Genomic DNA, 72,089 nt, shown 5'->3' on the forward strand with positions numbered 1-72,089 from the left:
CCTTGCGGCGGCTGAACTTCTGATCTAGGTTAACCTCGATGGGTTTTGGAATATTTGTGGATTTATAGGGTAAAGAGGGGGTGCGGGAGGCCACCGAGGTGGGCACAACCCACCTGGGTGCGCCAGGGGGCCCTGGTGCGCCCTGGTGGGTTTTGCCCCCCTCGGGTCACCCCCCGGTGCAGCTCTGGCCCATTGGGTTCCTTCTGGTCCATAAAAAATCTCCGCAGAGTTTCATTGCGTTTGGACTCCGTTTGGTATTGATTTCCTGCGATGTAAAAAACAAGCAAAAACAACAATTGGTACTGGGCACTAGGTTAATAGGTTAGCCCCAAAAAATGATATAAAGTTGCTATAAAATGATTGTAAAACACCCAAGAATGATAAAATAACAGCATGAATACTTCATAAATTATAGATACGTTGGAGACATATCAGCATCCCCAAGCTTAATTCCTACTCGTCCTAGAGTAGGTAAATGATAAAAGAAATAATTTATGAAGTGCGAATGCTAGCAAAGTGCATAAGTTTGATCAATGATAATTTCAATCACTTTTTCTAGCATCATAACAACAATTCTTTCTCATAAAATTTCTCATGTTATAGTAGCAACTAATTCACATGTTAAGGTTCAAACAATGAATTCTCTTAAAACTCAACAACCTATGTTCTCAGTCACCAAGCAATTGCAATTCAACTTATTCAACAGAGTTTAAGTAAGAGCTCCACATACTGAACCATCATATAGTCTTCTATGACTACTAACACTCACCGCGTACTCATGAGCAAAACGTTTCAACTGGACACATAGAAAGATAGGGGCTTATTATTTTGCCTCCCAACGTATTCACCTCAAGGGTGATGTCAACAATAATAAATCATGCCACCCATATTATATGTGCCTAGATTTTTCCTCACCACATGATGCTTGCCAAAAGAGAAAAATAAAAAGGAATAGAGAGAAAAATGTTGACTCTTTTCATAAAAGTAAATACTGAAAAGTAAAAGATAGGCCCTTCGCGAAGGGAAGCAGAGGTTGCCATGCACTTATTTGTTTGTATGCTCAACCCCTTAGTGCAAAAGAACGTCACATTATGTTGCCCCTTATGATAGCAACCTTTATTATGCAGTTCGTCACTTTTATTACTTTGCCATCATAAGTTTGTACAATGCTCAATTTTCTCTTACACTAAATGATCTAACACTTTTATAAGCAATTTTTATTGCCTTATTGCACCGATGACAACTTACTTGAGGGATCTTGATCAATCCTTAGGTAGGTATGGTGGACTCTTAAAAATAAGATTTGGGTTTGGGGGTTTTTGGATGCACAAGTAGTATATCTACTTGGTGCGGAATTTTTTGCTAGCAAAGGTGGGGGGAAGCACCACATGTTGAAGGATCTATGACAATATAACTTCTATGTGAATATGAACAAACATAAATCATTACATTGTCTTCCTTGTCCAATGTAAAAAAAATTTGGCATATAATATTTTGATGGGGGCTCACAATCACAAAAGATTTCCAAGATAGTGTATTTGCATGTCAAAGTTCTCTTCCTTCTATTAATCATTCATGAATTGCTTGTATGACCAATATTGTGATTGTCAACATTCAAAAGATTTCACTTTCTAAACCCAATGTGAAGCTACCACTAGGCATGATATGATTTCAACTTCATGATATTCAATTCATTCAACAATTTACTCATAGGATATAAGTGAAGCACGAGAGTAAATTACAAACTACTCCAAAAAGATATAAGTGAAGATCAAGCGAGTAGTTAAGTAAATAGGTAGCTATTTAAGGACTCTCTCTTATTCAAAAACTTTCAGATCTAAGTATTTTATTAAAGCAGAGAGCAAAAACAAAATAAAATGACATTCCAAGAATAGCACACATCATGTGAAGAAGCAAAAACTTAGGTTCAACCAATACTAACCGATAATCGTTGAAGAAGAAAGGTAGGATGCCTACCAGGGCATACCCAAGCTTAGATGCTTGAGACTTCTTGGAATATTAGCTCGGGATGCCTTGGGCCTCCCCAAGCTTGATATTTTGTGTCTCCTTAATTCCTCCCATATCACGGTTTTCCTAAATATCAAAAACTTCATCCACACAAAACTCAACAAGAACTCGTGAGATAAGTTAGTATAAATCAATGCAAAACCTTTATCATTCTCTACTGTAGCAAATCAAAAAAATTATTATTCAACATTGCATACGAAATGTCTCTGCATATTTAATACTCCTATCCTCAAATAGAATCATTAAACAAGCAAACATAAGCAAACAATGCAACCATAACAGCAATCTGCCAAAACAATACAGTCTGTAAAGAATGCAAGATTCATCATACTTCCCTAACTCCAAAAATTATGAGAAAAATATTACACTGTAGAAAATTTATCAGAGCTTATTTTGCAAAAAGTTTCAACAAAACCATATTCTGACTTTTCTAGGAAAATTTTGCAACATCGATAAACTTTCTGTTTTCAAACAGCAACAAGTATACTTGCAAAATAAGCATGGCAAAGGCTATCATTGCCACTTTTATTGAAATAAAAGATGAAAACCATTATTCTAAATAACCGCAAGAAAATCCTAGAAAAATAAATTGTCGCTCCAAGCAAAACGCATATCATGTTGAAAGAACATGCCTCATGTTTGGTTTTTGTAATTGATGACAATCTCTATGGACTAATGGTTGTCTTGAGTTACATTTGAAGGATTTGTCCATAGGATTTTCTTGAAGTCCATGTGTTGGTTTGAAAGAGTTTATGAGTTGACCAAGGTGCTATGAAGGAATTATCCAAAGATTGGTCATGTGAGTGTTGAGCTTATTGCAAGCATGTCTTGAAGAAGAAGATTGTGTGATCATTCATGTTTACCTTCAAGACATCATCCAAATGAAGAGAGTTGTAAAGATTCAAGGTTGATCAAGACTAAGTCAAGAGTGAATCAAGTTGATCAACTCACAAAGCATGGAAGATGTACCGAGCGGGATCAAGTGATCCCATGATATGGTAAGCATTGTCCATTGTGCTTTGTGTACTAACCCATGGTCTATGTGAGATTTCTATGTGGGGTTAGGTACGTGTTCATGGGCTTGGGTCAAGAGGAAGATATCACTCAGCCCATGGAGAGGATGACATCAAGTGGTGATCGTCATCAAGATTGCCGTGTGCAAGTTCAAGTGGAGCATGACAAAGAGATCAAGTGCTTGAAGCTTGTCGTCCATTGTGGTGTCAATGGACTTGTGAAGATGTGCCGAAGAGTGGCCCACCCATAGTGGAGTATGGGGGAGCAATCATCTAGTCTTCATCGACCCAACGCAATCCAGAAAGGTGGTCCATCTTGACGAGGACAAGATCATCATCATCTATCTCAAGTGGATCATGCGCAAGGCAAAGGTTTTCCCTTGATAGGTTTTCTATTTTTCCGGTCTCATGGTGGTAGTTTGGAGACCGGATTATAGGATCGATAGCCGTACTATCAAGGGGGCCTCTCAAGTGAGTAGCTTGATTGTATCATTCGTTGAGAGCTCAAACCATTGCATCCTTGCATCATCTTTCTTGATTCTTATTTGTATTTTCTTTTGAGGTTTTAGAGCTTGTGGTTATCTTTGTGACAAGCTCTGGTTCATCAAAAACGGATTTCATATGCTTCTTCTTTTGCGTTTTCTGTGTTGGAGGTTTTACCGGTCTTATTCGAGGAAGGGTTGTCACCATTTTCTCATGGGAATTTTATAATTTCCTTATTTTTGTTAGTTCTATCAAGATTGTGTTAGCCCTTGTTGCTAGCTTTCCAACAAACTTGGTTTTCTTGAATTCGGAGTCCATTTGCAGAAGTTGTGGCAGTTTTGGTGTTCTGAAAAGGCTGCAGCGGTACTACCGCGGATTGGAGCGGATGTAATTTTTTACTACTGCTCCAGAGCGGTACTACCGCGGCTACTACAGTAGTAGTACCGCTCCAGACCAAAATCTTGTCACAAGTCCAGCGGTGGTAGGCACAGATGTATTTTTTAGTACCACTCGCAAGCAGTAGTACCGCTACCTTTTGAGGTAGTACCGCTACCCCTAGAGGTAGTACCGTGAGGTCGAGCGGTAACACCACTCTGTGTGGGTTGTGAGCATAACGGTTGGATTTTTCCCTACCTATAAAAGGAGGTCTTCTTCCCCAATGAACCTTATCCTTTGAGCTCGTGTTCTTCCCCCATTGTTGACCTTATTCGAGCTTGCTAACTCTCAATCCCTCCATGGATTCTTGCTAGTTTTTGAGGGAAAAGAGAGAGGAGATCTAGATCCACATTTCCACCAATCAGTTTCTCCTTTATGTGAGGGGAACCCCTTGGATCTAGATCTTGGAGTTCTTGGTGTTCTCCTTCTTGTTATTCCTCTCATTTTCTTCCCTAGCATTAGTTGCTTTGGTGGGATTTGGGAGAGAAGGACTTGGGCACTCCGTGTGCCCTTGCCATTGCATTTGGTGCATCGGTTTGAGTTCTCCACGGTGATACGTGAAAGTTACAAGTTGAGAAGCTTATTACTTTTGGGTGCTTGGTACCCTTGAGCTTGTTCCTCTTGGGTGCTTGGGCGCCCTAGACGGTTGGTGGTGTTCTGAGCTCAATCATTGTGGTGTAAAGCTCTGGGAAAGTGTCGGGTCTCCAATTAGGTTGTGGAGATCTCCCCAAGCAATTTGACGGGTACCGGTGACTGCCCCCAAGGGTTGCCAAAGTGTACGGGTTTGGTGAACGCCCCCAAGGGTTGACATTTGTATGGGTTCGGTGACCGCCCTCAAGGGTCCCTTAGTGGAACCACGACATCTTGCATTGTGCGAGGGCGTGAGGAGATTACGGTGGACCTAGTGGCTTCTTGGGGAGCATTGTGCCTCCACACCGCTCCAAACGGAGATTAGCATCCGCAAGGGTGTGAACTTCGGGATACATCGTCGTCTCCGTGTGCCTCGGTTATCTCTTACCCGAGTCCTTTACTTATGCACTTTTACTTTGTGATAGCCATATTGTTTCTTGTCATATATCTTGCTATCACTTAGTTGTTTATCTTGCTTAGCATAAGATGTTGGTGCACATAGGTGAGCCTAGTTGTTGTAGGTTTTGTGCTTGACAAATTAATAGCTAGGTTTATTCCGCATTTGTTCAAGCCTAAACCGTAATTATTTTAAAGCGCCTATTCACCCCCTCTAGGCGACATCCTCGATCTTTCACATGTGATGGATGAAAACATAGCTCCAAGTGAGGTTACCGATATTGTTGGAGACGAAAGAGGGGATGCCATCCGGGGCATCCCCAAGCTTAGTTGCTTGGATCTTTCTTGAATATTACCTTGGGGTGCCTTGGGAATCCCCAAGCTTAGGGTCTTGTCACTCCTTATTCTCCTCATATCGACATCTCACCCAAAACTTGAAAACTTCAATCAAACAAAACTTAACGGGACTTTCTGAGATAGGTTAGTATGATAAAGAGCAAACCATCTCACTTTTGGTACTGTCAAAGACAAGATTCATAAATTTTTTCACACAACACCTAATGTAGCATATCATTTCTACAATTTATATTGAGCAATATAAGCCATAGAAATTAGAAATAAGCAAACTATGCATTGAAAACAGAATTTGTCAAAAACAGAACAGTCTGTAGTAATCTGTACTCAAACCATACTTCTTCTACTCCGAAAATTATGAAACAAACTGGACCACGTGAGCAATTTGTATATTAATCTTCTGTAGAAAGAATCAACTCAAAAGCACTCTTTTGTTAAAAATGAGAGTTATTTTCGTGAGCGCAAAACTTTCTATTTTTCAGCAAGATCAAATCAACTATCACCCAACATGATCCCAAAGGTTTTACTTGGCACTTAATTGAAACAAAAACAATAAAACATGATTACTACAGTAGCATAATCATGTGAACACACAAAAACAGTAGATAAAAGTGTTGGATTGTCTTCCAACAAGCGCTCTTTTTAATGCCTATTAGCTAGGCATGATGATTTCAATGATGCTTGTGTAAAAGATAAGAATTGAAACATGAAAAAGAGCATCATGAATCACATGGCAAGCACATTTAAGCCTAACCCACTTCCTATGCATACAAGGCCGGTCCGGGAGGGGGGGGGGGGCGGCCGCCCCAGGCCCCCAAAAGCCAAGGGCCCCCTCCCAGGTATACGTACGTTGGTACATGCAAGCCTCGCTCAGCTTCGCGTGCTAGCCTAGGAACGTAAAACCAATATGTTGGGCCTGACCCATGTTTGCACATACTCACGTGGAGTCATGGAGAACTGCAGATCGAGAGGAAAAGGAATAACTGGATTGATTTCCTATAACTTAGGAATTAGGATCGGTCTTTCCTAAAAAAAGAGTTAGAATCGGTCATTGCCTGCCTTTTTCCTATTCCGCTGTTCCTGTTCGTATAATCTCTTCGACTCTCCTCCTCATGAACGAACGACGCGACGGCGACGACTGCAGCAGGCCAGGAGCAGGATCTCTGTTGACACCAGATTTTGGCATGGTCAAGAACTTATTTAAGATGGCCTAAAATGGAGAAGTGATCTACATGAAAGAGTTCCGTATTGTTGATATGAACATCTTTGAATTTTGGGTCATCGCCGTCTGATTACATCTCGAAGGCCGAAACTATGCTCAAAGTACTAAGATCTTATATTCGGAGTAAAGTTTGGCCAATTAAGCCCCCCCAAGACGACCTCAAATGGAAAAATGATCTACACGAATTGTCATCGTCTCATTGAAACGATTGATTTTGATATAAAAATCGTCCAAATCCGAGTTCATATGCAAAAGTTAGAGCAATCGAAGTGCAGCCCTGTCATGAGGCGAGATGTGGCGCGCCCCACCACACACATGTGTGATGGGTAGCGCGAGGGAATAACTTGTTTTGCGCGACCTATTTGACCCTCAAGATGACCTCTGATAAAAAACGTTCAACATGAAAGTTGTTCGTCTCGTTGAAACGGTCAAGATTACTTTTGGGCTCATTTTCATCCGAGATTCTTTACCACCACAAAAAAGACCTGCAAGGTATAGCCAGTTTAAATCGAACAGTTTTGGAAAGTTCAGACAAAACCAATCCAAATTTGACTAGGGTTTTGGACGTGAATCCAAGCCTTTTCCTTGCACGGGAAGTCCAGCTGCCTCTTATATATCTAAGGGGTGAGGGCCGATTGAACACACAATCGATCAAATCACCTACCACTTTTACCTTTATTTTTATCTATCTCCCTTGTTCTTCTTCTTCCTCGTTCTTGGTCTGTTCTTGTTGCCGCAGGGCGGTGATCCACGAGGCCCTAGGGGCGATCAGGTCGACCTAGGGCAGCCCATAGCCTCCGCGCGCCCTGACGGGGTCCCTCCCAGGCGTGTGGGGTTTCGGGTCTTCAAAAGCGCCCGCCGGATTGCCTGCGTACCGCGCTTCCGGCAGGTCTCCTTCGTCGTGAGCTGCGGTGCATCACCCCCTCCGTCGAGGGTACACGGTGACATGTTCTTGTGCAAACATACTTTTTGGCGACTCACTGGGGACGAAGCTTTGAACTGTCTCCGGCCTGTTCTTGCTACGAAGGGATCGTCATCTAGGGTTTGTAATTTACAAAGGTAATATGAATACCCAATTCCCTACTGTAGATGCAAATAATTCATATGGTGTTACTAGATCGTTCAATGAGTATACTCTATCGGCCAGCCCTAGTTTTTTCAATAATGTATCTAATTACGTGCAAGGGCCGATTCAAAGTAATTTGTATACTTCAACTTCTTATGATACTAGTAACCTGCACCATATGTATCCCAACTCTCATGCATCGGCATCCCCATAAATTGTTATGCCGATGAACAACATGGTGAGTTCAGTTAATAAATTTGAAACACCACATGTTAGAATTTCCAATGACATGCAAGAAAGTGTTTCACCCTTTTATTCATCGGCAAGTAATGCGCAATATACTAATCCAACCATGCCGATGAATGGGAGAACTGGCTATGCTACTACCAGTTATTCGGCGAGTTACTCTCAACCGTCATATGCTACACCTCATGTTAGTAATTTTTAGGCACCATACACAACTGTAGATGCTCATAATTCGGCTTCACACCTTCCTGGTTATAGCCGAATAAATGTAAATTTTACAGGAGCGGTTGTGCCCAATATTGTAGAAGATGAGGTAGTGGTGGCTGCATTGAAGAGTTTAGCCCAAAATAAGAGGATTAGTTCTATGTGCCTTGAACAACATGAAAAGGGGCTATTTCCTGATTATGCCGCAATAAAAGCTAGAGTTTTGCAAGAAGATGAATATTTGCCAATTGATAAAATTGGCGAGCAAAAATATGGTTTTATAACAATACATATGCCTTCACCTAGTACTACATCATATTATACACCCCCTACACTATTGCAAATTTTTGGCAACACCCGTGTGTCATTGCCGAAAGAATCTAAAAACATTGGGGGGCAATCATATCCGAAGTGGGCTGAAATTGAGAAAAAGCTTAAAGCCAATTTTGCCGCTCGCCGCCAGAAACAAATAGAAAAAGAATTGGCTCAAATAAAAGAAGCATTACCAATTGATATAACCGATGAAAAGAATGATGATTAGGAAACTAAAAGTGTTTCGATTAAAAAAGGCGAATCAAGTAGTATATATTTAGAATTCATCAAATGCAAAGAGGCAATCATCACTCAGAAAGGGCATGGTATGCATAGGAAGACAGCGGTGCTTGATTTTTTTCTGAAGTTAATGGAACCTACTTCCTGCCCTATGAGTTTCGTGCCATAGAAATTGACAAGCCTCAAGGACAAGAGCAAGTAGCTGAACAAAGTTCGGCTGACAAGGATCTTCAAAGTAATGATGCACGGAATCAAGAAAAAGATGATGATAAGGCGTTGGGGAGCCATCCAAAGATGGAGCAAGATATTGTTCAAGTCACATCACCATCATGCTCTCCCCACATATTTTAAGAGGTATGCCTAGCAAGTGATTTTCCTACTTTCAGATTTGGTCGCAACTTCATAGTTGATGCATCTATTAGAAAAATCCTCATAAGTAATTTTGAAAGACCAATAAAGAAGGGTAATTTACTTGTTAGCAATAAAGTTGTTATTGAGCATATCAGTCAACCCATTGCGCCATCTATAAAGACCGATAGTGACTTATTGTTGCAGCCAAGGCTTTCCCTATTGCTTTATCTAAAGTTCATATCTAATTGGGTAGCTTTGCTTATTTATTACTTGGCTTGCATTTGGTCTCCAATGAGACATGTATGCTCTAGCTATTTTCGTTTCAGAAATTTAAAGCCAAGGCTAAATTCTTTTGAGAAAACCGATGATGTTATGATATCTTATCTAAAGACATCGGATATAGAGTGCAAAACACATTGCATAGCCGGACGGGGAGATTCCCATTCTGAACCATTCGTTTGCTTACCTCCAAAGCTGTTCTCACAGCAAGACCGGCTAAAAAATAAGAAGTATACCTTCAATTCAAACATGTGTGATCAAATATTTGATTTGTTACTGAAAAATAATTACATTACAATTCTTGATCACCATATCAAGCCATCAATCCAAGGACGAATGTATTGTAAGTTGCATGATTCGTCCAAGCATAATTTTGAGGATTGCAACATGTTTTGTCAAATAGTTAAATCGGCCATTGAAAAAGGACGACTGAAATTTATTGAAACATCAAGAGATGACCAGTCTATTCCGATTGGTCCTGATGGAAAAAAGTTTTTGCATCGGCTGCTTCAAGCCGATCCATTTAAAGAGAAGGTAAAAGCTGCATGTGGCGGGATCAAGCTTTCACGTAAAGAAGCTGTTGAAGAGCATAATGAACATAATCTTGAGGGCAAGAATTCCATTGAAGCTACAATGGAGATGCCAAGGACTGGGGGCCAACACGCAAATCCAATGATCGATGAAAGCAAACCAAAAGAAAACAAAGGCTGAAATAAGCGCAAGTGTAAGAGATCAAAAATCACCTTCACTGAACTATTGGATAAATATCAAAAGAAGAGTGAAGAGAAGAATGCTTATCGGCCAAATCATGCAAATAAACCAAGATCACCCCCAAGGTGCAAATATGAGGATCGGTATTGGCAAAGTGATAAATTTAATGCAACATATTCATATCCATATTTTGGGCCGCCAATACCAATGCCGTGGATGCCTCCCTATGCTCATATAGATCAATATTTATCATGGGACAGGTATGATACAAGGGCACATTCTCCATATTATTTTAGACCATCTCACCAATACTATGCAGCTCCAAGAAGATCAACATTTGAACAATGATGCATCAAAGACCGTTTCAATCATAAGGAATCAGTCCAGAGCTCGGGGAAGAAAAAAGAGGTGGTAAAGCAAGTTTACCGTGTGAAAAGAGATGGTCGTAAGTGTGCTACTTCAGATTTGATCTCAAATAAAAAAGAGCCAATTAAAGTGTTGACATTGGCTACAGAAGGCAAAGAAGTGAAGCAATCAATTGATAAAAATCAGAGTGCCAAATCTGAAGAAAAGAAGTTGAGGGTGCACAAGGCCCAAAAGAATTGCCATTGGTTGAAACAAAATCACAGTCAAGGTGCTCACTCGGCTTATCGTATTGGCAAAAGGAGTTACAAAAGCTTAGTGCACAAGAACTTGAAGAAAGGAACATGGCATGGGTTCCCAAAGGAAGTACTCGAAATAATAATTATGTGCAAGCTTCCATTACAAGAAATGTGGCAAAGGTGAAGAAGGAAAAGAGTGAAAACTATGAAGGACCAAGCCGAAGGTTTCAACATCTTCAGTCTACACATTATCCATATTCTTCAACTATGCCATTAACGCCTATGCCATGGAATTCGTCATCAGGTATGATTGGTAACCCTCAATGGGCTTATTTTAATCCATGGATGCAATATAATTTCTTAGATCACGAAAGGGCATTGCCAAATCAGTATACATTTGATTAGCTACAAGTTTGTTGCTGATCCAAAGGGCCGAAATACTTCATTTGTTTATTTCGGCTATATGTGCTTTGAATGAAGTTTACATGGTAATGGTCAATATTTATCTATCATCCTAAGATTATGTCGATGCATTACCGTTGTAGTACTCTAACATCGTCCTTAGTTCGATTGGAGAGCGAGATAAGGTACGTGCTCATGGAAATTTATATGTATGCCAATATTATGATTAAATGGAGTTGACACATCATGACCGATGTCATTGAATATATGATGCATAGGCCAATTCATAGTTCCAGAATTGGCTAGTGGGCTTGTACTTTGTTTGGATATGACTTGGTTTATGCATCTTTGAGATCTATAAGAGGCCAAATCATAGCTGATTTTATTACTGAACATCAGATTAATGGCATGCATAATGTTGATATTAGCCTTGTATTTCTAATACTATGGTGATTATATATTGATGGTTAAATTTGTAGCAATGTCCAAGGTGTTGGTGTTGTTTATATATCTCCTCATGGTGCTGTTTTTTGAAGCCTCGTGCCATTTAGAGTATTTCTGCCTAAATAATCATGCCGAATATGAGGCATTGTTATTCGGTTTAGATATGTTGTTTGCCATAGGGGATACACATATTGAGGCTTTTGGTGATTCGTTATTAGTAGTGCAACTAATATCCAAAGTTTTTCAATGTTTTGACGATTCACTTCATGTTTATCCTGATAAATGTCTAGATATAATTTCTACCTTGGGTTATTTTAGCATTGCTCATATATCTAGACATGATAATTGGAGATAGTTGGCTTAGTAAGCATCCGGCTACCACGTCGGTCATGGTGTATTGCACATCTATCAATAGCCGATGCTTATTCTTGCCAACATGGGTAAGGCCGAATTGGAGCTCACCACCTCGGCCACTAATGAAACTTTTATGCAGACAAAGTAAGGATTTGAGAGAGTTCATTGTTGATTATCTGCAAGATCCTAGCAGAAGGGTGGACAATATGGTTGATGGATGGTCTTGAGATGCATACCTATGGAACTTTATAGTCGGACTAATGAAGATGGAAAAGTTTCACCCAAGCTTGCATCTAAATATTCACACAAGCAATGGCCGATATAAACTTATCACCCTAAGCATATGCAAAATGGCCGATGGAGTGTTGACATCTTCCTTAGAGTAAGCTATGTGCAAGTTATTTTTAGGCACACAAGCTTTGCCGAAAAACAGGGGGGCATGTGTTGACACCAGATTTTGGCACGGTCCAGAACTTATTTACGATGGCCTCAAATAGAGAAGTGATATACATGAAAGAGTTCCGTATTATTGATATGAACATCTTTGAAGTTTGGGTCATTGCTGTCCGATTTCATCTCAAAGGCCGAAACTATGCTCAAATTACTAAGATCTTTTATTCAGAGTACAGTTTGGCCGATTAAACCCCCAAGACGACCTCAAATGGAAAAATGATCTACACAGTTTGTCTTCGTCTCGTCGAAACGATTAATTTTGATATAAAAATCATCCAACATGAAAGTTGTTCGTATCGTCGAAAAGGTCAAGAATGCTTTTGGCTCGTTTCCATCCGAGATTGTTTACCACCACAAAAAAGACCCGCAAGGCACAACCAGTTTAAATCGAACAGTTTTGGAAAGTTCGGACAAAACCAATCCGAATTTGACTAGGGTTTTGGACGTGAATCCAAGCCTTTTCCTTGCACGGGAAGTCCAGCCGCCTCTTATATATCTAAGGGGTGACGGCCGATTGAACACACAATCGATCAAATCATCTACCACTTTTACCTTTACTTTTATCTCTCTCCCTTGTTCTTCTTCTTCCTCGTTCTTCGTCTATTCTTGTTGTCGCAGGGCGGCAATCCACGAGGCCCTAGGGGTGATCAGGTCGACCTAGGGCAGCCCATAGCCTCCGCGCGCCCTGACGGGGTCCCTGCCGGGTGTGTGGGGTTTCGGGTCTTCAAAAGCGCCCACCGGATTGCCTGCGTACCGCGCTTCCGACGGGTCTCCTTCGATGTGAGCTGCGGTGCATCACCCTCGGCGTCAAGGGTACACGGTGACGTGTTCGTGTGCGAACAATCTCTTCGACCAAACAAGTATGTCTCGGTGCGCTTTCTTCCCTTGCATGATCTTGGTGCTATTTCTTTTCTTTCTAATCCTGATTCCCAATTTCTCAATCGATCGAACAAATTAACAGGGAATTGTTTTTAGGGTGCTCGAATCATTCACCCATGTTGCCAGATTAGATTACAGAGAGAAGGTAGTATACCATGCCCTAGGAGATTCTCTGTCGGTGTACAAAAGTAGGGGCTCTACTTTTGACCCATTTACCTGTGAATGGGCAGTCAGAGCCATCCGCCACGGCCACATGTAATAGGGCAAGAAAGGGAAGCCAGAGAAAAGCCGAAGGCACAAGACAAACAAAGAAATGACACGGACCAAGGCCACAAAGTGCAGATGGGTGAAGCAGGTTTCCCCGGCAAGACCCTTGCCGGGGGCAGCCTCTGCAGCCCCGGCAAGCCCCTTGCCGGGGCAGCTCAACCACACCACTGGAGCAGGCCACCCTCGAGCCATGGTCTCCAACAGCCATGTTGGACCAGGGCTCGGGAGGCACCTCCATGGTGGCATGCAGATCTTTGTGAAGACATAGAATGCTCAAGATCAGATAAGGATTGGAAAGCAACAATCCTCACCAAGATCTTTACCGAAGGAATCCACAAGACCCCCGATGAGACCCTTGCTGGGGACGCCAGCGCGCCACGGCAAGACCCTTGCCGGGCCACCCGGCAAGACCCTTGCTAGAGGCGACAGCAGGGCCACTGCTAGGCCCGCACCAACCAACTCCCCGCTGCCGTTCGCATGCAGCTGCCAGCCCAACCAGCTGGGCAGGCACCTGCGTGGCAACATGCAGCTTCCAGGCCAATTCAGCATGCACCTGCGTGGCGGCATGCAGATCTTCGTGGAGGCTCCACCACCGCGCCACCTCAGCTGCCTGCCTGCCCACATGGCACCACATGCATCGCTGGCCAGGGCGCGTGTCGAAGCGAGGAGGAGCGGCGATGGACGGGACGGGCCTCGCTCCCGTCCCCGATAAAGCGAGGGACACCTAAGCCTCGCATTAAATGCACTTTGTCCTGTAATACCAGCGATAAGCTCACAGTGCTATAGCACTTTCCACCTCCTGTGTGCCACTTTGGCAGCCCCTTTCGCCTATAAAAGGAGGCCCATGGCACACTGAAGAAAGATTCGGCTCTTTCGAACCTCGCAGCACCCAGAGCTAGTTCAGGAGCTCAAGAACACTAAATACATCCACCAAAGCAGGATCGTAGGGTTTTACGCATCTTTGCGGCCTGAACCTGGGTAAATCCCCTTTGTGCTGTGTGCTAGTCCTGCTCTTCTCACGATCCCGCGCCCCGCAACCATAGTAGGGATTCCAGTGATCCCATAGGTGTCGTTTCCCACCGACATCTTTGGTGCACCAGGTAGGGGAGCGCAATTTTGAGAATCTGGTCTAGCAGTTGACCTAGCTGTTCTTCATCGCCATGGCTCCTAAGAAGAAGTCGACCACGGCGATCTGTTCGTCCAGAACCGGATTGCCAGTACCGGTGCGAACCAGTAGCGGGCCAGTCGCGGAGAGAACCCGTGCCGCGGCCCGCGAATATCCACATCACCCTGGCGGTCCAGGCCTGGCGAGTGGCATTGTTCGCGTGCTAGGCGACGAACCACCAGTCGCGGGCTCCAGAGACGGAGTCGGGCCCCTCGCAGGCGGCGCGGGGCCCTCCAGGGGCGCCGCCATCCCGCCAGACGGCGGCACGACGACCTCCAAGACACCAACACCAGCGCCCACGACGCGCTCTTCTCAGGTGGTGCATGACGAGCAGCGTCACCCTGCCGGTGACCCTGCGCGCCGCCTTGGGAAGAACCTGTGCGCCCATCACATGATGAGGAGGGCCAGCATGCGCACCGAGGTGCTGATGGAGGTGGCGAACGGCTGCGGGGCTGTGACGCAGCTCCTTCTAACGTGGTTAGAAGTCGAGGCGCATCGCGGTCCACCCAGCTCTCGCCGCCACCCACGCCAGCGGAAGCCCTAGCACGCGCGCACCTGCTCCTTGATTTCCCTCCCGCCGCAGAGAAGCTCGATGAATGGAGAGCCACCATCCGGAGCCTCGTCGGCATTGCCAACAACGATGAGTTGCGGCCGGTGGGACCCGTAGGCCGTCGCTCCGCCGGGCCACCGCATGCCAGCGGAGGCCATGCCGGAGGTGATGCGGCCACGGTGCACTCCCCTCCTCCATCCTGGCCACCCCGGGCGTCGGTCCATCGCGACGATGCTCGTGATGATATCTCCATCGCGTCGTCCGACCCGCGAACCAACCGCGATCAGCGTCAAGTTCTTTGGGAGCTGGTTCATGAGGACGCTCGAACTACCATCGAGCGCCGACGTGACGCGCGCCACCAGTCAGACAGGTGGGCAGGGCCCACTACGGACCACCCAGCACCGGGAGGTTACGGTGGCCTACCCTATGAGGTGGGTTGTCCGGCTTTCACACGTGAGCTGCGGCAGTTCCAGTGGCCCTCCCACCGTACGTTCAAGCCCGATGTTGGCGAGAAGTACAACGACAAGACTCACCCGTCAGAGTTCCTCAGCATCTACACCATCACGATGCAAGCTGCTGGGGCCCGCGATGATAAGGTGCTTGCCAACTACTTCCCATTGGCACTCAAGCCTAATGTTATGTCATGGTTGATGCACTTGCCGGTGGATTCCATCTCTTCTTGGGCGGATCTGTGCCATGAGTTTGTTGGCGCCTTTACCAGAGGTCACCAAGCTCACAGCCAGGCGAGTGATTTACACATCATCCCCTAGAAGGAAGGAGAAAACTTGCGGAAGTACATCCAAAGGTTCAGCCGGGTGCAGTACAACATCCCCGATGTTCATCCCGCCGCCGTGATCAGTGTGTTCCACCAGAATGTGCGCAACCGCAAGATGCGCGAAGAGTTGGCGATGAACAAGGTCAAGGATGTGGCCGAGCTTTATGTCCTGGCCGATTGATGCGCTCGCCTGAAGAGGGAAGGAAGTACTGCGGAAACCGACTCCACTGGCGACACCGCTGCCCCAGCAAAGAAGGGTCGGCGCCGTAACAGGAAGTGCAAGGGCAAGGCCGTGCTTGCCGTCGAGGGATCCGACGACACCGGCGCCATCAAGAAGACCAAAGCGAGCGACCTCGGCAAGGAGGTTGCCGGGTGTGTCGCTTGCCGGGCCTTGGCGGCTACCGACAAGCCAGGAGGCTCTGACAAGCAGTACTGCAAGATCCACCGCACCAAGGGCCATGACCTCCAAAACTGCCGTCAGGTAGAGCTGCTCGCCATGCACCACCTGAGAAAGGCCCAGATGGTGTCGAGGGATCCGGCAAGAAAAGTGGCGGCTCCGACAAAGCCAGTATGAGCGGCGGGACAAGGAGAAAGGCCCAGATGGTGCCGAGGGATCCGGCAAGAAAAGTGCCGGCCAAGGAGGCTGCCGCGGCAAGGATAATCAACAGGAGAGGCCCGCCCGGGGCCACGACAAGAAGCAGGAAGACGATGATCATGACGAGGACGACGAGTCCGGCGACCACGAGTTTCATAAAGCCACAGAGGCCATGTGCGTCGATGGTGGCACCTCGCTGCATACGTCCCACCACCAACTCAAGCAGTGGGCGCGTGAGATCACGGTGGTGGAGCCATCATTCGACGCACGGAAGCCGCTGAAATGGTCCAACACGCCCATCATCTTCGACACCAAGGACCACCCTGACCGCACTACTGCGGTCGGGTGCTTGCCATTGTTGGTTTCACCAACAATCCGCAACCTCAAGGTCACAAAGATGTTGGTTGACGGCGGGGCCGGCCTGAACATGATCTCGCCTGTTGTGGTCAAAAGGCTGCAGATCCCTGATGGAGACCTCGAGGAGAAGGGCACGTTCCAAGGGGTTAACCCGGGGAGGAGTTAGCCAAAGGGAAAGATCACGCTGCCCGTGGCATTCGGAGGCGAGCTGAACCACAGGACGGGAAGGATTGTTTTTGATGTAGCCGAGATCCCCTTGCCTTACAACAGGATTCTCGGCCACCCTGCACTAGCCAAGTTTATGGCGGCTTCACACTATGCCTACAATATGCTGAAGATGCCCGGGCCGATGAACATCATCACTGTCCTCTCCGACAAGAAAGATGTGTTGATCTGTGCCGACAAACTCTACCGGGAAGCAGTTGCAGCAGCTGCCACTAAGGCACCTGCTCCTGCCGACGGAGCCCCGAGAGGGAAGAAGACCGGCGAGACTCCTCGCACCCACTCCGGCAAGTGCACCTCTTCGGGGTGTTGCGCTCCCGTTGAGGACGTGCCAGAGAGCTCCGCCGGCAAGAGCAAGAAGTCCAGAGCGACACCACCAGAGACCAAGAAGGTGCCCATCAAGGAGGACGGCACGGGGGGAGCTTTTACCATAAGCTCCACCCTCGACGGCAAATAGGAAAGCGAGCTCGTCATCTTCCTGTGGGCGAATGTCGATGTGTTTGCATGGCAAGCCTCCGACATCCCCGGCGTTCCCAGGGAGGTGATTGAGCGCCACCTTGCTGTCTGTCCTCATGCGCGGCCCGTCAAGAAGAAGGTCATGAAGCAAGCTCTGGAGAGGCAGGAGTTCATCACGGAGGAAATCAGAAAGCTAGAGGCGGCAGGCTTGGTGAGAGGAGTACTCCATACGACGTGGTTGGCCAATCCGGTAGTAGTGCGCAAGGCAAATGGGAAGTGGAGGTTGTGTATTGATTACACAGACATCAATAAGGCTTGTCCAAAAGATCCTTCCCGTTGCCGCGCATCGACCAGATTGTTAACTCCACAGCTGGGTGTGACCTGTTATCATTCCTCGACGCCTACTTAGGGTACCACCAGATCTTCATGACGAAAGAGGATGAGGAAAAGACAGCATTCATCACCCCATGTGGTACGTACTGCTTTTTACGGATGCCTTTCAAGTTGAAGAGTGCTGGCTCGACCTTTGCAAGAGCGGTCCAAATTGGTTTTGAACCCCAGCTACATAGAAATATGGAAGCTTATATGGATGATATAGTGGTCAAAACCAAGGACAAAGCAACACTTGTGAAAGATCTGGAGGAAACATTCGGAAACCTGTGCAAGATCAACCTCAAATTGAACCCTGAGAAGTGTGTCTTTGGTGTCCCATCCGGCAAGCTTCTCCGGTTCTTTGTGTCGCAGCGCAGGATTGAGGCAAACCCAGACAAGATTAGGGCCATCGAGCAGATTGAGGCACCCAAACAGATGAAGGATGTGCGTCAGCTCACTGGCTGCGTTGCCGCCATGAGCAGATTCATCTCCAAATCCGCGGAGTGTGCCCTCCCCTTTTTCAAGATCTTAAAGAATACAGGCCAAGTGGAGTGGACCCTAGAGGCCGAGGTGGTGTTGCAAGACTTGAAGAAGTACCTCTCATCTGCCCCGGTGCTGGCTGTGCCCAAACCACAAGAACTGTTGCTGCTATATCTAGCGGCAACAAACCGAGTGGTTAGCGCCGCATTGGTGGTGCAGAGAGAGGCCTACGAGGAGACAGCAGCAGTGGCAGAGTCAATAGTTGGCGGGCCGGAACTCTCCCCAGCAGGACTCGGTCTCGGCAAGACTGAGTCCCCGGCAGGGCTCGGTCCCGGCAAGACTGGCGCCAGTACGACAGGACCCGCACAGCCAGGTGAAGCGGCACAAAGGAAGAAGATGGTGCAGCACCCGGTTTACTTCGTCAGCTCCCTCTTGCATGGGGCTAGGTCGAGGTATTCATGTGTGCAAAAATTGCTCATCGGCCTCCTTATGGCCTCGAGGAAGCTACGCCACTACTTCCAAGCGCACGAGATCACCGTGGTTACCCGCCTTCTGTTGCAACGGATACTGCATAACCCGGATGCAACAGGAAGGATCGTGGAATGGGCCCTGGAGCTGTCGAGTTTTGGTCTAAAGTTTGAAAGTACCTCGATGTTCCAGAGCAGAGTCTTGGCGGAGTTTGTTGCAGAATGGACCTCGATGCCTGACGAAGAGGTCAGGAAACCACTCTCCACGGCGAGGAAACAAGTGGCAACTGGATCATGTACTTTGATGGGGCCTTTTCGCTGCAAGGCGCCGATGCTGGTGTGCTGCTTGTCACACCCACCGGAGAGCACCTCAAGTACTTCATCCAAATGCACTTTCCCTAGGAGATGTCAACCAACAACAACACCAAGTACGAGGGTTTGCTTGCCGGTCTCAGGATCGCGGCGGACCTCGGAGTCAAAAAGCTCATCGTCAGGGGCGACTCGCAACTAGTCGTCAGGTAGGTCAACAAAGATTATCAAAGCCCGTTGATGGAAGCTTACATAGATGAGGTGAGGAAGCTGGAGAAGCGCTTTGACGGTATACAAGCAGAGCATGTCCCTCGGACGGAGAACGACATCGCCGACTACCTGTCAAAGCGCGCTGCCCTCAAGCTACCTGTGGAACTAGGTACTTTTGTGCTTCAGTTAACTCAACCATCCATTGAGCCGTCAACCGGGCAGAACAAGCGGAGGAAGCTAGGCTCCGGCAAGTACTTCCCCACCGAGCTCCCCGGAGCCGCCGGCGAAGATATTGCCGTGGATGCCAGTTCTGCCGCGAGACAACCGACTCTGGCAGGACCCCAGGTCATGGCTGTAGAGATGGCCGCTCCCATGGCAGAAGAGATGCATTTGGTCCTTGTCGTCGAGCCACAGGCTCCGGCATGGGCGCAGCACACCATCTGATTCCTCCAAAAAGGAGAGCTTCCTGAGGAGCAGGAAGAGGCAGAAAGAGTAGCCCGCCGGTCTGCTCTGTACCAATTCGTTGATAACGTATTGTACAGAAAAAGACCGAATGGGGTGAAATTGAAGTGCATCTCCCGTGAGGAAGGGCTGAAGCTGTTGGAAGAGATACATGGAGGCATATGTGGCTCCCACATAGGGTCGAGGGCCCTTGCCAGCAAGGCTTTCCGGCAAGGTTTCTTCTGGCCCACCGCCCTCCAGGATGCGACAACACTAGTAAGCAAGTGTGAAGCGTGCCAGTTCCATTCGAAGAGGCTTCATCAACCAGCTCAAGCCCTTCAAACTATCCCTCTCTCCTGACCCTTCTTGGTCTGAGGGCTCGACATATTGGGCCCTTTCCCCCGTGCTGTCGAGGGCTTTGAGTACTTGTACGTCGCAATCAACAAGTTCACAAAGTGGCCAGAGGTGGAAGCAGTGAGGAAGGTGACGGCGCAGTCAGCCATCAAGTTCTTCAAGGGACTAGTGTGCCGTTTTGGGGTACCCAACATGATCATCACCGACAATGGCACACAGTTCACAAGCCACGCCTTCATGCAATACATTGAGGATCTCGATAGCAGGGTCTGTTTTGCCTCCTTGGCACATCCACAGAGCAACGGCCAAGCGGAGAGAGCAAATGTTGAAGTCCTGTGAGGCTTAAGAACGAAGACTTTTGACAGGCTGCGCAAAAGTGGAAGACGCTAGATTGATGAGTTGTCGGCGGTTCTTTGGTCAATTAGAACGATGCCAAATCGAGCCACCGGCCAGACACCCCTTGCTCTGGTCTACGGGGCAGAAGAAGTTCTCCCCACGGAACTCATATACGGGTCACCTCGAGTGCTCGCTTATGATGAACTTGAGCAAGAGCGATTGTGGCAAGATGCCACAATGCTCCTTGAGGAAGATCGTCTCCGGACGGCTGTGAGAGCAGAACGCTACCAGCAAGCCTTGCACCGCTACCATAGCCGCAAGGTTCGTGCCCGGAGCTTTGAGGAAGGCGACCTTGTTCTTTGGCACGTTCAGTCGGCCAAGAATTCCAACAAGTTGACGCCAAAGTGGGAGGGGCCTTATCAGGTAACACGAGTCACCAGGCCTGGTGCAGTCCGGCTGGAGACCGAAAATGCTATTCTAGTGAGCAACTCCTGGAACATCGAGCATCTCCGCAAGTTTTACCCATAAGGCGCGGCTGCCGGGCCTCCCGGCAAGCCACCCTTTTGTACAAGCCTTGTCGGCAAGGCATGTAACCCTTTGTACAAAGCCAGGCGCAGACCCTAATCATAAACAAACGAAGCGCTGGCGCCCTAAGTTATAGCATGCATGCTAGGTCAAGTCTCCTCCTCTGTTAGGGTTGATAGTGCTTGGCAGCGGCTAACCCCTAGCTTAGAGGCCGAGTGTGCATCTCTCTGTTTCTTCCCTGTCCTTTTTGGTTCGCAGGACGCGTAAGTATTTCTGCCGAGCCGTTTGGAAGAAGGGAACGGACCGGTGCCCCGACCCAGGCAAGCCAAGGTTGCCGGGGGATGCAAATGCAAGGATCCATCCACGGCAAGCCAAGGGTGCCGAGGGTTGCAGGTCCAGATAAGTCTTTTATCCTCTATCATGCATTTCGTTATGAACTGGGGTATGTGAAACCGCATTTTATATCCAAGCGACCGTGCTCCCCTCTTTCCGAACCCAAGGATTATCTCCTGGGTCCGAAGTTGGTCGTAGTCGCGGCAGCAAGAGGATAGAACATGGAGCCCAAACTCATCTCATCCCTGCCTCCGCCAAGAGCATGAGAGAGGTCGAGCAAGATGGGGGAACAGCAAGGCCTGTTGCCGGGCGAAAAAAATTTACTTTAGATGGTAACAAGGATTTGATCCTTGCCGTGGGTTTCACCCATGAACAAAAATCCCGGCAAACATCCTTTTTCATTAAAAACATCCAGTACAGGTACAGTTCATACGGAATGAAAAACATGAGCAAGGGGATTACAAGTTCTAAATCTAACAAAGGCCCGAAGGCTTACAGGACTAAAAAGAGATAAGGTGCTCGTAATCCCTCTCTTGTCCCTCTCCTTAGGAAATGGAACAAGAAGGCAAAAGGGCAAAAGGGGCGCCTAGGCGAAGTACGAGCAGCAGAAGGCACTAGGAGAACATCCCGGTGGACACCCCGAAGGGAGGCTGGTGATGATGATGATGGTAGAAGAGCTGGAAGATGAGGCGGCAGGACCGTCAATACGCTACGAAGGCATCGGTGCCCGCGTACTCCGACTTGACGGCCTTGGCGCCCGCCCTCTTCCTCTTCCACAGCCTCCCGACGCCAGCCGCCCAAGGAGGCGACCTCGAGAAATTCAAGGAGCCGACGACACGGATGATGGGGTCGCCGGTGCCGCCCAAAACGGCGCCCGACACCTAGTCGGACCCGTCATCCTGCCGCCCGCTACCCTTGTCATCGCTGCCACTGTCCTCCTCATCACCCTCGCTTGAGGAGGAATCTTCATCGTCGGAGGAGCTCTCCACGCAGCACCTTACGTGAGTCTCGAAGTGCCCGAAGATCTTGACAGAGAGGAGGCCACTCTCCATTAATTTGAAATGGAGAGTGAGCCCCTCCATCAAGCTATGGACGCGGGCGAAGGTCTTCCACCCTCAATAGAGGTACATGATGTTAGGGGCGGGGAACTCAACATCGGCCCATATGCCGATGTTCCCACAACCCCTCATATGCAACCGCAACGCCTGCGGTGGGTCCAGCTCCATCTCCCGCACAAACGGAGTCGGGAGGCGAAGACGATGGCGCGGCGGCTAGCGTAGCCTGATGAAGAACTTGCAAGGGTTGTCCCCGACATGGCCCTCCACCGGAGGAGGGGCCACTGGTGGAGGCGAAGCCGATCTGCCGCCCCGTCCTCCTCTCCCTCGAGTGCCACGGTGGCCTCGACCTCGCCCCCTCCCCTCCCTCTAACCGGCGGCTCCGCCACCACGAGCTCTTGGGGAGGAGCGACGCGTTGTCAAGCCGAGACCCTCGCCGCCACCGATGAAGCATCGCCACGCCCCCTCGCCATGACGAAAGGAAGGAGGAAGCAGGAATGGGGAGACGCAGATGGCGAAGGGTTGAGAGGTACCGTTCCTCCCACTCCCCTCTTTATAAAGGGGCGGTGCGAGGCTCGGCCGCCCCCACTCGGCCAATCCGGCCCGTTGAAGTGACAGCGAGCGGGGCCATCTGCCGCCCTCCCCGCTCCATTGAAGGCACGTGGGAATTGACCCACACACACGCACGACTTCCCACATCCCGCGCACCTGTCATTCGCCCTGCATTTGCATGCAGCAAACATGGCGCAAGGGATAGGTGCAGTGGGACGCTTGGAGCGACGGTTCCCAAGCGAGGGCAGTAAATGAGCAGCGGCCCTGCGGTCTCAAAGAGACACGCAAGCCGCCTCTTTACTGTCCACCACGGGATGATGCCAGCATGCTTCCGTCATGCGCGTGCACGACCCCCACGTCGCGCATTCAACGTAGGTCATGGGGAAGCGCAGCGGACGGGGGAATTACCACGGTAAAAATCCGCCCCAACTGCCCGCGCACCGTTCTGGGCCTGGCCCAACAACGTGCTGCGCTTATGTGTGGCCCAGGCCCGGGGGCTCCTGTCGGTGTACAAAAGTAGGGGCTCTACTTTTGACGCCTTTACCTGTGCACGGGCACTTAGAGCCACCCGCCATGGCCACACGTAACAGGGTAGGAAAGAGAAGCCGGAGAAAAGCCGAAGGCACAAGACAAACAAAGCAACGACAAGGACTGAGGGAGTCCTGGACTAGGGGGTGTCCGGATAGCCGAACTATCATCATCGGCCGGACTCCAAGACTATGAAGATACAAGATTGAAGACTTTGTCCCGTGTCCGGATGGGACTTTCCTTGGCGTGGAAGGCAAGCTTGGCGATACGGATATGTAGATCTCCTACCATTGTAACCGACTCTATGTAACCCTAGCCCTCTCCGGTGTCTATATAAACCGGATGGCTTTAGTCTGTAGGACGAACAACAATCATACCATAGGCTAGCTTCTAGGGTTTAGCCTCCTTGATCTCGTGGTAGATCCACTCTTGTAACACACATCATCAATATTAATCAAGCAGGACGTAGGGTTTTACCTCCATCAAGAGGGCCCGAACCTGGGTAAAACATCGTGTCCCTTGTCTCCTGTTACCATCCGCCTAGACGCACAGTTCGGGACCCCCTATCCGAGATCCGCCGGTTTTGACACCGACATTGGTGCTTTCATTGAGAGTTCCTCTATGTCGTCACCAATAGGCTCGATGGCTTCTTCGATCATCATCAACGATGCAGTCCAGGGTGAGACCTTCCTCCCAGGACAGATCTTCGTATTCGGCGGCTTCGCACTGCGGGCCAATTCGCTTGGCCATCTGGAGCAGATCAAAAGCTACGCCCCTGGCCGTCAGGTCAGATTTGGAAGTTTGAACTTCACGGCTGACATCCGCGGGGACTTGATCTTGGATGGATTCGAGCCACAGCCAAGCGCGCCGCACTGTCACGACGGGCATGATTTAGCTCTGCAGCCGGACAGTACCCTGGAGGCCGCACTCGAGTCCGCTCCGATCTTCAATTCGGAGTCGGCTGCGCAGATCGAGGACGGATGGCTAGACACCGCCTCGGGGGCTGCAACCTCTACGGCGATAGAGCCGAACACTGACCTTGTCCCTCACAAAGCTCGTGACTCCAAGGTGCTGGACTCCTTGCCGGACTCCGAACCTCCCGCGCCCCCTCCGATCGGATCTGATTGGGTGCCGATCATGCAGTTCACCGCAACGGACATCTTTCAACACTCAGCTTTCGGCGACATCTTGAGTTCGCTAAAGTATCTCTCGTTATCAGGAGAGCCCTGGCCGGACTGCGGTCAGGATGGTTGGGATGCGGATGACGAAGAAATTCAAAGCCCACCCACCACCCACTTGGTAGCCACTGTCGACGATCTAACCGACATGCTAGACTACGACTCCGAAGACATCGACGGTATGGACGACGATGCCGGAGACGACCAAGAACCAGCGCCCACCGGGCACTGGAAAGCCACCTCATCATATGACATATACATGGTGGATATCCCAAAGGATGGGAATGGTGAAGGAACAGCGGAGGATGACCCCTCCAAGAAACAGCCTAAGCGCCAGCGTCAGCGGCGCCGCTCTAAATCCCGCCACAGCAAGAATGAAGATTCCGGCACCGAAGATAATAATACACCGGACAGTACCGAAGACAACCCACTCCAGCAAGATCCAGCACAGGAGGACGGAGACGCCAGCCCTCATGAGAGAGCGGCAGAAGAAGATGTAGAGGATTATATGCCTCCCTCCGGAGACGAGGCAAGCCTCAACGACGATGAATTCGTCGTGCATGAGGATCCCGTCGAACAAGAGCATTTTAAACGCAGGCTTATGGCCACGGCGAACAGCCTCAAGAAAAAGCAGCAACAGCTTAGAGCTGATCAAGATCTGCTAGCCGACAGATGGACTGAAGTCCTCGCGGCCGAAGAGCATGAGCTCGAACGCCCCTCCAAAAGCTACCCTAAACGCAAGCTGCTCCCCCGATTAGATGAGGAGGCGTATGAACCCGCATCACCAGGAGACAATACGGCTGACCGACCACCCCGTGGTCGCGACAGAGAGGCCTCTAGGCCCTTCACTAGACCCGTACCCTGGCATCGCTCGAAAAGCACAAGGCCATAGGGGAACACTCCGGACTTGCGAGATATATTGGAGGATAGGGCAAGACAATCAAGATCGATCTATGGATCGCGTGGGCGCCCCATGATATGTGATGACAACCATCGCGCCGGACACAGTAAGTCCGGCCGGGCCGAACAAAATAGACAAAGCTCTTTCGAGCTCCGTCGTGATATCGCCCAGTATAGAGGCGCCGCACACCCACTATGCTTCACAGACAAAGTAATGGATCATCAAATCCCCGAAGGGTTTAAACTCGTGAATATTGAATCTTACGATGGCACAACAGACCCCGCGGTTTGGATCGAAGACTATCTCCTTCACATCCACATGGCTCGCGGTGACGATCTTCACGCCATCAAATATCTCCCCCTCAAGCTTAAAGGACCAGCCCGGCATTGGCTTAACAGCTTGCCAGCAGAGTCAATTGGGAGTTGGGAAGACCTGGAAGCCGCATTCCTTGATAACTTCCAAGGCACATATGTGCGGGCACCAGACGCTGATGACCTAAGCCACATAATTCAGCAGCCAGACGAATCGGCCAGACAATTCTGGACACGGTTCTTAACCAAGAAAAATCAAATCGTTGACTGTCCGGATGCGGAGGCCCTTGCAGCCTTCAAGCACAATATCCGCGACGAGTGGCTTGCCCGGCACCTGGGACAGGAAAGGCCGAAATCCATGGCAGCCCTCACACCACTCATGACCCGCTTCTGCACGGGTGAGGACAGCTGGCTAGCACGCAGCAACAACCTCAGCAAAAATTCTGGCAGTCCGGATATCAAGGACCGTAATGGCAGGTCGCGTCGTAACAAAAACAAACGCCGCATTAACGGCGACAATAGTGAGGATACGGCAGTCAATGCCGGATTTAGAGGCTCTAAACCCGGTCAGCGGAAAAAGCCATTCAAAAGAACTACTCCGGGTCCGTCCAATTTGGACCGAATACTCGACTGCCTGTGCCAGATACACGGCACCCCCGAAAAGCCAGCTAACCACACCAACAGGGACTATTGGGTATTCAAGCAGGCAGGCAAGTTAATTGCCGAAAACAATGACAAGGGGCTGCATAGCGATGACGAGGAAGAGATCCGACCGCCGAACAATAGAGGACAGAAGGGTTTCCCCCCACAGGTGCGGACGGTGAACATGATATACGCAACGCACATACCCAAAAGGGAGCGGAAGCGTGCACTCAGGGATGTATACGCGATGGAGCCAGTTGCCCCGAAGTTCAATCCATGGTCCTCCTGCCCGATCACTTTTGACCAAAGGGACCACCCCACCAGCATCTGCCACGGCGGATTCGCCGCATTGGTCTTAGACCCAATCGTCGATGGATTTCACCTCACCAGAGTCCTGATGGACGGCGGCAGCAGCCTGAACCTGCTTTATCAGGATACAGTGCGCAAAATGGGCATAGACCCCTCAAGGATTAAACCTACCAAGATGACCTTTAAAGGCGTCATACCAGGTGTAGAAGCCAATTGTACAGGCTCAGTTACACTGGAAGTGGTCTTCGGATCCCTGGATAACTTCCGAAGCGAGGAGTTAATCTTCGACATAGTTCCGGTCCGCAGCGGCTATCATGCCCTGCTCGGACGTACCGCATTTGCAAAGTTCAACGTGGTGCCGCACTACGCATACCTCAAGCTCAAGATGCCAGGCCCTCGAGGAGTCATCACGGTCAACGAAACACTGAACGTTCTCTCCGCACGGAGGAACATACAGCGGCTCTCGCGGCAGAAGTACAATGCAACCTCTTAAGGCAATTCTCAAGTCCGGCCGCTAAGCGTGCCCGGAGTAACCTACAACAAGACCACCTGGCACGTTCCGAGCACGCGTAGCAGTGCGTCCCCAACCCCAGCCCCTGTAAAACATTAAGACAGGTCCTTCACGTACACCATTACACTCTGAAGATACCATGGGCATGGGGAGAGGGGCGCGACCACGATAGGCCCAGACGTGGCTCAACCACACCAGGGGCTCTCAAGTGTGTCGTTCTTTTTTTTCTTTTTCCTTTTTATTTTTACCCACAGGACTCCATTCGTCAGAGGCCCTGTCCGGTAGTAGACCTGCCGAACTCAGATGCAACAGCCAGGGAAGAAGAAAGGCTACAACGAATATCCAGGTGGTCTCCATTACGAGCATTAAATCTGTTTTATGCACCATTCCGCAGCCTACCCCTGGAGGGGGACATGTTTAACAGTCCCATCCCTTGCTTATCGCACCATTTGTATCGTTCTGCACTTACAGCAGTTTTTCTTGAATAAGTAATGCAACACCTTTTTGCTTCCAATTGCATTTCTCTTTTATACATATGTTCATTTGTGACATGTCGCATCCGTACGTTTTGGTACGGCTAAATACACTAGGGGCTTATGTTTCCCGCATCATGGTGTGATAAGTCCGAACACTTTCACAAGTGCAGCACCCCGAACTTATAGCATTATATGCATCAGCTCCGAATCATGTCTTGGGTCAATAGTTGGGTTTGCCCGGCTCCCATGTTTTGGTACCTTACATTCCGTTGTATCGGCTAAGGTAGCACTGGGAGAACCACTACGATTGCGCCCCAGTTGAGCTGGGTTAACGCCTCAGTGGAGAAAGCTAAAACTGACCATCATGATGAGGCGAGAGCTGGTCGCTGTTCGAGAGGTTTTTTGCGAGTCCCTAAAGACTTATGCCGCTTAGAGCGAGGAGCCGGTTTTTGTCCGGCCCAGGCGTGGATAGCGCCCCAAATTCGGCCTTTCAAAGACAAGGGGCTTCGCCGAAATTTAAAATTATAGAATTCTATGGCTAAGTGAGAGTGTTCAAGCATTATAAGTCCGGTTGCCTTGTTCGTTGTGTTGAGCGCCTCCCTAGATGGACCCAAATATGGGAACAAGAGTGCTCAAATTTATCCCGAACACCCCAGCACTCGTGGCATGGGGGCTGAAGCCGACGACTTGCCATCTCTCAGATTTGATAAAGCCGCACAGAAGGTAATATTTTAAATTAAAATGCGTTGCTTAGTGCAAATGAACTAAGTTTTCAGCGCACAGGATAACAAAATGCGAGTCTACTCAAATATTACATCTTTGGAGCACTCACCTGCAATAGTGCGGGCGCCCTTCAGCACACTCTTATAATACATCTCGGGCATGCGGTGCTCCTTGCCCTGCGGCGGCGGGTCCGTCACGAGTTTCTGGGCATCCAGCTTGCCCCAGTGCACCTTTGCGCGAGCAAGGGCCCGACGGGCACCCTCAATACAAGCGGAGTGCTTGATGACTTCAACCCACGGGCACGCATCCACCAGCCGCCGGACCAGGCCGAAGTAGCTCCCGGGCATGGCCTCCTTAGCCCACAGCCGAACTGTGAGGCCCTTCATGGCCTGTTCGGCCACCTTGTGGAGCTCGACCAGCTGCTTCAGCTGGTCGCTAAGGGGCACCGGATGTCCGGCCTCAGCATACTGAGACCAGAAGACCTTCTCCGTCGAGCTCCCCTCCTCGGCCCGGTAGAATGCGGCGGCTTCGGATACGCTGCGAGGAAGATCTGCGAACATTCTTGGAGAGCTCCGAATTCGGGTAAGTAACAGGTAATTAACACTCACATGCTTACTTTGCATGAAAAATGCCTTACCCGCCGCTATTTTCTTCAATTCCTCGATTTCTTGGAGGGCCTTGTAGGCTTCGGCCTTAGCGGCGTTGGCACTCTCAAGAGCCGTTGCAAGCTCAGACTCTCGAGTCTTTGAGTCACGCTCCAGGCTCTCATGTTTTTTCACGAGATCCTGGAGCTCTTGCTGTACCTCCGCCACCCGCGCCTCCTGCTTCTCTCGCTCGGTGCGCTCCGCGAACGCATTGCGTTCGGCCACGGCCACCGCCTCTTTCAGGGTCGCCACCTCGTTAGTGGCCCCTGCAATAACCACGTTATCCTTGTCATTCTTTTTGCAACCAAAATCCTTTTCTGTAAGGTACAATTTTAATAAGGTTTTACTCACCTTCCTTGTCCTCGAGCTGCTTCTTGGCACGGCCGAGCTCGTTCTCGGACCGCTCGAGGCTTTCCTTCAAAGTATTGACCTCCGCAGTCAGTGCGGCAGAGGTCAGCAGCGCAGCCTGCAATCCCATATTGACATATTTTTTATGACTCTTGCGTATATCTTCTTAAGATCCTCAGTCCGGCTTTTCTTTCCGAACACCGAACCGAGCATCAGGGGCTACTGTCTATGCGGTACTATTTTACATATATCAAAATTCTTACCTCAAAGCCTGTTAGAAGGCTGCTGCAGGCTTCGGTCAGCCCGCTCTTGGCGAGCTGCACCTTCTGAATCACCGCACTCATAACAGTGCGGTGTTCCTCAGGCGCCATTAAGTGCCTCCAGCAAGCTATCCGGCGCCTCCGGTTGGACGGAGGCTGCCGGCGTCATGGTCTTGCCCTTCTTACGAAGGGGCCGCCCGCCGGACTCCGGAGCCACTATGGGATCCGGAGCCGAGTCCGATGCAAAGTCCGGGAGGTTGTCCTGCGACACCTCCGGGGCCTCCTCCTCCTGGCGGGTCCCTTCCCGGGATCCCACCTCGGCATCGTCCATGTCACGGGGGGTGGAGGCGGTCGGAAGAGAATCCATATCCGACGCACCTAAGGACCCGCTCGACGAAGCGGGAAGATCATCCTTGGGCGGACTGCAGGGTTGTATGCGGCATTAGAAAGACATTGTGTGGCAAAAAATAAAAACCATAAAGTTATTCGGGAGTCTGGATACTCACGATCTCGCCAAGGGCTTGGCCCTTGGAGGCCAGTCCTCGTCGTCGTCACTAGCGTTGGCAGAGCAGTCAGGGGGAAGAGTTTTTCCCTTCTTGGACCCTTCGGCCTCCCTCGTTGGGGAGGCCTTCCTTTTCTTCTCTCCCCCCTCTGGGGAAGAGGCTTTCTTCTTCTCCTCCTCACCTTGGTGAGAGGAGTCGGCCTCGGAGTCATCATCCGATAGCACCTGAAAACGGGAACTCTTCCGAGTCCCCGTGGCCTTCTTCTTGGCCTTCTTCTCCGGCACCACGTGGGGTGCCGGAGCCAGCAGCCCCGTTAGGCGGGCGTCCGCTGGGTCCTCTGGCAACGGGGCCGGACAGATAGTCTGTTCGGCCTTCGCCAGCCAGTCCTGTCAAAGGTAAAGGGAGTTTAGATCCCGCATAGAGTCAAACTATGGAAAATGAGCATTCCATAAAGGACAAAATCACTTACCTCGTCAGCCGGACGCTGCGAGCTGAATCCGCAATCTTCGGTAGCGGATGCAGGAGCCTCGGCGCCCTTGAACAGCACCTTCCAGACATCTTCGTACGTAGTGTCAAAGAGCCCGCTCAGAGTCTGGTGCTGCGCCGGATCGAACTCCCACATGTTGAAACCCCGTCGTTGGCACGGGAGAATCCGGCGGATGAGCATGACCTGGACTACGTTGACAAGCTTGAGCTTCTTGTCCACCAGCTTTTGGATACAGGATTGGAGTCCGGTCAGCTCCTCTGAATCACCCCAGATCCGGCCACTCTCTTTCCAGGAAGTGAGCCGTGTAGGGATGCCGGATCTGAATTCGGGGGCCGCTGCCCATTCAGGGTCATGCGGCTCGGTGATGTAGAACCACCCCGATTGCCACCCCTTAATGGTTTCCACGAAAGTGCCCTCCAGCCAAGTAACGTGGGACATCCTGCCCACCATGGCGCCTACGCACTCCGCTTGGCTGCCCTTCACAACCTTCGGCTTGACGCTGAAGGTCCTGAGCCACAAACCAAAGTGGGCCTGGATGCAGAGGAAGGCCTCGCACACGACGATAAACGCCGAGATATTGAGGATGAAATTCGGGGCCAGATCATGGAAATCCAGGCCGTAGTAAAACATGAGCCCCCAGACAAAGGGATGAAGTGGGAAGCCCACTCCACGGAGGAAATGGGGAAGAAATACTACCCTCTCATGGGGCCTGGGGGTGGGGATGAGCTCTCCCTCGTCGGGGAGCCGGTGCGCGATGTTGCTGGACAAATATCCGGCGTTGCGCAGCTTCTGGATCTGCCCCTCCGTGACGGAGGAGGCCATCCACTTGCCTCCCGCTCCGGACATGGTTGGAGAAGGTTGAGGTGAGAAGTGCGGACTTGGGCGCTGGAGCTCGAGTTCGCGGAGTTGGATAAGCCAAGGAGGAAGAAGGCGCAGGTAAAAGGGTTGGATCTTTATCCCCTTATATGGGCGGACACAAACATGCGTCCCCACCGGCCTGATAAAACTCGCTTATCCCCCAAGCGCCGCAATCAACGGTGTGGTTGGGTTACCCACGTCCGTATTGATGGGAATCCCGGAATAAGGGGAACACGATCTCTACTTCGACAAGACGTGCCAAGGAAACCGCTTCGCTAAACGCGCTAAGGTGGTACAATAAAAACGATTCTAGTAAAGGCTTGGTAGTGGTGTGATGTCACGCCGCAAAATACGTCAGCAGATTGAAGTTGTGTAATATTATTCTCTCTATGGTGGTGCATGGAATTTATTTTTGTAGAGCCGGACACTATCCTGGTGTTCACAATCTTCTATAAATTATCCGGAGGAAGAACCCGCCTTGCAATGCCGAAGACAACATGCGCGCCGGACTCGTCGTCATTGAAGCCTGGTTCAGGGGCTACTGAGGGAGTCCTAGACTAGGGGGTGTCCGGATAGCCAAACTATCATCATCGGCCGGACTCCAAGACTATGAAGATACAAGGTTGAAGACTTCGTCCCGTGTCCGGATGGGACTTTCCTTGGCGTGGAAGGCAAGCTTGGCGATACGGATATGTAGATCTCCTACCATTGTAACCGACTCTGTGTAACCCTAGCCCTCTCTGGTGTCTATATAAACCGGATGGCTTTAGTCCATAGGACGAACAACAATCATACCATAGGCTAGCTTCTAGGGTTTAGCCTCCTTGATCTCATGGTAGATCCACTCTTGTAACACACATCATCAATATTAATCAAGCAGGACGTAGGGTTTTACCTCCATCAAGAGGGCCCGAACCTGGGTAAAACATCGTGTCCCTTGTCTCCTGTTACCATCCGCCTAGACGCACAGTTCGGGACCCCCTACCCGAGATCCGCCGGTTTTGACACCGACAAGGACCAAGGCCACAAAGTGCAGATGGGCGAAGCAGGTTTCCCCGGCAAGACCCTTGCCGGGGGCAGCCTCCGCAGCCCTGGCAAGCCCCTTGCCAGGGCAGCTCACCCACACCAGTGGAGCAGGCCACCCTCGAGCCACGGTCTCCAACAGCCATGTTGGACCAGGGCTCCGGAGGCACCTCCATGGTGGCATGCAGATCTTTGTGAAGACATAGAATGCTCAAGATCAGATAAGGATTGGAAAGCAACAATCCTCACCAAGATCTTTACCGAAGGAATCCACAAGACCCCCGGCAAGACCCTTGCCGGGGACGCCAGCGCGCCATGGCAAGACCCTTGTCGGGCCACCCAACAAGACCCTTGCCAGAGGCGACAACAGGGCCACTGCCAGGCTCGCACCAACCAACTCCCCGCCATTGTTCGCATGCAACTGCCAGCCCAACCAGCTGGGCAGGCACCTGTGTGGCAACATGCAGCTTCCAGGCCAACTCAGCACGCACCTGCGTGGCGGCATGGAGATCTCCGTGGAGGCTCCACCACCGCGCCACCTCAGCTGCCTGCCTGCCCACATGGCACCACATGCATCGCTGGCCAGGGCACGTGTCGAAGCGAGGAGGAGCGGCGATAGACGGGACGGGCCTCGCTCCCGTCCCCGATAAAGCGAGGGACACCTAAGCCTCGCATTAAATGCACTTTGTCTTGTAATACCAGCGATAAGCTCACAGTGCTGTGGCACTTTCCACCTCATGTGTGCCACTGTGGCAGCCCCTTTCGCCTATAAAAGGAGGCCCATGGCACACTGAAGAAGGATTCGGCTCTTTCGAACCTCGCAGCACCTAGAGCTAGTTCAGGAGCTCAAGAACACTAAATACATCCACCAAAGCAGGATCGTAGGGTTTTACGCATCTTTGCGGCCCGAACCTGGGTAAATCCCCTTTGTGTTGTCTGCTAGTCCCGCTCTTCTCACGATCCCACGCCCCGCAACCGTAGTAGGGATTCCAATGATCCCATAGGTGTCGTTTCCCACCGACATTCTCATTATATTAGATGATCTTCTGTACTTAATCTAATATTTTAATTAGCTTTGCGCTAATTTTAAAAGTGAATTGTTCCTTTTAATTTCAGCAGGGTCATGTCCAGTATAGGTAGAAAGTATCCATCCGGAAGTCATAAAAGAAAGAAGAAGAAGGAGGCAGATGAGGAGAAAGAAGCATTGAGCGGATCTCTTTTTAAATATTATAAGAACGATACGAGCACGCCAAGTAATCCAGACGAGTTGGCAATAGTTCTTGCGGGTGACTGGACTGATGGAAATCCGGAAGATGATGGTCATACTCTTACAGGAGGCGATGCCGACGTCAACATGGATGATAGCAATGTAAGTGATCATGAGCCCATGTTTAATTCAACTGCGGCAAAATCTACCAGTGTTGATGAGGAACCAATTAGTGTGGATATTTATGATGCAAGCAATTGGGGCAATCTTGATAACAAAGTGAGGGACATATTAGTGGAAAAGGGGCCTAAAAGGGAAGGATAAAACACTAAATATTCTTTGGATGAGAATTTAAGACATTTTTCATATAGCCATTACTCAAGAAAGATGAGCAATGGAGAGGTGAGTGATAGAAAATGGTTAGTTTTATCAAAACACACAAAGAAAGTGTTTTGTTTTTGCTGTAAGCTTTTCAATTCTGATAAATGCAAAAGTGCAATGGGGAATGATGGGTTTTGTGATTGGAGGCATATTAATGAGACACTAAAAAAGCAAGAAGCTAGTGTCGACCATACTACCAACATGAACTCTTGGAAAGAATTGAGATTTAGACTGAGCAAGCATGAAACAATTGACAAAGACATACAGCAACAAATCACAAAGGATAAGGAACGCATAAGGCAAGTTTTGTTAAGAATTGTTGCCATTGTGAAATTTCTTGGTAAGCGCAATTTGGCTTTTAGAGGATCCAGTGAGCAACTTCATGATGATTGAAATGGAGATTTTTTAGCTTGTGTGGAGATGGTTGCAGAGTTTGATTTTGTAATGCAAGACCATCTTAGGCATATTCAAAACAAAGATATCCATCACCATTATCTTAGCCATAAAATTCAAAACGAGTTGATTTCTCTTATGGCTGGTGACATTACAAATTATATTCTCAAGATTGTCAAAGTGGCCAAATATTTCTCTATTATCCTAGATTGTACCCCGGATGTGAGTCATCAAGAACAAATGAGTTTGTTGGTTCGATGTGTTCATATGTCTGATGGAAAAATACAAATTGTGGAGTACTTCCTTGCTTTTTTGTTGTGGAGGACACATCTGGTTTGGGAATTTTCAAGGTATTGGTTGATTCTATGAAGTCCTTCGATCTTAATATTGATGATATTAGGGGCCAAGGTTATGACAATGGACCCAACATGAAAGGAAAATACAAGGGGGTGCAAAGTCGGTTGCTTGAGGTAAATCCAAGAGCTTTGTATATGCCATGTGCTTGCCACAGTCTTAATATTACCCTTTGTGATATGGCTAAATCTTGTGGTAGAGTTGTTTATTTTTTGGAATTGTGCAATGAATATATGTATTATTCAGTGGTTCTACGAAAAGATGGAAAGTTTTTGTTAGCCATGTGACAGATTTGACTGTGAAATCTTTGAGCAATACTCGTTGGGAGAGTCATATCAAAAGTGTTAAAGCAATTATATTTCAAGCTCCTAACATAAGACCAGCTTTACTTGAGTTAAGTGAAGATAGTGGTACCAAACCAAAGGATAGGAGGATGCTAAAAATTTGTTTGATGTGCTTGGCAGCTATGAGTTCATACTTGGCATCGTCATTTGCCATGACATTCTATTAGTTGTAGATTCAGTAAGCAGGAAGCTGCAATCACCATCCATGTGCATTGAGACTGCCTTAAAGCAAATAGATGGTATGAGGACTTATTTTGACACTTATAGAGATGAAGGGTTTGATTCTAGTGTGGTCATTGCCAAAGAAATCGCAACTGAAATGGGTGTAGAACCATCATTTCCAGTAAAGTGTCATGTTTCTAGGAAGAAACAATTTGGTGAAGATGACAGTGATGAAGCGATATTGGAAGCTGAGAAGGATTTTAAAGTAAATTATTTCTTGATTATAGTTGATAAGGCGGCCACTTCACTGAAAATTAGATTTGATGAACCTGAGTCATTCAAAAAATATATGTGGATTTGTAATGAGTTCAACGGCCTTGAAGTCATTGGACCGTTCTAAACTTAAAGATAGTTGTACAAAATTTGCAAGTGCTTTCTCTTCGGGTGGTTCATCTGATGTTGATTTAAATGATCTGATTTCGGAGTTAATTTTTATGCAGTCAACTTTGCCCGATAGAACAATGTCTGCTATGGAGATTTTTGAGTTTGTGAGGGAAGCAGATTGTTATCCAAATATTGCTATTGCATACCGGATTTTCTTTACTATGCCTGTTACTATGGCATCAACTGAAAGAAGTTTTTTGAAGTTCAAATTGTTGAAGAACTACTTGAGATCTACAATGTTGCAAGAGAGGTTAAATGGCTTGGCAACTTTATGCATCGAGGAAAAATTGCTTGATGAAATACATATTGATACTATCGTTAGTGATTTTGCATCTCAGAATGTTAGGAGAAAATTTTGAAGGTAATATGTAATACATTATCTCATATGCACAATCATTTTAGATGCACTTAATTATTTTCTTTGATAAAAATTATATGTACATATGATGATTATTAATTAGGCATTTATACTAAGGGCCCCGAAGGGCCCCGGATCGTAGTTTCGCCCCGGGCCCCCAAAATCTCAGACCGGCCCTGTATGCATAGGGATTTTGTGAGCAAATAATTCATGGGAACAACAATCAACTAGCATAGGAAGGAAAAACATGCATAACTTCAAAACTTTCAACATAAAGAGAGGAAACTTGATATTATTGCAATTCGTACAAGCATAGGTCCTCCCTCATAATAATTTTCAGTAGCATCATTAATGGATTCAACAATATAACCATCACATAAAGCATTCTTTTCATGATACATAAACATTGTCATCATGCTCATCATTGATGTCCATCATTTTATTAAATTCTTCTTCTATCAATTGAGCACAATTTTCTGAACCATCATTTTCAAGAAGGATATTATAAAGATGATCTATAATATGATGCAACCTCAATTCCATTTTTTATGTAGTTTTCTTTTATAAACCAAACTAGTGATAAAACAAGAAACTAAAAGATTCAATTGCAAGATCTAAAGATATACCTTCAAGCACTCACCTCCCCTGCAATGGCGCCAGAAAAGAGCTTGATGTCTACTGCGCAACTTTATTCTTATAGACACGTGTTGGGCCTTCAAGCGCAGAATTTTGTAGGACAATAGAAATTTTCCCTCAAGTGGATGACCTAAGGTTTATCAATCCGTGAGAGGTTTAGGATGAAGATGGTCTCTCTCAAACGACCCTGCAACAAAATACAAGAAATCTCTTGTGTCCCCAACACACCAATACAATGACAAATTGTATAGGTGCACTAGTTCGGCGAAGAGATGGTGATAAAAGTGTAATATGGATGGTAGAAATATATTTTCATAATCTGAATAAATAAAAACAGCATGGTAGCAAATAGTAAACAGGCACAAAAACGATGTTGCAATGCTTAAAAATGAGGCCTAGGGTCCGTACTTTTGCTAGTGCAACCTCTCAGCAATGCTAACATAGTTGGATCATATGATTATCCCTCAAAGTGCAATAAAGAATCAATCCCGAGTTCCTATTAGCGGAGAACAAAAGATAGGAATTGTTTGTAGGTCACGAAACCACCTCAAATCTATTCTTTCCGTTCGATCTATTCAAGAGTTCATACTAAAATAACACAAATCTATTTTTTCGGTTCGATCTATCGTAGAGTTCATACTAGAATAACACCAAAGCAAATTCATATTCATAATACTCAATCCACACAAAGAACTATAAAGAGACCCCAAATTTTGCATGGAGAAAAACGTGCATCAACCCATATGCATAGATTACCCCAATATCACCGCAGTAATCCGCGATTTGAATGCCATAACACATATCAAGTGAATCAATAAGATACCTCATTGTCACCTCAAGTATTCATATTGCAAGACATATATCATGTGTTCTCATCTCTGAATATTCAATACGACAAGACAAAACTTTGGAGGGTAAAGATTTAATTCATCATAACAAGAGTATAGAGGGGAGAAACATCATATGATCCAACTATATTAACAAAGCCCATGATATAGATCACGAGAGAGAGAGAGAGAGAGAGAGATCAAACACATAGCTACTGGTACAAACCCTCAGCCCCGGGGGTGGACTACTCCCTCCTCATCGTGGTGGCCGTCGGGATGATGAAGATGGCCATCGGAGATGATTCCCCCCTCCGGCAGTTTGCCGGAACGGGGTCTAGATTGGTTTTCGCGGATACAGAGACCTTGCGGCAGAGGAACTTCTAATCTAGGTTAACCCTAATGGGTTTCGGAATATTTGTGAATTTATAGGGTAAAGAGGGGGTGCGGGAGGCCACCGAGGTGGGCACAACCCACCTGGGTGCACCAGGGGGACCTGGCACGCCCTGGTGGGTTGTGCCCCCCTCGGGGCACCCCCAGGTGCAGCTCTGGACCATTGGGTTCCTTCTGGTCCATAAAAAATCTCCATGGAGTTTTGTTGCGTTTGGACTCCGTTTGATATTGATTTCCTGGGATGTAAAAAACAAGCAAAAAAACAGCAACTGGCACTGGGCACTGGTTCAATAGGTTAGTCCCAAAAAATGATATAAAGTTGCTATAAAATGATTGTAAAACACCCAAGAATGATAAAATAACAGCATGAATACTTCATAAATTATAGATACGTTGGAGTCGTATCAGCCGCCTTGGCCTAAGTTCACACTAGCCGGAGCCGACTAGTAGTGTGCCGACGCCGAAGCCCTCTCTTTGTTCCAAGTCACAGCTCGCAGCGCGGCTGTCCGACTGGCAAGAGCCAAAGGCTAGAAACACTGTCCACACAAAACCGATTAAGGAAAACACCAACTAGGGCCAAGCCGGCTTTTCGCCTCCCTCGTACGGCTGCTCAGCAGCCGGCAGGCCGGCTTTTCACTCGATTGAGCTACGCTCTACACGGCTGAAGTAATTTGCCCGTTCTAAAAACGACCAAGTCCCTGACCCAGCCACAGACCGCAGAGCGGATGTCCGGTGGCAGGGAGGCGGCTAAATGAACGCTGCAAAGGAAAAAGCCAAAGAGAGAAAAGAGAATTCAAGCCAGAACCCAACAACACATGCAATAATGTGGGGAGTTAAAATTTATACATTGCAAAAGGCCAAAGGCCAGCATTCATCAAGTTTAAAGATACACCCCTAGTGGGTGGAATTGCGCATAACTAACATTGTTTTCAAGCATAAAGACAGAAAAAACTTGAAAAAAGATAAGCAGGCCGTCTAGGCAGATGGCCCCTCGGGCTGAGCAGATTGGTCGGCGGCAGGCGTAGCTCCGGCTGGTGGGGCTTCCGGCTGCTGGGGCTCAGCCTGGCTGTTGGTGATGGCTGACGTGGTCTCCGACAGGTTGCTAGTCGGTGCTAGGTCGGGCCGATTCCGGCTAGTCTCTCCACCATCTGGAGCGATGTAGCTGTCGTCCTTGTCCTCGATGTCCTCATCGCCCTCATTGCTGGAGGCGATCTCCTCCGCTGAGTCCTCCCCGTCCGATGGGTCCAGACTGAACCAGGAGGGAGGAACGACGGTGCCGTTATCTGCCCGCTCCGGGAAGAAGGCATCAACGTCGGCATAGTCGGCGAGAGCAGACGCCCGGATGGTGATGTTCTCGCTCTCTGGCGTCAGCTCCGATAGCGCCTCCTAGCGGAAGGTCGCCAGCTGCGACATGCGCACGCCAAGGTAACAGGCCTTGACGGACTCCAGCACCTTGGCGGTGCCAGATTGCGCGGCAGATCTCTTCCAAGTGTCGAGCCGGTTGACCACCACCTCCTGCCAGTCGGTTGTCCGACTAGGAGTCCTCAGGATCGGGCTACCCGGCCACAAGGCCTCCAAGACCTGTAACTCGGCGCGCTGAAGTCGGCGGCATAGGCGGAGCGTCGACTCAAGTCGCATCCTGACGACTGTGAGCTGCTCACCCACGGTCCGAGGCCGGTCCTGAGGAATCTCCTTGCCCTCACGCCGGCTCTCCTCGCGCTAAGCCTTGATGGCCATGGAGACGGCGACGGAGTGGCCCGGGAGGTACTCTGCACACAAGAAGACAAGGGCATTAGAAGACGGCCTCCAGCAGCAACCGGCGGCAAGAAGTCGGAATAGAAGAAAAAGGGGCATACCGTCAAGCATGTCCTCGACCACGGAGTAGCCGCCACCTAGGAGCTTCTCCCTCACGGCCCACTTAGCGCGCTCAGTCTCGAACTCGTCCCTGAGCTCCGCCTCGTCCGCCTCCAGGTTCTTTACCCGCTCCATGTGCCGCACGGCCTAGTCCGCCAGGTCCTTCTCCAGTTGGTCACGCGCGGAGGCCGCCTGGTCGCGCTCTTGCCTCATGACCTAGAGTTGGCCTTCGAGATCTGCCACGCGCTAGACAAGCTAGGTGGCGGCCGCTAAAAATAGAAAAATGAGCAAGAGACATCAACTATCTACTTCAACAAAAGCAAGAACAAGCCGCCGGAGAAGATCCGACCCGACTGCATTATCACGCTCAATACATTTTAGACATGGTGGTTCAATTACTTCCTGAGCGGAGCTGATCTGTTGAGCGCGGAGTGACTCATTTTCCTTTTGAAGATCTTCATGAGCTGATCTCAATTTCTCAAGTTCCTGCTTCCTTTGAAGATAATCATAGGAAAGCTTTTCATGAGTGGTTGAGAGCGATTCATGACGACTTTCAAGTTCCTCATACTTAACATGAGGATTTTTTATGTCTTCAATTAAGGACTGAGATCGGGTCATTTTCGCGTCCAATGGGTCATCGCTTTTGTCTAACAGTTTTTGAATATGTTCCATGGCATTCTGTTGTTTAGTTGCAATTTTAGCAAGTGTTTTGTAGCTAGGTTTAGAATTAGCATAGGTTACCTTGACACTACGTGCCATGAGTCAGTAGTTTTGATCTAATAGCTCGGGTTTGAAAGACATCGTTTTGAAAGATTCTTTGAACTCGCAGAACCATGGGTCTTGACGGGTTCGATGACCCTCATAAACATCAGAAATCCGGTCCCAGATAAGCTTCGCATTACAAAGATGCTTGACGCGCCTGAACTCGTCAATGGATAGACATGAGCATATAATATCCTTAGCCGTGATATCTAGACGAGTGTACTTCTGAATGTCATCAACATTCGCCATCTTGCATAAATCTGTGAGACCAATTTCTGTGACAGTCCACAGTTCACTATTCATGGCGAGAAGGCGCTTCTTCATCATTACTTTCCATTTGGGGTAATCTCGACCATCAAAGACAGGGCACGCAGCGGAGACTTTGATTATCCCTGCAGTCGACATAGCTAAACTCCAGGTGGTTAAACCGAATCACGCAGAACAAGGGAGCACCAGGCTCTGATACCAATTGAAAGTGCTAGTATTCGACTAGAGGGGGGGTGAATAGGCGATTTTTATGAAAGTATTCAAAACATGAGTGTTTCGAAGACAAACGATAGAAATGACCCTATTGATATGCAGCGGAAGGTAGACTACACTAGACAAGCCATAGTCAAGTATGCAATGAAGTGAAAGCACGAAGACTATAAGCAGCTAGGTAGATAGGATCAGGATGGAAGATAGTATGAAGCCAAACAGATAACAGTCTTCACACAGTGAAGTCAAACAGATAAGGCAAGTAGGCAAAGACTTCACGAAGACAAACTGTAAGTAAGGCGAGAGAGGTAGGATAGAACCAGTTGCTCACAGAGGACAAGGGGTTTGTTGGACCAGTTCCAGTTGCTGTGACAACTGTATGTCTAGTTAGGGAGGCTGAGATTTAACTCAGAAGACCGCGTCTTCACCTTATTCCCCTTGAGCTAAGAACACTTAGTCCTCGCCCAATCACTCTGGCAAGTCTTCAAGGGAGACTTCCAAACCTTCACAGTCTTTGTTCACTGGCAATCCACAATGACTCTTGGATGCTCAAAACGTGACGCCTAACTGGCTGGAGGATTCACAGTCCTCAAGTGTAATAAGTCTTCAGATCACGCAGACAGAAAGACTTCAGTGATGCCTAACACTCTTTGGCTCTGGGTGTTTTGGGCTTTGTCCTCGCAAGGATTCTCTCTCAAAGGGTTCGGAGGTGGGTTGCTCTCAAACGACAAAAGCCGTGCACTAACTCTGAGCAGCCACCAATTTATGGTGTAGGGGGTGGGCTATTTATAGCCAGGAGGTAACCCGACCTAATTTGTCCAAAATGACCCTGGGTCACTAAGGAACTGACACGTGTCCAACGGTCAGATTTTGAACACACGTGGCAGCTTGACTTTGGCTACAAGTAAAGCTGACTCATCCAGCTCTGGATAAGATTTGCTCTCATTGTCTTCGCTCAAAGGCATAGGATTTGGTTGATCATCACATCAGTCACTCTGACTTTGTTCACTTGGACCCCACTTAACAGTATGGTGGTTCCTATGACTCAACAAAGAAGAAAAGGAAACTATGAAACAACTATGTCTTTGCATTCCATAGTCTTCACATGATGTCTTCTCTTATCATAGTCTTCAATGTGAGTGTCTTCACAGACCACCATTGTCTTCAATGTCTTCACACATTTTTAGGGGTCATCTCTGGTAGGTAAACTGAATCAATATGGGACTACTACCTGTGTTATCCTGCAATTCTCACAAACACATTAGTCCCTCAACCAAGTTTGTCGTCAATACTCCAAAACCAACTAGGGGTGGCACTAGATGCACTTACATGTACATACCTGAACGGCCAACTGCGTCGCCAGCATGTTCTGCCTCGCCTTCAGAAGGGAGGTGTTCTGGGCGAGGAACTGGTCCTCCATTTCCCACACCGCCAAATTCAAGGCGGTGGGGCCGGCTCCCTCTACCCGGCCTGAGGAAATGGTGCTCGTGTCCTCAAGGCCGGTCCTCCACGAGCTCGAGGACGTGGCATCCACCTGCCGTCTTGGCTCCGACGCCGCCCACGTCACACGCCGGCGCGCAGGAGTGCGCACCACCAAGGCCTGACCCGCCATCCGATCGGCGCCGGCTGGTGGTGCCTCCGGCTGTGCGAGCTCACTGCCTCCTCGTCCGCCGGCATCCGGCTCACCCTGGATCTCCACCACCTCAGGAACGATGATGTTTGGGACCTCCGGCTCCGGCACTGACTGGTCAGCCCCGGCCGCTCCAGGCGGCGTCTGGTTCTCTGCCACCTCCACCTTCGGCATATCGAGGGCGATGGTCTTCGGGACCTCGCCGCCAGCCGAATCCACCATGCCCCTGGTGTTGGCATCGGCCTGCGCCTTGGTCGCGACCTCTGCTTACGCCTTCCTTGCCGCCTCTGCCTGTGCCTCCACCATGGCCCGGGCCTCCGCATGCGCCGCCTTCTCTGCCTACGCGTCTGCACACGCCTTCTCCGCGGCCTCCTACACCTCGCGCGCCTCCCGCTCGTTCCTCTCCTACGCCTCCCGGAGGGCAGCAGCCGACTCCGGTCATCGAGCGTCCGTAGAGCCGTCCACTAGGTCCATCAGCGAGGGGGGCGAAGCCCGCGGGGCAGCGAAGGCCGTCCTATTCAACAAGAAAGCAAAGATAAGGAAACATCCCAAGAAAGAAGGGAAGCATGAAGTCAAAAAGACGAGTGCGCTTACCCGGACATAAGCGGCATGGGCTTGGGCCCTTTCCGGGTGGAGCCACCTTTTGAGACTCTTGCCGCCTGGTGGCGTCCACCTGTCTGGCCTTCTTGGGCGGGTGGCTATCGTACCTCCCGGCCAAGCAGCGCTTGTGCCCACCTGGTGCAGCAGCCGCCCGCGGCGTGAAGGTTCCGACTCCAGTTCCCGCGCCTCCCCTAGGCGGGTGTTGCTCCTTGTCGATGATTCCTCCTCCACCGCCTCCTGAGGAGCCACCCGCTCCAGGGCCTCCTGATCCTCCGCCGCCTCCTATGGAGCCGCCCGCTATTTGGCCGCCTGATTCTCCACTGCCTCCTGCACAGCCGCCTGCCTCTGGGCCGCCATCTCCTCCACAGCCTCCTCCAGCGACCTCCTCGTTGCCGCCTTCCTCCATGGCGGCCGCCCCCAGCTCGGGATCATTGACTTCGCTGTCCTCACGGTCCGACATCCACTCGTGACCAGGACTCTGCACACCTTGGCCTATGAAGTGTTTCCGCAAAAGCTGACATCCGGCATCTCCTTCATTGACATCCGGCATGGATCCCGGCGGCCGCTCATCTCGCTGATGAGGTGCGGCCAGGGTTGAAGCGGCAACACCCGGCACATGATGAAGCCGGCCAGTAGGTCGGCCGGCTGGAGTCCCTCCCGGCTTGTCATCTCCTCCAGCCAAATGAGGATGCTAATGATGTAGGCCGGCAGGGGGTGCTTGGGAGGCTGCTACTGCCAGTTGTCGTGTGACCTAGCAGGCGGCCCGGGCGCATAGGCTGGCAGGTTGATGTAGTCTATGTTCCGGAGATTCCGGACGTAGAAGTACGACCTCTGCCAAAGCTTGGCCGACTCGTGCAGAGGAATCAGCGGGAAGCGTGTGCCGCGTCCCGAGTGCCTCACGGCCACGCACGCCCCGCATGGGGCCGGACCGTCCTTCGCCGCCGTACCGAGCTTGAGGTAGAAGAATCTACCCTAGAGCTCGATAGTCAGCGAAACACCGAGGTACCCCTCACAGTAGGCGACGAAGGCGGATATGCACACCACCGTGTTGGGGGTGAGGTGGTGCGGCTGCAGTCGGTAAAAGTGTAGAAACTCCCGGAAGAAGCCCGACACAGAAGACAACATACCCATCGGGCTCTGGCCGCGGCGAGATCTCCGGCACGGGAGGGAGGCGCACGCCCACGTTGTCAGAGCGAGGCAGCCTCTGCGTCACGTGGAGGAAATCGACATGATCATCGTGGATGATGGACCCCAGCCACCTGCTTTTCGCCATGGCATGGTGAAAGGGCATGTAGCCGCTAAGTGTGGTTTTGGTAATTAAATGACAATCTCTATGGACTAATGTTTTCAGTAAGATATATTTGAAGGTTTTGTCCATGGATACTGCCTCAAGGATATTGGACGGAATCAAGGATGAAGTCCATATATATGAAGATAGTGCCTCAAGGATATTGGACGGAATCAAGGATGAAGTCCATATATATATATATATGAAGATAGTGCCTCAAGGATATTGGACAGAATCAAGGATGAAGTCCATATATATGAAGATATATTTTCCCTATGCTTTGGTACTAAATGACAATTCCTATGGAGCATCAAGTGCATTGAATCTTATATGAAGATATGTTCCATAGTGATGCTTGAAGTGCATTGGGCTGTTTTGTGAAGTCTGCCATCAAAGCATCCGAAGAAGTCCTCATGGTATCCTTCTCTGGATACCCCGTGCACACGGGCTTGTACCATGCGCACGGGGTCGAGTGTCAACTCTCTGGATACCCCATGCTTACTTGGCCTAGGTGTTGGCTCTCGAGATCCCATATCCAGTAAGGTTTCAAGTTGGTCTTTGGGTACTTCTATTGAAGCCATCAAGATTTGTTTCAATGCCTAATCTAATTATGTTCATGATGGAGTGCATTGGAGGATCTCAAAGATTGATATATTTGGGCTTCTGAGGATCAAGGCTTGAGAGAGTAATCAAAGAGAAGAATTCAAGTTATGGTCTCAAGACAAGATCATGGTGAGATCATGTGTTGGGTTTTGGTTGATCAAGTCTTGAAGCAAGCAACTAGAGTGACGAATTCAGTATGCCTCTCAAGAGATTGTGATGGAGTTTTTAGAAGGGCAAGTGGTGACCAAGATGATATTCATAATGGAACTTGATATGGTCATGGAAGAGTCTTTGGTGATATAGTCTTGAAGCAATGAAGGGAAATGAAGAGTTCATTGTGGCTTTCAAGAAACCAAGATGGAGCTTCGAGTAAAGATGTTGGTTGACCAAGATGAAGCTCAAAGATTATATCTAAGTGGTCAACTCTCAAAGCACAAACATTGTACCACGTGAGATCAAGTGATCTAGTGGTATGGTAAGTAATTGTGAATTGTGCTTTGTTACCTAACCCATGCTATGTGTTTGGTATGTCTATGTGGGTTAGGTGTTTCTCATGGGCTTGCATCAAAAGGAAAGATCTCAAGTAGCCTATGTGTGGATGACATCAAGTGGTGATGGTCATCGGGTTCGAGGATTCCAAGTGCAAGATGAGAAGTCAGAGGTTATATGCTTTGAAGCTTGCGGTCCACATCATGATAATGCTCATGTGAAGATGGGCTTAAGTTAAGGCTTCCCTCATTGCAATATGAGGAATCAATTCAAGCATCTTCACCAAGTGGTTGTGGACAAGAAAGGGATTCCAAGTTGAGACAAGCATTGGAGTCATCACCAAGCTCAAGTTGAATATGCAAGGCAAAGGTATACCTTAGCTAGGTTTTCCTAGTTTTTCCGGTCTCATGGTGCTTGGAGGGAGACCGGATTATAGGTTTGATAGCCGTACTATCAAGAGGGACTCTCGGGCAAGTAGCTTGATCATGTCGCATGTAGAGAGCTCAAACCTTTGCATTACTTGCATCATTATTTATTGTTGATCTTGGGTGGTTCTCTATGTGAGGACCTTGGGCTTTTCCATAGCTTCAAAACAAGCCCAAGATCATCGAATTCGGAGTCCGTATGCCAAAGTTATCACTGTTTTAGTGGGCTGCTCCAGGCTGTTCTGGGTACCCCGTGGACACGGGGTTTTTGACCCCCGTGGGCATGGGGCCCTGTGCACACGGGCCTATACCGTGCACATGGGACCCCGTGGGCACGGGGTCTAAACCCCCGTGGGCACGGGGTGTCCAGGAAGTGCCCGTTGGAGCCCCAACGGCTAGTTTTGGAAGTTGGCTATAAAAGAGCCCTTCCTCCCCACCGGTTTGGGGGTTGTTCATTCACATTCTAAACATCATTTTGAGCCTCTTACCACCTCTCCCAAACCCCTATCTCCCTTCTAAGTGAAGGGTGATTTGTGGATGGATCTTGGAGTCATTTGTTGATTTCCTCCATTGCATCCCCTCTCTTCAATCTCCCACTTTCTTGAGTTGCATCTTGTGAGATTGAGAGAGTGAGTTGAGCATTTGTTGCTTGACCTTGCATTGCATTTGTTGCATTGGTTTGAGCTCCCCGCATCGATTTGTTCGTGTGAGAGCCCGTGAGTTTATTACTCTTGGAGGCTTCGCCTCCTAGACGGTTTGGTGATATATTGAGAAGATTGTGAAGAGGCCTATGTGGCCAAGGTTCTCCCGGAAGCTTCCTTTTGTGGTGTGCCCCGAGGAAGGGTGTTCAAGTGGCCTAGGTGGTCAAGTTCCTTCGAAAGCTTCCGTGGTTGTGGTGTGCTCCGGAGAGGTTTGTAAAGGTGTGGTGGTCGCCTTCAAGACCAACCCCGAGTGAATCGAGGCTCATCCGTTGGGGGTGACTCGAAAGGGAGAATACACTGAGTCACTTGGTGACGCCCCGGAGCTTTGGCTACGGCACCGCTCTAACGGAGATTAGCACTCTCACGAGTGTGAACTTCGGGATAAATCCGCGTCCCCGACTCACTTGTGGTTATCTCATACCCACACCCTTTACTTTCCGCAATTCATACTTGCCCATATTGATATATCTTGTGATAGTTGAATTGCTTAGTTGTTCCTTCATTTCCATATCTTGTGATATAGTTTGTGCTTGCTAGTTTGCTTAATTGCCTATCTTGTTTAGCATAGGTTGTTGGTGCACTTAGTTGAGCCTAGCATTTTTGGGATTTGTGCTTGAAAAGTATCTGTTAGTTTAATTCTGCATTAGGATAAAGCCAAATCTGTAAAAGTTTTAAAACTCCTATTCACCCTCCCCCCCCCTCTCTAGTCGTCATCTAGATCATTTCACATGGGGACAGCGAGGAAGAGCCACCAGAGAAGAAGAAGCCGACGGGCGACAAAGTGACGGAGCAAGGCAGTAGAGCCACATCGGTGGCCGTGGAGGAGTAGCAGCTTCGGCGGAGCAGCGACCTCAACATGGCGATGACGACGAAGAAAGGCAGTCGCGACAGCACTTCGGCGGCTATGGAGCAGCACGACAGCAGCAACAGAGAGGGAAGAAGACGGAGTGGGGAATGGGTGCGCGTGCATTCTTCTCCTTCTCCTCCCCTCCCCCCTCTTTATAATCGGAGGAGGTGAAACCGAGGCGACATGTGGGCGTGGGATTAACTGTGCCCCATGTCCCGCATGACCCCGTGCATTCCGCATGATTATGGCGCAGTTAAGGCGCTACAGAAGGGCAACCACCCGCATCGGCCGGAGCGGATCCGCGCTCGGGCTGAGGCCCTGTCGTGGCGGGGCCTAGCCTGCAATGACGTCCCATCGCGCGCGTGGGCTGGCAGGCCAGCATGGCCTGCGGGCACCATGTGGTGCACGTTTGGCTGGCGGGGCCGCCCCGACTCCCGCGTGACGATTCAAATTCCACTAGGCGGTTCCAGCCGCAACTGGCTACTGGCATCTGGCTCCTCCTAGCCGGACAGAGCAGAAGGCGGAATATCACTCGAAGGGGAAACTGTTGAGGCCCTCTGACTGCTAAAAGCCGTAGAACCTCACCAGCTTCTGGGACTACTAACGGGGAGATAGACCCTGGGTAGCCTCATAAGCACTTAATCACATTTCAAGACATCGGGGCTGGCCAAGCCCCTCAGGCCAACTGGTCGCAAGCTGGCCCTCTAGGCCGGCTGGAACCAGAGGCGCACCTCCTAGAAAATGGCAGTCCCCAAGAAGGCGACTGGAACCAGAGGCCTACCTCCTAGAAGGCGGCAGAACCCAAGAGGGCGGCGTGCTTCCAGCAGGCAGCCTCAGGGAGCCGACCTCTAAAAGGCAGCCCCTCGCCTCCTCAAAGTTTGCACCCACTTACTACGACAAGACATGGCATGGCTACAGTGTGACCTGTCACCCCCAAATCCAGGGCGGAACGTGGCCACAGTATGGGTGTCGGTGTCAAAACCGGCGGATCTCGGGTAGGGGGTCCCGAACTATGCGTCTAGGCGGATGGTAACGGGAGACAAGGGACATGATGTTTTACCCAAGTTCGGGCCCTCTTGATGGAGGTAAAACCCTACGTCCTGCTTGATTAATATTGATGATGTGTGTTACAAGAGTGGATCTACCACGAGATCAAGGAGGCTAAACCCTAGAAGCTAGCCTATGGTATGATTGTTGTTCGTCCTACGGACTAAGGCCATCCGGTTTATATAGACACCGGAGAGGGCTAGGGTTACACAGAGTCGGTTACAATGGTAGGAGATCTACATATCCGTATCGCCAAGCTTGCCTTCTATGCCAAGGAAAGTCCCATCCGGACACGGGACGAAGTCTTCAATCTTGTATCTTCATAGTCTTGGAGTCCGGCCGACGATGATAGTTCGGCTATTCGGACACCCCCTAGTCCGGAACTCCCTCAGTAGCCCCTAAACCAGGCTTCAATGACGACGAGTCCGGCGCGCATGTTGTCTTCGGCATTGCAAGGCGGGTTCTTCGTCCGAATAATTCATAGAAGATTGTGAACACCAGGACAGTGTCCGGCTCTGCAAAAATAAATTCCACGCACCACCGTAGAGAGAATAATATTACACAAGTTCAATCTGCTGACGTATTTTGCGGCGTGACGTCACACCACTACCAAGCCTTTACTAGAATCATTTTTATTGTACCACCTCAGCGCGTTTAGCGAAGCGGTTTCCTTGGCACGTCTTGTCGAAGCAGAGATCGTGTTCCCCTTATTCCGGGATTCCCATCAATACGGACGTGGGTAACCCAACCGTGCCCGTCGCCACGCCCCCTCCATCGAAGGCGGGTTCCAAACGGTCACGGGGACGGCTCTTGGTATTCTTCCTCTTTATAATGAGACCGAGGCCCGTTCTTTTCCTTCAATCCTCTATCGAATCCGTCCCTCGCCCCGAGTTCCAACACCCAGGGCTCCAGATTCGGATACCTTCGATCTTCGACAATGTCCGGCCCCGACCTACGAGGCCGGTGGATGCCCTCCTCCGTCACGGAAGAAGACGTGCTAAAGCTGAGAGAAGCCAGGTATTTGACCTACGAGATTTCACATAGGTTGCCTGCCCGAGGGAAAATTGTTCCTACTCCCGAGCCCGGCGAGAGCGTCGTGTTCGTGTCTCACATCCGTCGGGGTTTAGGCTTCCCAATGGATCCCTTCGTGAGGGGGCTCATGTTTTACTATGGGCTGGAATTCCATGACTTGGCTCCGGAGTCCATCCTCCACATCTCATCATTCATTGTCGTCTGCGAAGCCTTCCTCCGCACTACCCCTCACTTCGGCTTCTGGCTCAAAACCTTCGACGTGGAGCCGAAGATGATTGAGGGGCGTCAGACAGAGTGCGGAGGGGTGGTTATAAGCAAGAGGGCCGATGCTCCATGGCCCGAGGGCTCTTTTCAGGAGGAGCTCGGCTTGTGGCAACAGGAGTGGTTCTATATCACCTCTCCCAAGGGCAGCAGGCAGAGGCCGCCGCCCGTCTTCCGCTCGGGCCCTCCACAATAGTTAACGTCATGGGTCAACAAGGGGCGTGACTGGGGGCCGTCCAAAGATGCACCCCTGTTGCAGGACCGGATTCGAGGCCTCCAAGAAAGGGAGATCAATCTAGTCGCAGTGCTACAGGTTATGCTGATCCGGCGCCTACTGCCCTGCAAACGTCACCCCCTCCGCCTATGGGAATTTAATCTGGAGGGGCCACGAGCTCTTCAACACTTCAAGGGTTTGACACCCGCGGAGATGTACAAACTGTTCTTCAGATCGCAAGAGATGCGTCCGGACTTGACCGAGGACGCTGGTCTAAGCTGCAATCGCCCGAATACTCAAGTAAGTAGCCCTGTGTCCGGACACATTGTCCATTTATTTATCGTGGGTTTGCCTTTTAACCAGCTATCCCTTGGACAGGAGTGGATAGCGCAAGCAAAATTGATACGGTGTCCGCCCCCCCTCCCTGAGACCACGCAGGATCCCGTGTTAATCAAAATGTTGGAGGTTGCACCTTCGGAGGAGGGCGAAGGGAAGCACAGGGGAACTACCACCTCTGCCAAGGAGGCTTTCAGTAAGGGAGGAATCGAGAGTCCCTCCTTCCAGGGGGAGAAGAGGACCGCTTCCGAAGACCCGGAGGTCAAGGCCTCAAAGCGGGGAAAGAAATCTGTACCGGAAGGTCCTGTGCCGGGAAGAGCCCCGGCCGTACTGTCTCCTCGGAGGAATCAGCCCTCCAGCGAGCCGTAAGTAAAAAAGGGGGAATTTTGTAATAGTGGACACCCCTGCTTAATTTCTAAGGGTAACCGAAGTTTTCATCTTGTAGTTCGGATCTCAGCCCGTCTCAGCATAGCTCATCTTCGGGAGACCTTCGTCCGGAGATGATGGAGAGCGAAACTCCTCCATCTGCCGCCCCATCGTGCATGGCGGACGACCCTGAGGTGTCGTCGCGGAGGGTCTCCCCGAGTCTGGCGGGGCCAGAGAGTTCGGCACCCATTGGAGTACGGCCGGTGGAGCTGCAGGATTTGCTTAAGAGGGCGTCTATCTGAGAAGATCACCGCACATTAATGAGTATGGTGATTGAGAGGATCTCGTCCGCCGAAAGCGGGTTGTGTGAGGCCATCGGAAGTTTGCTGACGGGATTTGAGGTACGCAAAAAATGACATACCTTTTGACAGTTTTTGCACATGAAGTGCGCCCTGTATAGATAGTAGCCCCTGAGACTTGGTATGCTGTCGAAAGCGATAGCGTGCCAAGGATCATAATCTCAGTTATAGAATGTCGCCTTTCCTATGCAGGTGGCGGAACGTTCGGTGGCCAGCCGGACTGATGGAGTTGCCGAACTGAAGAGGCAACTCGATGTTGCGGATGCGGACATCGCACTGGTCAATAAACGACTTAACGAGTCGTAAGGTAGGTGGTTGCTACGCGGTGGCCTAGTAAGGGAGCTGGTGCCCGTTCCTTACAATTTGTATGCTTGATGCAGATGGCGCTGCTGCTGTGGAAGATCTTCGAGCAGAGCTTGCTCGAGCCAAGGAGCAAGCCAGGATAAGTGATGCAGTTGCCTTGAAGGCAGCACAAGAGCTAAAAGCCGAAAAGGCTGCTCACTGCCGAAGTAGGGAAGAGTTGGCCGGAATGGCCTTGAAATTAGAAGATGCTACCGACCGTTGTGAGGTTCTTGAAGGAGAACGCCGAGTGGAGCAAGAGGGCCTGAAGAAGGCCGGCGCCGAAGTCAAGGATGCCCGGAGTGAGATGCGGGCTATGAAGGAGGAACTGCGTCAGGCTGGTGACATTGCGGCTGGAAAGCCCTTTCTTCTGCGTAGGAAGTTCACGGATCCAAAGTATGCTTAGCTGGGCCAGTTGTGTGGTGTGGAGGATCCTTATCTGGATTTGGCGGCGAGTGCGGCGGACGCAGTCGTGCACTTCCGAAGCCAGAAGGATCACAAAATGGAAGAGCTTTACTGGTCTCAATTCCATAGTCCGGAGCGTCCACTTCCGTTGACTGATCGGCTAGCTGAGTGGGCTGAGCTGAATAGATTGTCCGGACTTGCCATGATGGATGTGGTCACTCATCTGTGGCCGGAAAGGCCCAAGCCGAAGAGTTATTTTGGCTTGTTGCAGCAATTCCTTGGGGCAGTGCCGCATATCAAGGCGATGAAGCGGTCGGCATGCATAGAAGGTGCACGGATGGCTCTCACCCATGTGAAGACATACTGGGCCGACATGGATGCCACCGCTGTTGCATCCCGGGGTTCGGACAAGAGCCGATTACCCGTCAAGCACTATTTTGAGGAAGTCTTGCAGGGCGCTCATTTAATAGAGCCGCAGTGCTCGAAAGATGTTATGTTTAAATGACATGTATGATTTCTGAGATCATGTTTATAATGCAATAGCTTTTTATACTTGTGCGTTCAAGTATTGAACTATCTCCTGTGCGGCCGTATGTGTATGTATAATCTGAAAGATGGCAGTCTTTGGCTTCAGCCCCCACACACATGGTGCGGGGGTGTTTGCAAAAAGAAAAGCGCTTTTTCACACTTCATCCAACGTCTTGGTCCTTTTAAGGAGGTGATAGCGTAGCAAACTAGGCAACCGGACTATAATGCTTTAGCACTTTCACTTAGCCATAGGAGCTCGAATGTGGGGCTACTATATAGCCCCTAGCGGCACCGCTCTTCTCCGAACTCGGGGCGCGTATGTGCCTGACCGGGAAGCGGTCCTTCGTCAAAGCGGAGGAATTCTAAACATTCCAATGGTCGATCGAGTGGTTGACCAGTCTCTCGCTATATCATGACAGTCAGTTTTCGGCTTTCTCTACTGAGGTGCTCGCCCGGCCGAACCGGGGCACAATCACAGTAGTTCTCCTGGTGCCGCGTTAGCCGATGATACGGAACGTAAGGCAGCAAAACACAGGAGCCGGGCAAACCCAACATTTGACCAAAGACATGATTCGGAGCTGATGCATATAAGGCCTAACTCGAGACGCCGAACACTCCCTGAGGTGTTCGGTCTTTATGATACCGGGCAGAACAATGCCCTAAGCCCCTAGTGTCCAGGTACAGGCGGGAACTTCTGACGCGGCCGATGCCAAAACGCCAGCCTCCTCCTCGGCTATGGTAGGAAACCGGGGGATGTGTATCAACAAGAGACAGTAAGAAAGGTTTACGCAGGGTCTTAATCTGAAAAGAATCCTTGCAACGGGTCCCTGCTGCACATCTGCGCCTGTGTCTCCTTTGTGTTATATCCTGGATGGGTGTAGCACGTGCTTCATCTGTAAAAGAGAAGGACGTAGTTTCTAAGAAATATTGTGCAAAAGTTGTATTAAAATAAAGTATAATTTGGAAGATGAAGAAAGTTGAGCTTTATTGGCTCTCATCATTTATACGCGCGGCCCCTTATAAAGGGGGTATGCGGCTGGGAAGCCCCTTGTTTATTTATGCCGGACTCGCCTAACCGTGTCCGGGGTCTGAATGACCTGTGTTTAGGGGCCTTGACCTGCAAGGTCGGAGTTGCTGTCAAGGCAGCCCCACGCTCTCCGTGGTCGAGGAACACTCGGAGTTACTCTTTAATGAGATTATGCCGCGTGGACCGGGCATTGTAAGTATAAGAGATGTGTAATGTGGTATTGCGTTAAAGCGGGTGAAAGCTTTGCGTCCCAGTAGTGCTCGATGGCCACTGTAAAATGGGGCGCTATGGAGAGTGAGCTTTTCGCGATGGAGGTTGTCAGATGAACCGAACACAACCTCTAGTGGTACAGAGCCCGTATAATTGGCTTAAAGGCCTGGCGTCACTCCTTTTAAGGAAGTGCTGTTATGGCGAATTTTGGTAGGGTCTATCCCCATTCTGCGGACGGTGTCTTGGTATGGCAGGTGCCACACTGTGTTTTCCTGTTATCACATGAAGTGATTTCACTGTTTTGACTTCTAGTGGGAAAGTCTTCTGTTTTCCGGAGTGCTACTTTTGGGGTTTGTCACTTTCGCTTGGTGTATCGAGCCCCTTGTGTTCGGCGTTAAGTCGGCCGAACTGCTTGAAGACCCAACAATCTCTGTGGGTATGGTTTGCAGGCTTCCCGGAGGTACCATGTATTTGACATAGCCTGTCCAGAATCTTGTTTAGGTTGGATAGCTCGTCACTGTTGTCCTTGAGGGGCAGTGTTTTGTTATTCTACCGAGAGCTTTTGAATCCGGCATTGACCGCCGTACTATTTGGGCCATTTTCCTTGTTCCGGCGCTGATCTTTTCTGCGTCATGATTTCCCATTTCCATCCCTGACTTCGGATGTACTCGGGTCGCTGGTGCTACATCTAGCGAGCCAGCTGTCTTCCCCCGCGCAAAAGCGGGTCATGAGGCTTGTTAGTGCGGCCATTGTTCTTGGTTTTTCTTGGCCGAGGTGTCTGGCGAGCCATTCGTCTCGGACGTTGTGTTTAAAGGCTGCTAAGGCTTCAGCGTCTGGACAGTCCACTATTTGGTTCTTTTTAGTGAAGAACCTGTTCCAGAATTTGCGTGCTGACTCTCCGTGCTGTTGAGTTATGTGACTTAAATCGTCTGCATCTGGAGGGCGGACATAAGTCCCCTGAAAATTTGCTCGAAACGCATCCTCAAGCTCTTCCCAACTTCCAATGGTATTTTCTAGGAGGCTTTTGAGCCAATGCCGAGCTGGCCCTTTGAGCTTGAGGGGTAGGTATTTTATGGCATGGAGATCGTCTCCTCTGGCCATATGTATGTGTAGGATATAATCCTCAATCCAGACTCCGAGGTCTGTTGTTCCGTCATATGCCTCTATGTTTACGGGTTTGAATCCCGCTGGAAATCCATGATCCAGTACCTCGTCGGTGAAACATAGTGGGTGTGCGGCGCCCCTGTATTTGGGTGTGTCGTTGTCTTCAAATGCTCGGTGGGTTATGTTGCTTCCTGGAGTCTTCTTTTTTGGCCCATAGATAGACCTGGCCAGTTCATCCTTTTTCCGAGGATCTTTGTGCTGATCATGTGCCGGCTTGTGTGCGGCGCCCCTTGCTGTTCTTGGCCTGTCATCTGGTCGTCTATCCGGCCAGGCGGCTTCTTTCTTTTTTGACTGCGGGGCTCTAAGGCCTCCTCGTCAAATTCGGGCAACAGCTTGCACTTCGGGTAGCTCTTTGTCTGGTGACTAGCACCATATTTATCTGCGGTGTTGAGTACTTTGCTCCATCTCATTCTGAGTGCGTCCTCCGCTGTTTTGAGCTTCCGCTTTTGCTTCTTCAAACTTCTTGCAATGGCGACGAGTCTTTTATGACGGTTCATATGCTCTGGTGATGTGAGATCGTCTTCGCCGGGGATGGGTTGCTTGGTGGCATGTTCGTCGTCCACTGCTTCGCCCTGCTCTAGGGCTGGGTCCGTATGGGTGCCGTTTTTATCTAGGCCGGTCTTCGGGCGGCGCTTGCGTCGCCGTTTTGGTTGTTTGTTGGGGGAGTTGTCCTTCGCCACGTCCCGTTTTTCCTCGTTGTCGCTTCCTTTTGGTGTATCCACCATGTATACGTCGTGCGTTGGGGTGGCTTTCCGGTGCCCGATGGGTGCTGGTTCTTGGTCGTCTCCGGCATCGTCGTCCATACCGTCGATGTCTTCGGAGTAGTAGTCTAGCATGTCGGTTAGATCGTCGACAGTGGCTACCAAGTGGGTGGTGGGTGGGCTTTGAATTTCTTCGTCGTCCGCATCCCAACCGTCCTGACCGCAGTCCGGCCAGGGCTCTCCTGATAACGAGAGATACTTTAGCAAACTCAAGATGTCGCCGAAAGGTGAGTGTTGAAAGATGTCCGCTGCGGTGAACTCCATGATCGGCGCCCAATCAGATCCGATCGGAGGGGGCGCGGGAGGTTCGGAGTCCGGCAAGGAGTCCGGCACCTCGGAGTCACGAGCTTCGTGAGGTACAAGGTTAGTGTTCGGCTTTATCACCGTAGAGGTTGCAGCCCCCGAGGCGGTGTCTAGCCATCCGTCCTCGATCTGCGCAGCAAGCTCCGAATTGAAGATCGGAGCGGACTCGAGTGCGGCCTCCAGGGCACTGTCCGGCTACAGAGCCAAATCATGCCCATCATGACAGTGCGGCGCGCTTGGCTATGGCCCGAACCCATCGAGGATCAAGTCCCCGCGGATGTCAGCCGTGAAGTTCAAACTTCCAAATCTGACCTGACGGCCAGGGGCGTAGCTTTCGATCTGCTCCAGATGGCCAAGTGAATTGGCCCGCAGTGCAAAGCCGCCGAATACGAAGATCTGTCCGGGGAGGAAGGCCTCACCCTGGACTGCGTCGTTGTTGATGATCGAAGAAGCCATCGAGCCTATCGGTGACGACACAGAGGAACTCTCAATGAAAGCACCAATGTCGGTGTCAAAACCGGCGGATCTCGGGTAGGGGGTCCCGAACTATGCGTCTAGGCGGATGGTAACAGGAGACAAGGGACACGATGATTTGCCCAGGTTCAGGCCCTCTTGATGGAGGTAAAACCCTACGTCCTGCTTGATTAATATTGATGATGTGTGTTACAAGAGTGGATCTACCACGAGATCAAGGAGGCTAAACCCTAGAAGCTAGCCTATGGTATGATTGTTGTTCGTCCTACGGACTAAGGCCATCCGGTTTATATAGACACCGGAGAGGGCTAGGGTTACACAGAGTCGGTTACAATGGTAGGAGATCTACATATCCGTATCGCCAAGCTTGCCTTCTACGCCAAGGAAAGTCCCATCTGGACACGGGACGAAGTCTTCAATCTTGTATCTTCATAGTCTTGGAGTCCGGCCGACGATGATAGTTCGGCTATCCGGACACCCCCTAGTCCGGAACTCCCTCAATGGGTGTACCAAGCAGACACCTCACGCCCAGCGCGGTACTGTAGCTACGCAACCCATGACATCACCTACGTCAGATGGAGCCATGCTCCCACGATGGGCGGTCGGTACGACTCGCAGACGGCGGGCCCTACCTGTCCGCATACCACCAGAAGACGGCAAGCCGAGATCAGGCGACCGCAAGGGGAGGCAGACTCCCAGCAGGCGGCCATCCCTCCCCTTAAAGTTTGTGCGCCATAAACCTGATGAGACGGGGTGCGGCTATAGTAAGCGTCCTCCAGGCGGTGGAACTGTAGCCATGCACCCCCCGACAAAGACTCTGTCATCAAGGGCGAGGCTACAGTGTAACACAGTCAACCTGGCCCACAAGCGGCGGGCCCTACCTGTCGACCGAGTTCACGTTAGTCGGCGGTGAAGGAAATATGCCCTAGAGGCAATAATAAAGCTGTTGTTTATATTTCCTTATATCATGATAATTTTTTATTATTCATGCTAGGATTGTATTAACCGGAAACTTAGTACATGTGTGAATACATAGACAAAACATAGTGTCCCTAGTATGCCTCTACTTGACTAGCTCGTTAATCAAAGATGGTTATGTTTCCTAACCATAGACATGTGTTGTCATTTGATAAACGGGATCACATCATAGGAGAATGATGTGATGGACAAGACCCATCCATTAGCTTAGCATTATGATCATTATAGTTTCATTGCTACTGCTTTCTTCATGACGTATACATGTTCCTCAGACTATGAGATTATGCAACTCCCGAATACCGGAGGAACACCTTGTGTGCTATCAAACGTCACAACGTAACTAGGTGATTATAAAGATTCTCTATAGGTGTCTCCGAAGGTGTTTGTTGGGTTGGCATAGATCGAGATTAGGATTTGTCACTCTGTGTTTCAGAGAGGTATCTCTGGGCCCTCTCGGTAATGCTCATCACTATAAGCCTTGCAAGAAATGTGAATAATGACTTAGTTGCGGGATGAAGTGTTACGGAATGAGTAAAGGGACTTGCCGGTAATGAGATTGAACTAGGTATGATGATACCTACGATCGAATCTCGGGCAAGTAACATACCGATGACAAAGGGAACAACGTATGTTGTTATGCAGTTTGACCGATAAAGATCTTCATAGAATATGTAGGAGACACTATGAGCATCCAGGTTCCGCTATTGGTTATTGACCAGAGATGTGTCTCGGTCATGTCTACATAGTTCTCGAACCCGTAGGGTCCGCACGCTTAACGTTCGATGATGATTTGTATTATGAGTTATATGATTTGATGACCGAAGTTTGTTCGGAGTCCTAGATGAGATCACTGACATGACTTGGAGTCTCGAAATAGTCGAGAGATAAAGATTCATATATTGGAAGGCTATATTCGGACATTGGAAAGGTTCTGAGTGATTTGGGTATTTTCGTAGTACCGGGGAGTTACGGGAATTCACCGCGGCGCCCTCCTTGCCCTTTCCTACTCCCTCTCTCTTTCCCTCTTTCCTTCTCTTCTACTCCTAAAAGGAAAGGGATTCCTACTAGGACTTGGAAGTCCTAGTAGGACTCCATGCTCTTGGCGCGCCCCTAGGGGGGCGGCCTCTCTCCCTCCCTCCTTTATATATGTGGGCAGGGGCACCCCAAAGACACAAGTTCTCTTAACCGTGTGCGGTCCCCCCTCCACAGTTTAACACCTCGGTCATATCGTCGTAATGCTTAGCCGAAGCCCTATGCCGGTAACATCATCAACACCATCGCCATGTCGTCATGCTGACGGAACTTCCCCTCGTACTCAACTACATCAAGAGTTCGAGGGACGTCATCATGTTGAACGTGTGCTGAACATGGAGGTGTCGTACATTCGGTACTTGTATTGGTTGGATCGTGAAGATGTTCGACTACATCAACCGCGTTACTAAACGCTTCCGCTTTCGGTCTATGAGGGTACGTGGACACACTCTCCCCTCTCGTTGCTATGCATCTCCTAGATAGATCTTGCGTGATCATAGGAAAAATTTGAAATTCCTACGTTCCCCAACAGTGGCATCCAAGCCAGGTCTATGCGTAGATGTTATATGCACGAGTAGAACACAAAGAGTTGTGGGCGATAATAGTCATACTGCTTACCACCAACGTCTTACTTTGATTCAGCGGTATTGTTGGATGAAGTGGCCCGGACCAACATTACATGACCGCGTTCATGAGACTGGTTCTACCGACGTGCTTTTGCACAAAGATGGCTGGCGGGTGTCTGTTTCTCCAACTTTAGTTGAATCAAGTTTGACTACGGTCGGTCCTTGTTGAAGGTTAAAAAAGCACAATTGACAAAAAATCATTATGGTTTTGATGCGTAGGTAAGAACGGTTCTTGCTAGAAGCCCGTAGCAGCCACGTAAAACTTGCAACAACAAAGTAGAGGACATCTAACTTGTTTTTGCAGGACTTGTTGTGATGTGATATGGCCAAGGCATGATGTGATATAAATTGTTTTATGAGATGATCATGTTTTGTAACAAAGTTATCATTAACTGGCAGGAGCCAGATGGTTGTCGCTTTATTGTGTGCAATGCAATCGCCATGTAATTGTTTTACTTTATCACTAAGCGGTAGCGATAGTCGTAGCAACAATAGTTAGCAAGACGACAACGATGCTATGATGGAGATCAAGGTGTTGCGCCGGTGACGATGGAGATCATGACGATGCTTCGGTGATGGAGATCATGAGCACAAGATGATGATGGCCATGTCATGTCACATATTTTTGATTGCATGTGATATTTATCTTTTATGCATCATTGCTACTATCATCTTTTATGCATCATTGCTACTATCATCTTTTATGCATGTGATGTTTATCTTTTATCTCATGTGATGTTTATCACCTATGTTTTTTATATGTTCCTGGAGAAAACTAAGTTTAAAGATGATAGTGGCAATGATGCGGACCGGGTCCATGATCTGAGGTTTATCCTCATTGCTGCACACAAGAATTATGTCCTTGATGCACCGCTAGGTGTTAGACCTATTGCAGGAGCAGATGCAGACGTTATGAACGTTTTGGCTAGCTCAATATGATGACTACCTTATAGTTTAGTGCGCCATGCTTTACGGCTTAGAATCAGGACTTCAAAGACGTTTTGAACGTCATGGAATATATGAGATGTTCCAGGAGTTGAAGTTAAATATTTCAAGCAAATGCCCGAGTTGAGAGATATGAAATCTCCAACAAGTTCTATAGCTAAAATATGGAGGAGAATAGCTCAAGAAGTGAGCATGTGCTTAGATTGTCTGGGTACTACAATCGCTTGAATCAAGTGGGAGTTAATCGTCCAGATAAGATAGTGATTGGCAGAGTTCTCTAGTCACGATCACCAAGTTACTGGAACTTCGTGATAAACTATAATATGCAAGGGATGACAAAAGCGATTCATGAGCTCTTCATGGTGCTAAAATCAACAAAGGTAGAAATCAAGAAAAAGCATTAAGTGTTGATGATCAAACAAGGTCACTAGTTTCAAGAAAAGGGCAAAGGGAAAGATAGGGAACTTCAAGAAGAATGGCAAGCAAGTTTTGTCTCCCGTGAAGAAGCCCAAAGCTGAACCTAGGCCTGAAACTAAGTGCTTCTACTGCAAAGGAAATGGTCACTAGAAGTGGAGTTACCCCAAATATTTGGCGGATAAGAGGGATGGCAAAGTGAATAAAGGTATATTTGATATACAGGTTATTGATGTGTACCTTGCTAGTGTTCATAGTAGCCCTTGGGTATTCGATACTGTTCGGTTGCTATGATTAGTAACTCGAAACAGGAGTTGCGGAATAAATAGAGACTAGTTAAGGATGAAGTGACGATGGATGTTGGAAGTGGTCCCAAGATTGATATGATCATCATCGCACACCCCCTATACTTCCGGGATTAGTGTTGAACCTAAATAAATGTTATTTGGTGTTTGCATTAAAGCATGAATATGATTAGATCGCGTTTTTTGCAGTACGGTTATTCATTTAAGACAGAGAATAATTGTTATTCTATTTACATGAATAAAACCTTCTATGGCCATACACCCAATATTGATGGTTTATTGAATCTCGATCGTAGTAATACACATATTCATAATATTGATGCCAAAAGATGCAAAGTTGATAATGATAGTGCAACTTATTTGTGGCACTGCCATTTGGGTCATATCGATGTAAAGCACATGAAGAAACTCAATAAAGATGGACTTTTGGAATCACTTGATTATGAATCATTTGATACTTGCGAACCATGCCTTATGGGCAAGATGACTAAAACTCCGTTCTCCAGAACAATGGAACGAGCTACTGACTTATTGGAAATAATACATACCGATGTATGTGGTCCAATGAGTGTTGAGGCCCGTGGCGGGTATCGTTATTTTCTTACCTTCACAGATGATTTGAGCAGATATGGTTATATCTACTTAATGAAGCATAAGTCTGAAAAATTTGAAAATCTCAAAGAATTTCAGAGTGAAGTAGAAAATCATCGTAACAAGAAAATAAAGTTTCTACGATTTGATCATGGAGGTGAATATTTGAGTTACGAGTTTGGTATTCATTTGAAACAATGTGGAATAGTTTCACAACTTACGCCACCTGGAACACCATAGCGAAATGGTGTGTCCGAACATCGTAACCATACTTTATTGCATATGGTGCGATCTATGATGTCTCTTACCGATTTACCACTATCGTTTTGGGATTATGCATTAGAGACGACCGCATTCACTTTAAATAGGGCCCATCAAAATCTGTTGAGATGACACCTTATGAACTGTGGTTTGGCAAGAAACCAAAGTTGTCATTTCTTAAAGTTTGGGGCTGCGATGCTTATGTGAAAAAACTTCAACCTGATAAGCTCAAAGCCAAATCGGAGAAATGCGTCTTCATAGGATACCCAAAGGAAACTGTTGGGTACACCTTCTATCACAGATCCGAAGGCAAGATATTCATTGCTAAGAATGGATCCTTTCTAGAGAAGGAGTTTCTCTCGAAAGAAGAGTTTGGAAAGTAGAACTTGATGAGGTAATTGTACCTTCTCCCGAATTGGAAAGTAGTTCATCACAGAAATCAGTTCCAATGATTCCTACACCAATTAGTGAGGAAGCTAATGATGATGATCATGAAACTTCAGATCAAGTTACTATCGAACCTCGCAGGTCTTCCAGAGTACGGTCCACACCAGAGTGGTATGGTAATCCTATTCTGGAAGTCATGTTACTAGACCATGATGAACCTACAAACTATGAGGAAGCGATGATGAGCCCAGATTCCACAAAATGGCTTGAGGCCATGAAATCTGAGATGGGATCCATGTTTGAGAACAAAGTGTGGACTTTGGTGGACTTGCCCAATGATCGGCAAGCCATAGAAAATAAATGGATCTTCAAGAGGAAGATGGACGCTGATAGTAGTGTTACTATCTAGAAAGCTCTACTTGTCGTAAGAGGTTTTCGACAAAGTTCAAGGTGTTGACTACAATGAGATTTTCTCAGCTGTAGCGATGCTTAAATCCATCTGAATCATGTTAGCAGTTGCCATATTTTATGAAATCTGGCAAATGGATGTCAAAACTGCATTTCTTAAATAGATATTTCTTAAAGAAATGTTGTGTATGATGCAACCAGATGGTTTTGTCGATCCTAAAGGTACTAACAAGGTGTACAAGCTCCAGCGGTCCATCTATGGACTGGTGCAAGCATCTCGGAGTTGGAATGTACGCTTTGATGAGTTGATGAAAGCATATAGTTTTATATAGACTTGCGATGAAGCCTGTATTTACAAGAAAGTGAGTGGGAGCACTAAGCCTATCTGATAAGTATATGTGAATGACATATTGTTGATCGGAAATGATGTAGAATTTTCTGGAAAACATAAAGGAGAGTTTGAAAGGAGATTTTCAAAGAAATACCTTGGTAAAGCTGCTTACATATTGGGCATCAAGATCTATAGAGATAGATCAAGACGCTTGATAAGATTTTTTCAATGAGTACATACCTTGACAAGATTTTGAAAGAGTTCAAAATGGATCAGACAAAGCAGGAGTTCTTGCTTGTATTACAAGGTGTAAAGTCAAGTAAGACTCAAATCCCGACCACGGCAGAAGATAGAAAGAGAATGAAAGTCATTCCCTATGCCTCAGTCATTGGTTCCATAAAGTATATCATGCTATGTACCATACCAGTTGTGTGCCTTGCTATGAGTTTGGCAAGGGGGTATGATAGTGATCCAGGAGTGGATCACTGTATAGCGGTCAAAGTTATCCTTAGTTACCTAAGAGGACTAAGGAAGTATTTCTCGATTATGGAGGTGATAAAGAGTTCATCGTAAAGAGTTACATCGATGCAAACTTTTACACCGATCCAGATGACTCTGAGTCTCAATCTGGATACATATTGAAAGTGGGAGCAATTAGTTGGAGTAGCTCCATGCAGCATTGTAGACATAGAATATTTGCAAAATACATACGGCTTTGAATGTGACAGACCTGTTGACTGAACTTCTCTCACGAGCAAAACATGATCACACCTTAGCACTCTTTGGGTGTTAATCACATAGCGATGTGAACTAGATTATTGACTCTAGTAAACCCTTTGGGTGTTGGTCACATGGCGATGTGAACTATGGGTGTTAATCACATACAGATGTGAACTATGGGTGTTAAATCACATGGCGATGTGAACTATGGGTGTTAATCACATACAGATGTGAACTATTGGTGTTAAATCACATGGCGATGTGAACTAGATTATTGACTCTAGTGCAAGTGGAAGACTGAAGGAAATATGCCCTAGAGGCAATAATAAAGCTGTTGTTTATATTTCCTTATATCATGATAATTTTTTATTATTCATGCTAGGATTGTATTAACCGGAAACTTAGTACATGTGTGAATACATAGACAAAACATAGTGTCCCTAGTATGCCTCCACTTGACTAGCTCGTTAATCAAAGATGGTTATGTTTCCTAACCATAGACATGTGTTGTCATTTGATAAACGGGATCACATCATAGGAGAATGATGTGATGGACAAGACCCATCCATTAGCTTAGCATTATGATCATTATAGTTTCATTGCTACTGCTTTCTTCATGACGTATACATGTTCCTCAGACTATGAGATTATGCAACTCCCGAATACCGGAGGAACACCTTGTGTGCTATCAAACATCACAATGTAACTGGGTGATTATAAAGATACTCTACAGGTGTCTCCGAAGGTGTTTGTTGGGTTGGCATAGATCGAGATTAGGATTTGTCACTCCGTGTTTTGAAGAGGTATCTCTGGGCCCTCTCGGTAATGCTCATCACTATAAGCCTTGCAAGCAATGTGACTAATGAGTTAGTTGCGGGATGAAGCATTACGTAACAAGTAAAGAGACTTCCGGTAACGAGATTGAACTAGGTATGATGATACCGATGATCGAATCTTGGGCAAGTAACATACCGATGACAAAGGGAACAATGTATGTTGTTATGCAGTTTGACCGATAAAGATCTCCGTAGAATATGTAGGAGCCAATATGAGCATCCAGGTTCCACTACTGGTTATTGACTAGAGATGTTTATCGGTCATGTCTACATAGTTCCCGAACCCGTAGGGTCCGCACGCTTAACGTTCGATGATGATTTGTATTATGAGTTATGTGATTTGATGACCCAAGTTTGTTCGGAGTCCCGGATGAGATCACGGACATAACGAGGAGTCTCGAAATGGTCGAGAGGTAAATATTCATATATTGGAAGGCTATATTCGGACATCGAAAAGGTTCCGCGTGATTCTGGTATTTTTCGGAGTACCGGGGAGTTACAGGAATTCACAGGGAGAAGTAATGGGCCTTATTGGGCCATACGGGAAAAGAGGAGGCAAGCCAAAGGGGAGGTGGCTCCCCCCCCCATGGGTTCGAATTGGACTAGGGGGAGGAGGCGGCGCCCCCCTTGCCCTTTCCTACTCCCTCTCTCTTTCCCTCTTTCCTTGTCTTCTACTCCTAAAAGGGAAAGATTCCTACTAGGACTTGGAAGTCCTAGTAGGACTCCATGCTCTTGGCACGCCCCTAGGGGGTCGGCCTCTCTCCCTCCCTCCTTTATATACGTGGGCAGGGGGCACCCCAAAGACACAAGTTCTCTTAACCATGTGCCCCCCTCCATAGTTTAACACGTCGGTCATATCGTCGTAGTGCTTAGGCGAAGCCCTGTGCCGGTAACATCATCAACACCGTCGCCACGCCGTCGTGCTGACGGAACTCTCCCTCGTCCTCAGCTGGATCAAGAGTTCGAGGGTCATCATCGTGCTAAAGTGTGCTGAACATGGAGGTACCATACGTTCGGTACTTGTATCGGTTGGATCGTGAAGATGTTCGACTACATCAACCGCGTTACTAAACGCTTCCGCTTTCGGTATACGAGGGTACGTGGACACACTTTCCCCTCTCATTGCTATGCATCTCCTAGATAGATCTTGCGTGATTGTAGGAAAATTTTGAAATTACTACGTTCCCCAACAGGCAGGACCCACCAGGAGGCGGGCCCAGACAAACGGCGGAGAAGCCGAATCCCAGAGACGCAGACGGCCGGGTCCTACACCCGGCCGGATTACCATTGTACCCCTGGGGGTAGGTCTATATAAACCCCCAGGCTCACCCATGCAAAGGGTTCACACTCCATTTCCCTCCACTCACAGCTAGGGAGAAGAGAGCTAGCTGAGGGAGTTCCGGACTAAGGGGTGTCCGGATAGCCAAACTATCATCATCGGCCGGACTCCAAGACTATGAAGATACAAGATTGAAGACTTCGTCCCGTGTCCGGATGGGACTTTCCTTGGCGTGGAAGGCAAGCTTGGCGATACGGATATGTAGATCTCCTACCTTTGTAACCGACTCTGTGTAACCCTAGCCCTCTCCGATGTCTATATAAACCAGATGGCCCTAGTCCATAGGGGAGGAAAACAATCATACCATAGGCTAGCTTCTAGGGTTTAGCCTCCTTGATCTCGTGGTAGATCTACTCTTGTAACCCACATCATCAATATTAATCAAGCAGGACATAGGGTTTTTGTTGGGGAACGTAGTAATTTCAAAAAAAATTCCTACGCACACGCAAGATCATGGTGATGATATAGCAACGAGAGGGGGAGTGTATCTTCATACCCTTGAAGATCGCTAAGCGGAAGCGTTTATCAACGCGGTTGATGTAGTCGTACGTCTTCACGATCCGACCGATCCAAGTACCGAACGCACGGCACCTCCGAGTTCTGCACACGTTCAGCTCGATGACGTCCTCGTCTTCTCGATCCAGCAAGACGGGCGAAGTAGTAGATGAGTTCCGGCAGCACGACGGCGTGGTGATGGTGTTGGTGAAGAACAATCTCCGCAGGGCTTCGCCTAAGCACTACGGAAACTATGACGGAGGATAAACTAGAGGGGACGGGGTTGCCGGCACACGGCTTGGTGTTTCTTGATGTGTCTTTGGTGCTAGTCCTACCCCTCTATTTATATGTTGAGCCTTGGGGTCGAAACTTGGAGTAAAAGCATCCACAAAGTCGGTTTCACCCGAAAGGCAAGAGTCGTTCTCGGACTCCAGGGCTAGACGCCAGGGTTCCCAGCGTCTGGACCCAGACGCCAGGGACCCTGACGTCTGGCCCCTGGACTCCGCAAAACTTCCTTTTGCGCTTTCCAAAAACCTTGTGGGCTTTCCCCTTTGGCCCAAATAACGTGTTCTCGTACCCAAACATTTCGGGAAACATCCGGAACCCCTTCCGGTGAATTCCGGAACCCTTCCGGGGATCAAACACTATTATCCCATATATCAAACTTTATCTCCGGACCATTCCGGAGTTCCTCGTCATGTCCATGATCTCATCTGGGACTCCGAACAACATTCGGTTACCAACACACATAACTCATATAATACTATATCGTCAACGAAACGTTAAGCATGCGGACCCTACGGGTTCGAGAACTATGTAGACATGACCGAGACATGTTTCCGGTTAATAACCAATAGCGGGACCTGGATGCCCATATTGGCTCCCACATATTCTACGAAGATCTTTATCGGTCAAACCGCATAACAACATACGTTGTTCCCTTTGTCATCGGTATGTTACTTGCCCGAGATTCGATCGTCGGTATCTCAATACCTAGTTCAATCTCGTTACCGGCAAGTATCTTTACTCATTCCATAATACATCATCCCGCAACTAACTCATTAGTTGCAATGCTTGCAAGGCTTTAAGTGATGTGCATTACCTAGTGGGCCCAGAGATACCTCTCCGACAATCGGAGTGACAAATCCTAATCTCGAAATACGCCAACCCAACAAGTACCTTCGGAGACACCTGTAGAGCACCTTTATAATCACCCAGTTACGTTGTGACGTTTGGTAGCACACAAAGTGTTCCTCCGGTAAACAGGAGTTGCATAATCTCATAGTCATAGGAACATGTATAAGTCATGAAGAAAGCAATAGCAACATATTAAGCGATCGGGTGCTAAGCTAACGGAATGGTTCATGTCAATCAGATCATTCAACTAATGATGTGATCCCGTTAATCAAATAACAACTCTTTGTCCATGGTTAGGAAACATAACCATCTTTGATTAACAGGCTAGTCAAGTAGAGGCATACTAGTGACACTCTGTTTGTCTATGTATTCACACATTTATTATGTTTCCGGTTAATACAATTCTAGCATGAATAATAAAAATTTATCATGAAATAAGGAAATAAATAATAACTTTATTATTGCCTCTAGGGCATATTTCCTTCAGTCTCCCACTTGCACTAGAGTCAATAATCTAGATCACATCGCCATGTGATTAACATCAATAGTCCACATCATTATGTGATTAACACGCATAGTTCACATCGCCATGTGACTAACACCCAAAGGGTGTACTAGATTCAGTAATCTAGTTCACATCGCTATGTGATTAACACCCAAAGAGTACTAAGGTGTGATCATGTTTTGCTTGTGAGAGAAGTTTAGTCAACGGGTCTGCCATATTCAGATCCGTATGTATTTTGCAAATTTCTATGTCAACAATGCTCTGCACGGAGCTACTCTAGCTAATTGCTCCCACTTTCAATATGTATCCAGATTGAGACTTAGAGTCATCTAGATCAGTGTCAAAACTTGCATCAACGTAACCCTTTACGACGAACCTTTTGTCACCTCCATAATCGAGAAACATATCCTTATTCCACTAAGGATAATTTTGACCGCTGTCCAGTGATCTACTCCTAGATCACTATTGTACTCCCTTGCCAAAATCAGTGTAGGGTATACAATAGATCTGGTACACAGCATGGCATACTTTATAGAACCTATGGCCAAGGCATAGGGAATGACTTTCATTCTCTTTCTATCTTCTGCCTGTGGTCGGGTTTTGAGTCTTACTCAATTTCACACCTTGTAATACAAGCAAGAACACTTTCTTTGACTGTTCCATTTTGAACTACTTCAAAATCTTGTCAAGGTATGTACTCATTGAAAAACTTATCAAGCATCTTGATCTATCTCTATAGATCTTGATGCTCAATATGTAAGCAGCTTCATCGAGGTTTTCCTTTGAAAAACTCCTTTCAAACACTCCTTTATGCTTTGCAGAATAATTCTACATTATTTCCGATCAACAATATGTCATTCACATATACTTATCAGAAATGTTGTAGTGCTCCCACTCACTTTCTTGTAAATACAGGCTTCACCGCAAGTCTGTATAAAACTATATGCTTTGATCAACTTATCAAAGCGTATATTCCAACTCGAAGATGCTTGCACCAGTCCATAGATGGATCGCTGGAGCTTGCATATTTTGTTAGCACCTTTATGATTGACAAAACCTTCTGGTTGCATCATATACAACTCTTCTTTAATAAATCCATTAAGGAATGCAGTTTTGTTTATCCATTTGCCAGATTTCATAAAATGCGGCAATTGCTAACATGATTCGGACAGACTTAAGCATAGATACGAGTGAGAAACTCTCATCGTAATCAACACCTTGAACTTGTCGAAAACCTTTTACGACAATTCTAGCTTTGTAGATAGTAACACTACTATCAGCGTCCGTCTTCCTCTTGAAAATTCATTTATTCTCAATTGCTTGCCGATCATCGGGCAAGTCAACCAAAGTCCACACTTTGTTCTCATACATGGATCCCATCTCAGATTTCATGGCCTCAAGCCATTTTGCGGAATCTGGGCTCATCATCACTTCCTCATAGTTCGCAGTTTCGTCATGGTCTAGTAACATAACTTCCAGAACAAGATTACCATACCACTCTGGTGTGGATCTCACTCTGGTTGATCTACGAAGTTCTGTAGTAACTTGATCTGAAGTTACATGATCATCATCATTAGCTTCCTCACTAATTGGTGTAGGATTCACAAGAACAGATTTCTGTGATGAACTACTTTCCAATTCGGGAGTAGGTACAGTTACCTCATCAAGTTCTACTTTCTTCCCACTCACTTCTTTCGAGAGAAACTCCTTCTGTAGAAAGGATCCATTCTTAGCAACGAATATCTTGCCTTCGGATCTGTGATAGAAGGTGTACCCAACAGTTTCCTTTGGGTATTCTATGAAGACGCACTTCTCCAATTTGGGTTTGAGCTTATCAAGATGAAACTTTTTCGCATAAGCATCGCAGCCCCAAACTTTAAGAAACGACAACTTGGGTTTCTTGCTAAACCACAGTTCATATGGTGTCGTCTCAACGGATTTAGATGATGCCCTATTAAACGTGAATGCAACTGTCTCTAATGCATGATCCCAAAACGATATTGGTAAATCAGTAAGAAACATCATAGATTGTACTATATCCAACAAAGTATGGTTATGACGTTCGGACACACCATTATGATGTGGTGTTCCAGGTGGCATGAATTTGTGAAACTATTCCACATTGTTTTAATTGAAGACCAAACTCGTAACTCAAATATTTGTCTCCACGATCAGATCGTAGAAACCTTTTTCTTGTCACGATGATTTTCCACTTCACTCTGAAATTCTTTGAACTTTTCAAATGTTTCAGACTTATGTTTCATCAAGTAGATATACCCATATCTGCTCAAATCATCTGTGAAGGTCAGAAAATAACGATACCCGCCGCGAGCCTTAACACTCATCGGATCGCATACATCAGTATGTATTATTTCCAATAAGTCAGTTGCTTGCTCCACTGTTCCGAAGAACGGAGTCTTAGTCATCTTGCCCATGAGGCATGGTTCGCAAGCATCAAGTGATTCATAATCAAGTGATTCCAAAATCCCATCAGCATGGAGTTTCTTCATGCGCTTTACACCAATATGACCTAAACGGCAGTGCCACAAATAAGTTGCACTATCATTATTAACTTTGCATCTTTTGGTTTCAATATTATGAATATGTGTATCACTACGATTGAGATCCAATGAACCATTTTCATTGGGTGTGTAACCATATAAGGTTTTATTCATGTAATCAGAACAACAGTTTATTCTCTTACTTAAATGAATAACCGTATTGCAATAAACACTATCAAATCATATTCATGCTCAACGCAAACACCAAATAACATTTATTTAGGTTCAACACTAATCCCAAAAGTATAGGGAGTGTGCGATGATGATCATATCAATCTTGAAACTACTTTCAACACACATCGTCACTTCACCCTTAACTAGTTTCTGTTTATTCTGCAACTCCCGTTTCGAGTTACTACTCTTAGCAACTGAACCAGTATCAAGTACCGAGGGGTTGCTATAAACACTAGTAAAGTACACATCAATAACATGTATATCAAATATACTTATGTTCACTTTGCCATCCTTCTTATCCGCCAATCACTTGGGGTAGTTCCGCTTCCAGTGACCAATCCCTTTGCAGTAGAAGCACTTAGTCTCAGGCTTAGCACCAGACTTGGGCTTCTTCACTTGAGCAGCAACTCGCTTGCCGTTCTTCTTGAAGTTCCCCTTCTTCCCTTTGCCCTTTTCTTGAAACTAGTGGTCTTGTCTACCATCAACACTTGATTGTTTTTCTTGATTTCTACCTTCGTCGATTTCAGCATCACGAAGAGCTCGGGAATTGTTTTCGTCATCCCTTGCATTATAGTTCATCACGAAGTTCTACTAACTTGGTGGTGGTGACTAGAGAATTCTGTCAATCACTATCTTATCTGGAAGATTAACTCCCACTTGATTCAAGCGATTGTAGTACCCAGACAATCTGAGCACATGCTCACTAGTTGAGCGATTCTCCTCCATCTTTTAGCAATAGAACTTGTTGGAGACTTCATATCTCTCAACTCGGGTATTTGCTTGAAATATTAACTTCAACTCCTGGAACATCTCATATGGTCCATGACGTTCAAAACGTCTTTGAAGTCCTGATTCTAAGCCGTTAAGCATGGTGCACTAAACTATCAAGTAGTCATCATATTGAGCTAGCCAAACGTTCATAACGTCTGCATCTGCTCCTGCAATAGGTTTGTCACCTAGCGGTGCATCAAGGACATAATTCTTCTGCGCAGCAATGAGGATAAACCTCAGATCACGGATCCAATCCGCATCATTGCTACTAACATTTTTCAACACAATTTTCTCTAGGAACATATCAAAATAAACATATGAAAGCAATAATGCAAGCTATTGATCTACAACATAATTTGCAAAATACTACCAGGACTAAGTTCATGATAAATTTAAGTTCAATTAATCATATTACTTAAGAACTCCCACTTAGAAAGACATCTCGCTAATCCTCTAAGTGATCACGTGATCCAAATCAACTAAACCATAACCGATCATCACGTGAAATGGAGTAGCTTTCAATGGTGAACATCATTATGTTGATCATATCTACTATATGATTCAGGCTCGACCTTTCGGTCTCCGTGTTCCGAGGCCATATCTGCATATGCTAGGCTCGTCAAGTTTAACCTGAGTATTCCGCGTGTG

The 72,089-nt window shown here is 48.2% G+C and overlaps 1 pseudogene; it reads left to right on the forward strand.

The window, feature by feature from the left end:
- Nucleotides 1-34,228: 34,228 nt before the first annotated feature.
- LOC123090004 (zinc finger MYM-type protein 1-like) lies at nucleotides 34,229-35,868 on the forward strand (annotated as a pseudogene).
- Nucleotides 35,869-72,089: the final 36,221 nt, after the last annotated feature.

The sequence above is a fragment of the Triticum aestivum genome, chromosome 4B (assembly GCF_018294505.1).
Source record: "Triticum aestivum cultivar Chinese Spring chromosome 4B, IWGSC CS RefSeq v2.1, whole genome shotgun sequence".
Classification (NCBI taxonomy): domain Eukaryota; kingdom Viridiplantae; phylum Streptophyta; class Magnoliopsida; order Poales; family Poaceae; genus Triticum; species Triticum aestivum.